The 67,052-nt window shown below is 37.6% G+C and overlaps 3 protein-coding genes across 4 annotated transcripts; all 3 read right to left on the reverse strand.

The window, feature by feature from the left end:
* Nucleotides 1-4,376: 4,376 nt before the first annotated feature.
* LOC145766501 (uncharacterized) lies at nucleotides 4,377-6,117 on the reverse strand. Its single transcript, XM_082578227.1, has 2 exons — nucleotides 5,927-6,117; nucleotides 4,377-5,718 (listed from the first exon to the last, which is right to left on the reverse strand). The coding sequence occupies exons 1-2, from the start codon at nucleotides 6,115-6,117 to the stop codon at nucleotides 4,377-4,379; spliced, it is 1,533 nt and encodes a 510-aa protein (XP_082434353.1).
* A 6,028-nt stretch (nucleotides 6,118-12,145) lies between these two features.
* On the reverse strand, nucleotides 12,146-29,629 carry LOC145767241 (protein bicaudal D homolog 1-like). The gene is made up of 18 exons (XM_082579029.1): nucleotides 29,545-29,629; nucleotides 28,858-28,995; nucleotides 28,300-28,434; nucleotides 24,161-24,373; nucleotides 23,884-24,012; nucleotides 23,142-23,230; nucleotides 21,950-22,091; nucleotides 19,801-19,880; nucleotides 19,292-19,427; nucleotides 18,727-18,852; nucleotides 18,431-18,616; nucleotides 17,917-18,075; nucleotides 17,647-17,704; nucleotides 16,957-17,159; nucleotides 16,426-16,536; nucleotides 15,824-15,919; nucleotides 15,268-15,438; nucleotides 12,146-14,842 (listed from the first exon to the last, which is right to left on the reverse strand). Exons 2-18 carry the CDS (start codon nucleotides 28,930-28,932, stop codon nucleotides 14,705-14,707), a joined length of 2,247 nt encoding a protein of 748 aa, XP_082435155.1. The 5' UTR covers nucleotides 28,933-28,995; nucleotides 29,545-29,629; the 3' UTR covers nucleotides 12,146-14,704.
* A 14,704-nt stretch (nucleotides 29,630-44,333) lies between these two features.
* On the reverse strand, nucleotides 44,334-52,981 carry LOC145767453 (uncharacterized). Of its 2 annotated transcripts, none has more exons than XM_082579276.1 (7): nucleotides 52,804-52,981; nucleotides 52,003-52,133; nucleotides 51,201-51,480; nucleotides 50,710-50,822; nucleotides 49,627-49,799; nucleotides 45,329-45,449; nucleotides 44,334-44,851 (listed from the first exon to the last, which is right to left on the reverse strand). In XM_082579276.1, exons 1-7 carry the CDS (start codon nucleotides 52,979-52,981, stop codon nucleotides 44,660-44,662), a joined length of 1,188 nt encoding a protein of 395 aa, XP_082435402.1. In that variant the 3' UTR covers nucleotides 44,334-44,659. The 2 variants fall into 2 exon arrangements, with proteins under 2 accessions (XP_082435402.1, XP_082435400.1); XM_082579274.1 differs by having other exon boundaries at nucleotides 45,329-45,461.
* Nucleotides 52,982-67,052: the final 14,071 nt, after the last annotated feature.

A 67,052-nucleotide genomic window follows, 5' to 3' on the forward strand; every position in this document is an offset into this window, starting at 1 on the left:
CCCTGGTCGTGTATAAACGACACACGAAATAGCGAAATTTGATCTCTCGACAAGTCTCCAATATTCTTTTCACATGCGTGGCACCCAAGCTGGAAATAATTCACATTCACACCGATTGGGCGTAAAATGGGCGATTTTCTAGCTGAAAAGCAACGGTGAATGTAAATAGCCTTCAATAAACGCGGATTCAATGCAGTTAATTACATTATAAAATATCATCATATGATTAAGTATTTCTCATTGCAATACGCGTATTGTGCAGTAGCCTAAATAGCGTTTCTGCTTCAATAATATTTTAGTGAAGATTCACATGTAAAAGTTATTATGTTTGTATTTACTGGACTACCGTGTTGTAAACAAGTATTTGATTATGCGTGATGACGGCTGAAATAGTAGGCTAGGCTATGCGTGTAGCCTACATCTTGTATGCAAGGCTAGAGTTATGGCGTACTGTGCTTTATTTAGGCTACTATTTTGTTGATTATTTGCAACGTTGAATGGGCACAGTTTCGAAAATCGAAGTAATTTCAAAGCAAACACTTCTATCTTTGGTGTTTTACAACTACAAATATCATTCGTAGAACTGAATGATGGGTTAATAAATTATGCCATTATCGTTAACTTACTGCCTGATTATAACGTAAACAACAGGATTTAAGAACAATAAGTAGAAGAGCAGTTGAAATACGTCAACAAACCTACAGAGAAAAATTGACCATTTGTGCGTCTACTCAACGTCTTTAGTTGTTGAATCGACGTGAAAATGGCCGATTGGTCAGCGGAGAACAAGCACATGGAAATGGTTTTATTTCTGTTTGTTTCAATCGCAGCAAAGTTTTTACAACGATTTTACGTCGTTTGACGTTAGATCTGCGTAACAACGGTGGAATTTGAAAACAGGAAAATACGATCAAATGCAAGTGAAATGAGAAGACTTTTCGCATTCTATACCCACGAGTTACGTCATTTTACATCGGTTCAACCATGATGATAATAAATCAAAGCTGAAACAGCAATGTGCTGTTCTAACACTTATCTTTTGAAACATAACAATAAGCGATGTCCACTTGTGCAGTCATTGGAGGCAGCCAATTTTACGATAAATCAAACTCGTCTAACGTTGATTCGATATAAGAATCCTATAGTATAGGCGATCGTGTGCAAGCATTTTCTCATCGCAAACTTGTCGATTATTAAATCGATTCAACAGCTGATGATATTGAATCAATGAAAACATGGCACTTGCTGCCATCAGGCTTGTACGAGGTTGGAGATATATCATTCATAGCATTATATATCATTCCCCAATTAGTAAAGTGATGCATTTGACTGGTATTAGACAACTTATCTAGTTCGAAATTCCTTCATATACATATGCGAATTCATTTTCAAAATACATTTCATCAACATATTGTTGTTTTTTCCGTCGATATCTGTTCATTTCGCCAATTTCACATTAGAGGGGCGTCTAAAGACTAAAATCTGATAGACAAGGCAACCAAACTTTAAAGTAGGTTATTCCAAGAAGAATATATCCGTTGCGTAAAATAAATGGTTTTGTTTCAGTCACAAGACAGAAGTAACTGTATGCAATTTACACCAGACGCAAATCATCATGCAGTGTTTTCTTCACAACTAATCAAATTACACGCGCGACAAACTCATTAGGCGACTCGGCTTGGCGGCTTGGCGCCTTTGAATAAACGATCGATGATCTGTCACTCTTTTTATAAAAGAAACCAACCAAGCGCAATCTGCTCTCACTCCAGGAGCAAATCAATGAAATATTTCAAGGTGCATGCTAAAAACAGTAGAATATCTCCCAAACCGAATCAGGTATAGCCACGAAACTTTAAATACCTTTAGCCAAGTAATATTTAGGAAAAGTCAAGAAATTTCAGCTTATTAGCACGTATGCCCATTAAAATACATTCGTTTGAAATTGGGGTGAGCACATTATGCCCAACCCCAGTCTTAATACGGTTAAAGTGCAACTGCACGATTGAATTAACATTGGCTAGAATCCATTGCCAAGACATTCGATACGAGTTGAAAAACTCACTTCCTCACAATTGAGGCCCACAGCCAAGAAACCGACCTTTTTCCCACGTTCTCTAGCGCTTCTCTCTCACGCTACCTGGAAGTGGCAAACTCGTCTACGCCACCTAGTGATATGACGTCACTTGTAGTCGAACTTAGTGGAGACTAAACTACACGAGATAGGCTTGGTTGCTAGTGAATGCGCAAATGTATAAGGCATCTATAGTGAAAACGCATCTTTCAGCCAGCATATTATACAAATTTAGTTGTTGATGCCTGTGTGCCAGGGGTGGTCTACGATGCCCATCGCCGAGGGCTAGTTTCTTAGATTGGAACAGGCAAACTTGGTTATATCGAAAAGATTTTGCATTGTACAATAATGAGCTGATAACGCTTCAACATTCATTGGGGCAGATGGGATTGTTTTGCTTCAGCTCTTGAAACTTTGCTAACATTAACATGTTCGTATGTTCTATCTAAGATTACAATATAAACTTTATATTTACCTTTCGTAGTTACTCGTCGTTCGTCGTCGTTCGTATGAAGCAGAAAGTTTGTGATCAGCCGAATGGAAGGACTTGGAGCCAACTTTTCGTCAGATCGTCAATTGTGCGGAGGCCTGTTATTCCATTGGGAGGGGAATAGATGGGACACCCAAAGATGATGTGGTTAGCTGTTTGCTCCGTCGCACCGCACTGACAAGCAGCAGAGTCCCTTATGCCCCAGCGTGTCAAGCAAGCATTGAAGCGGCCAACTCCCGTTCTTATTCGGTTCAGTGTCACCCACTCCCTTCTCTGAAGTTCAGAACCAAGTGGGAGTGAAGAGGCAGGAGAGACATCGAATAGAGTGAGGCGAGACTTTATTTTTGGCACAGTGCTCAATTCCTCGGACCAGGCATCTGACGTGCTGAAATCAGCGGGCTGGAGTTTTGCAGCATGCCTTACAAAAGGGCGCCGTGATGGTAGGCGTTGTATGATTGGGACACAGGGAATGGATACGCAATCGTGTAGTATGTGGTTCGGATCAGCACAGGCTTTATTTACCAACGAAGACACCATCGCTTCTCTGCGTACATTAGCGGGTAGGATACCTGACAGCATTGGAAGGTATTGCTGTGGTGTGGGTAATTGAATGTCTTCCATGCCAAACGACTGGAATTCATTCATAGCTTGTCACGCCAGTGTCGGAGCCAGATAAGAGCATTGTTTGTGATGTTTTTGAGGTCGTTGTCATCACATGAAGGGCTAAGGGGGCAGTTGGTGAGGATGTGCTTCATCGTCTGATTGTCTAGGCCGCAATCACACATTGGGTCAGGAGTCATCTTCCATCGGAAAAGATTGCTTTTATTTCTCCCGACTCCGCAGCGGGCTCTGTTTAGGCAGCACCACTCTCTTCTCTCAAGGGTGGGAGTTTGTTGTAGACTTTCGGAAGGACTTGGGATGGCAGGATGTTGTGTCCTATCGGGCTCAGAGGTCCACATTTCTAGTCGTGCAGCTGTCGCGCTTGTGTGTTCCAATGGGCCGACTTTGATGAAGCTTTTGCGTGACTTGAGTCTTGCTGGAATAAGTTTGTGTTCATAGAGAGGGTGGCGTTGGTCGGATATTTGTTTTACTCTTTCCTTTTTTGTAGTGACTTCTCTTCGGATATGAGGTGGAGCTATAGTTGCTAAGTTATAAAGGTCGGCGATTGGTGTTGGACGGAGTGTGCCAGTTATGATTCTACATGCTTGGTTTAATTCGGAGTCAATTACTTTGGTGTGGCTTGACCTAGCCCATACTGGAGCGCAGTATTCAGCGGTCGAATAACAGAGAGCCAGTGCTGTTTGCTTCAGTGTGTGCTCATCTGCTCCCCAGTTTGAGTTTCCCAGCTTTTGCAAAAGGTTATTGCAAGCAGATAATTTTTTCTTAAGCTTCATTAGGTGTGTCTTATAGGATAGGGTCCTGTCTAGTATTATGCCAAGGTATACAGGAAAGGGGGTATATTGTAAAGCAGTGTTTTCCCAATTGATGATGAGTTTTTGGCTAGCCTTATGATTGTTCAAGTGAAAGCATGTCACTTGGGTTTTGGAAGGGTTTGCATTTAGGCTCCAGTACTTGTAGTATGTGGAATACTCGGAGAGTGCTCCTGTTAAGGTCTTTTCTATCACCGAGAAGTTTTTTGATTGGGTAGCTAGGCAGAGGTCGTCGGCATAAATGAAACGACGTACATTGGGGGGTTTTGGTTGATCATTGGTGTATATGTTAAATAAGATAGGTGCAAGGACAGAGCCTTGCGGCAGGCCATTACGTTGGGTTCTCCATCGGCTTTTTCGACCATTCATCTCAACAAAAAATCGTCTATTTGTAAGAAAGTGATTGAATAGCTTGGTTGATTGTGGGGTTCTTGATGACTTGATCTAGTTTAAGAAGCAAGGCCCTATGGTTGATGGTATCATAAGCGGCAGATAGGTCTACGAAGACGGTTCCAGTGGCGAGTTTCTGTTCGAATCCATCCTCTATATATTGAGTTAGGTTTAATACTTGACCGCAACAAGAGCGCCCTGGTCGAAAACCTGCCTGGTCATGTGTAAGTTGGTCATCTACTTGCGTTGAAATCCTATTTAGTATGAGGCGTTCGTATACTTTCATGAGGATGCATAAAAGTGATATTGGTCTATAGTTCTTTGGGGAAGAGGGATCTTTTTGGGGTTTCAAAAGAGCTACTACCTTTGCTTTTCTCCAGATCTTTGGGATTGTTGCACCGGCCAGACAATTGTTGAAGAATTTTAAGAGCCAGGATTTTGCTTTCGTACCAAAATGGAGGATCTGTTCAGTAGTGATTCCATCTAGGCCTGTTGCTTTACCACTTTTCAAGTGTTTGAAGGCTACCTGAAGGTCTGCTGGTGTAAAAAATTGATCGTTGGTTTCCCTTTCTAGTAAAGTATCGTTTTTGTACCTGGTGGGTTTGTGGTATCGGTGCTTGGCTTTGGTCTTTCCATTAAGGAGCAGTTGGTGGGCGACTTGGTTTGGTGTGACTGCTGCGAGGTTATTTTGCAGTTGGTTATCAGAATTTAATTTTTTTATGGTAGCCCATGCTTTCTTGCTATTGTGGCGAAGGTCAGTTGACTCTATCATTTTTCTCCAGCGCGTTTTTCTTTCTTCATCGAGTTTGTTGAGGACTGTTTCGCCAAGGTTCTGAGCTTCTTGGCTGAAAGGATCCTGGTTGTATTGGTTCAGGTATTCTTCATACACTTCTTTGCTTTCGATTGTGAGACCAGGTATGTATTCTTTGCGGCTTCCTCTTGGTATGGTCTGTTTTGAGACCTTCCAAACCAGTTTTTGAAAAACAGCGTATGATTGGGGTGTGGGAGGTATATTGTCGATTTCTGCGTCTAGTACTTGTGTAAAGTTGTCCCAGTTAGCTTTGCGGAAATTAAACCGTGGCAGTGGTTTGGAGATTCTGGGCTGAATTACTGGGTTTATGTTAATGCATACTGGGAGGTGTTGGGACTTGGGTATGGGTTCGAGGATTGTTCTTTTAAAGGAGTTGATGTATTTTGAGCTAACAAAAGCAAGGTCGGGATTATAGCCTTTCTTCCATCGGGCACTGTGGAAGGTTGGTTTGTCTTTCGGCGAGTAGAGCAATGAGAGATTATTGTTGGAGGCCCACAGTTCGACCAGTTCTCCATCTTTATTGCTCCTGCTGTATCTTTATTGCTGCTGCTGTATGGCTGTTAAAGTCCCCTATTATGAGGCACGGTTTGCTGTTGTCGATCCAGGTGTTATTTGGCCAGGAAAAAGATTCTGTGGGGGGTTTATATATTGAGAAGATTTCCAATGAATTAGTTTTTATGTGCAAAATTTCTAAAGCACCCGTTGTTAGGTTGGCCGATCCGAGAATCGCTGACTTCTCCCTGCAGAATATGGCACTACCATGGGTTCGGCTGGGAGATTGAATGGCTAAGTACATTCCTGGGATGCTAGGAGGGATTTTGTCTCTGTGTGTTTCTTGCAAGCACAGGATGTCTGGTTGTAAGTTAGCTATAAGAACTGCTTTCGTGGCTGACAAACCTTCCGTATTGAAGCTAATTATTTTCATCGTAGGGCCGAGGGTCTATCCTTTTACCACCCTAAATATGCTCTCTCTGGCAGTAACTGGAATGTAGTGTTGAGATTAGTCTCCTGTAAAGGATTAACGGGGATCGCCACGTGAAGGCTCTCAACATGATCCCCGACTGGAATGAGTTAAATCGATGCTTTGGACAGTTTCCTCCCAGCGCTCTCTGCGGTTCTTATCAAGGTATTCCGTTAGGTTATTTGCTCTTTGAATTGATTCACCGCCAGGTTCAGCCTTTAGGAAATCATTGTACTTGTACTGACATTCTTTGTCCCAGGTAGGGATATATTGCTTTCTTCGCCCTCGTGGGATACCGTCCTTACCGGCATCTAACAGGAGTTGGCAGAATGAAGTGTAGGCTTCATTTATGCCCATGGTTGCTGGTTTTGGTAAACTGGTACATTTGCGTTCAAGATACTCCGTGAATAATGTCCAGTTGGCTTTGCGGAAGTTCCATCGGTTTACTGGTTTTGACTTTAGTGGCATAATGGGGTGTGCAGGGCTTATAAAAGAGGGTCGGTGTTGGGATTTAGGAAAAGGGTCTAAAACAACTCTGCGAGGGAAGGAGCCATTGAGCTTAACAAATGCAAGGTCAGGGTTTGAAGTAGTTCCCCATCTATTAGAATAAAAACTGTCGGGTTGTTTTGGGTCGTAAAGCAATTTAGCATTAATTATGGAAGCCCAGTTCTCTAGTGTAGAGCCGTCACTATTGGTAGTAGCATAACTCCATTCCGTACTGTGCGAGTTAAAGTCACCAGCATATATACTTGGTGAGTCATAACAGGGAATAGAATCGGCCAATAGTTTGGTCGAGGGTGGTTTATAAACGTTAACCACTGTGATGTTGTCAACTTTTGTAGCAGCCCACTCTATTTCATCAGATTCCTTGCTGGAAGCGAGGGGAAGCCATGTCGCAGAGCTATGCACAAAAGTAGCAATTCCGTGAATAGCGCTATGGGTATAAGCAGCCAGTTCATAACCAGTGATTTTAAGTCTGGAAGAATCCACTGCGTGTGTTTCTTGTAGTAGGATAACAGTGGCGTTGGCAGTTGTGTTGATCAGATGTTCAATGACCGAAATTTTGACTGATGTTAGACCTTCTACATTTAGCTGTAGCAGCGTGATGCCTTCCCTTACGGTGTTAGAATATACCTGCCCTAACAAGGGCACATGCTCAGGGGAGGCGTCACGCTTATCAGACTTCTTTGTCTGTGACCTGCAATTTTTGCAGTTTCTGCTTCTGATTGTCGTCATTAGCCTGAAAAAGTTTCCAGTTACCAGGATTCACCACGCGGAGGTAGACGACATGAATCCCAAATTAGTAACTAATTAGTAACAAAGTAGTTACTGAATGTACTAGATAGGCTATCCGGTAGCCTATGTAAAAATGATTTTGTCTGGTGATTAAAACTTTTTGCATGTTACCATGTTCCGTACAATCAAACAAAAAGCGTTTATTTTGATCATAATATCAAGTCATGTTGTTCCTATATCTTTAGTTTATAATTTACCTTTCATTAAAATCACCTTTTATTGCCTCTTACTGTTTCCTGTGAGGTAGGCCAGGGGTATGTAACCTTTATTACAGGAGGGCCAGATATCAATAACCGGGTGAAACCGCGGCCGCACGTTTATTTAACATATGATTTCTAGTAGTTGCAGGCACAAAAAAGTAGTTTTTTTGTTATTTATGTTATTCTTATAGCATTATTAAGGGACCTTATCTCTTTGCAGAAATAATAAGTTAAGACGCATAAATTTCTGAAGAAAACTGCTATTCAAATTTATTGTCACACCGTTTTTAAACGAGTTCAATGAGAAGTTTGCAGCTGGCTTCTTTTCCCGACGGCTTTTTCCAAATTTACTTTAATGGAAGTGCTCGCAATTCGAAGTCTATTTTCCAGGTAGGCTATTTGTCTGTCAGAACCGATCGATAGGGAGATTTCATGACGCCCATTTTAGAAAAAAAAAATTGTTCGCACAAATACGTTAGCCAAAAAGAGCCATTTTTGAAGCAATGGATTTTTTCCAATGTGGAAAGTCATCTTGGTTGAGATGTTTTCGGTAAAAATCGCCAAGATTCATTTCGAAATACTTTGCTTTCAAATCCGTTTTCTCTTAAAGATCAATCAGTTCAAGTTGGATATCAACTGGTGCTTTGTCAATGTCTGTGTCGAATGGCGAAGAGAATATACCAAACAAATATTCATGAGATTTGAAGTCCTTGAAACGAGCCAAAAATTCATACAACAATTTTTCAAATTTAGTTTTCTTCTCAGGATGCATTCCATAGTCTCTCAAAGTTGGAAAGTGGAAAAGATTTCCTATCTGTATGTGAGCTTTCCAAAGTCGTTTCTTGTTCATAAAGCCTTTTATGTGACTATACATTTTTACGTTCCAAATAATTAAACACAATGGATTAGCGGTGGCCGGTGGGAGATTTCTAAAATGGTTAAGAGAAGGTGCGAAATCTATAATAATCCACTCCACAATGAGTTGTTCACACGTACCAGACTAAACTAAATTATAAACACGTTTCGCGGGCCGCACACAATTTAAAATTGGCACATCCTTGCAGGCCGCACACCCCTGATGTAGGCCTATACCATCTTGATAAGCATTCAGACACATAACAGACGGATATAGCGATATTGTCAGGTATCATCTCAGAAAATGCTTAATATAACAAAAACGGTCAGACCAGTGCAAGTAAGAAGTTTATATTGAAATCTACATAAAACTTCAGTCTAGAAACACTTGTCAAACCTTACTGACTCAGACAGTCAAATAAATCGACCTGGCTCCTGGTCTACAGGGCAAATACAACGAAAGAACTTGCAAAACCGATAGTCGCTGCGAGGTCTGACTACAAGTGACGTCATAATCCGCGTGTTGCGCAATGCAATCCGCCATGGCAGAAACGTGGCCAAAAATGCAAGCGCGTGGAAAATCATAGTTTTGATAATTTTTATTGAGATAAATATAGCCTTAAAAATAAAATGTAAGGGCAAAGTTGGTATTTATAGATTGAAACATGCTCTTTCAGATAAAGTGCGGTCAAAGTTATCGTGCAGTTGCACTTTAAAGCATTTCTTAGCGCAGAATTACACTTAGCGAACTTTTTAATTTTAACCTTGTAGCTCGACTGGTTAGGGCGTAATTTAATCAAACCACTGCTCCGCAGCGCCACCACAGGCGAAACTCCGTATTTCACTGCTCTGGGACGACTTTGGTGGTATTACGTCATCCTAAGTTGGCATCCTTAGCAACGGATGAAACAAATGTTTCCTAGATGTAATTGGTGGATCACAGTTATTTGGTCGGAGTTGGGTCAAGCGGTTGCTTTTTTCGAAGATTTATTGTTTTTTGCAGTTTAATAAAACTGTACTGGATACGTTCCTACAAAACCTAAAATATACTTTAAGTGAAAAATGAAGAAATCGTACGAATCATCATTCATATTTAATTCATCATCACTATTCATAAATAAATAAAAGTTCTCTCTCTCATAATGTGCCTTCAGTTGGCCATTGAAATCCTGTGTAACGGCCATCTGGATCTGGAAAATTGTTTCGGATTCTCCAAACAATGCATGACGGCATCACAATCCGATTGTTGCTTCCGAGAGCATCACCTTGTGCTTGTAGTATACACTCCAACACATGCCTGTAGGCATTTTTACTTTAGTGGTATTAATAAAATCATCTTCAGTGAAGTGAACATATAGGCTACGACTAGTTTTGTATGGCCCATCCCACTTTCGAACACTTGAAGAAAACTTTGAGCATTTTCTTCTCAGTAGCCTACCTTGTTTTGTGGGAAAGTGGGAAAAGAAAGCACACGGTCTTTGTCACTGACAATGTCACATAAACAGCAATTTGTAGGCATTGCCTCAACCATAATTTAAAGGTGCTGTTTGTGAGATACTGTTGTTACACTGCAAATGGCTATAGCCAGATTAGGACAAATAAAAAAGTATGAAAATTGTAGCCCTATGAAACTGCAATTTCAATTGAATTGAGATGCTGTTTGATAAAAGTAAACTCAACCTATTTGATCGAAACCTGATAGTAATAATAAGTTCACTTTTTCATTTTGGTAATTCTTAATTTGCACATGCTTTAGACCAACAGAGCCACACACATTCACGTTTTGCAGTAGCCGTAGCCTACCATACTTTACCAAGTCATCACAGAGAAAGAATGCATCCTTCCCGCTTACTGTGACGTCACAGCGGTGTTGCCGTTTTTATTTTCGCAATTGAATGAGTGCCAAATTCGCCGAAGTCAACGAAAGTTTGCAAGCGTGTAACTTAGTAGCCTGTTGATATTTTTTACGATTTGCTGGTCAGGGAAGTTTGTTAGTGTGATCTTTTTGGTATCTTAGGTAAATTTAGCGAATTTATTTTCCTGTCAGAGGCACTTTAAGCTCTCAAAGAAGCTGTCTCAGTCCGAAAATAAAGATTCCATTAATCAAGCAATTTACTAGCCTAAGATGTTGTTAGTCAGTTTATTTTTATTTTTGAACGCCGCAGCAAAAAATGCACGTAGGTACAGCAGTAGGCTACTCTAAAAAGGTAGCCTAAATGATAAAAAAAAACGCGAACGTTCTCGAGTCGAGATCAACCTAAAACACTGGGTAAAGAGATTAGGAACAGTTGCAACACTTTCATTGAGTAGGCTAACATAACACCACCAGCATGAACATCTGCAGTGGTGGCCTTTGGGGTGGGCAAACTGGGCGACCGCCCAGGTCCCGCAAATTTATGGGGCCCGCGCTTATCCAAAATATGCACAAATAAAATTTGCATTAAGCACTAGCAGGAAGCAGTAGGGTAACTTAAACTTTTTCACCACATTTGTTTTCCGACCTCCATCGCAGAAGAAAATTTGTTAAAAAAATGCTCTGATGAAGCAACCCCAGAGTTTGCTGGAGAGTGGAGACCTTGACAGTGAAGAACTTTTCATTGAAGTGCATAGCTTCACAAAAATATATTCACCATTGAAAACAAAAGAAACCACAGTTCTCTCTGTTGTACAATAGCTGTATCAAAGCAAACTGAATGTTATGTACCCTAACTTGTGTTTGTTACTAAGACTATTTCTTACTGTACCTTCGCTCTACAATGAGCCAAAAACGCTTGGTTGGACTAGCTGTTGTTTCAATTGGACACAACGTGGGCAAAACGTTGGACGATGCTTCTCTTATTAAAGAGTTTTCCGCAGTAAAAGCTAGAAAGGTGTATTTTGTGTAAGTGCTGCAGACGGGTGGTGTAGTGTAGGACTCGGAGGGCACTGGGTGTGGTGGTACAACATAGCATCAGAGTGATATGAAGATGTCACAGCATGAAATACACCTTTCTCGCTTACCATTGCTGTTTGTTGTTGTATCATGTTAATTCCTTTTTGTGTTATTGTGATTTATGGTTAATTGAGTTTGCGTACTTTAATTTGTCGATACCGGGCTGTAGGGGGCCCTCATATTACTTCTTGCCCAGGGCCCACAAAACCTTAAGGCCACCACTGAACATCTGTCAGGACTGATGAGTAATCTTCAGAACATCTGTCAGGACTAATGAGTAATCTTCAGACTACATAGGCCATTAAATATGCAGACTGGCAAAATAACAAAAATGTTTGAAAAGGCAAACATGTCTCGCAGAGGAACAGTCTTAGAAATTGAAATTAACATTACGTCTTTTTCATTGGGCTCTTTCCAAATAAACCCCGTTTCTCACCTTCCATACAATGTTTCATCTTGCTCAAACCTGTCTGCCGTCACCCCGACACGACAAATTGCATTGTTGACTATGATAATACCAATAAGCCTTAATTTGGCTGCTCGACAGACGAGCCCAGTTACAAGAACAAAAGCTGATAACTGGAATTTTTCGTCTTGCAAAAAAATAATCAGGTCTAATCATAGCTCTCGCGTCAAAAACTTACCACTGGATTTGGTAAAACTATTTGCACATCTGCGAATAAGAGGAAGTCGTTTCACTCAATTGTCAGGAGCAACAAAACAAACTGTATTTTAGCTTCAAAATCAATACAAGTTTGATACAACTGCGATAAAAACGTATCAGCAAACAATCCTTTCATAAATATAAAAGCTCATTAGTTTCATATCTTCATTGCGTATGTGAACGATGAATGGTTAAAGCAGAATACGCACAATGAAAAAATAACTGCAGAGAAAAACATAACTTAACATAGTAGGCCACAGTATAGAAAATATGGTTTTACGAATTTAACGTATTAAAATAACTATATTTAAAGTTTTAGGGTTAAATTAGTGAAAAAAAAAAAACAGTTTCAAGAAATAAGGGGCAAGAATAGGGTAGGTGCGGGACCCATGGGACAGATTTTTTTATTTGTTAATAGCGACTCCAACATAAATGCTACGTCGTCCATTTTTTCATAGTTTGTAGATCCACAGACTTACAAGCTATGATGTAAAAATTATTGAAATGTTATAATTAGTTATTGAGTTATTCAACATTTTATCAATGTTGTTGGTTGTCCCATGGGTCCCATACCTATGGGACCGATGGGACAGTGTTATGGGACCGATGGGACATATCTAAAATTGCACAAAAGAAGTACAAAAAATGATTTTATGAACTGAAATTGGTTATTTACATTAAAAGTGAAAAATCAACATGAAAAGTCAAGTTCCTTTGTCAATGTTCGTAAGCAATTGCAATATCCATGTATAGATTGTCTATACAGACGAAACAATCTCTGAGAAACCTAGAATGCCGGTTAGGCGTGTTGTTATATCAACTGGTTGTGACAAGGATTATTTTTTCTATATCTTTTTGAGAAATTGAGGCAACATCCTCATTGTTTGGAAAAACAAATTAAAATGCCTATTTAAAATGCCCTTGTCCCATCGGTCCCGCAATCAGCAATTTTGAGAAATATTTTTCTGCTGTCCATGCTGTTGACATCTGAAACTCCATTAGTATCACAAACCTTGCTTCTTATATCACTGATTTAAAACAACTTTATTGTCAATCATTGTTATTTCTGATATTTTCCACAGATTTTTTTTAATCGTATAGCCAACATTTACTTTAGGGTCTTAAAATTAATATTTTGCCGCCATTGCTTACACAGTTGAGCAAGATCCTTTTCCTTTCACGTGCGCAACACGAGATACATATCTCGTGTCCAACATTAATATTGCCAAAAATTATTCACTAGGGGGCAAGATATCGCGCTGTCCCTTCGGTCCCCGTGTCCCATCGGTCCCGCACTTCCCCTACGTGTGAAACACAATTAGAAAACTTAAGCTTAAATATTTTCGTCAACAGTTCAACAAAGCACGTGCTTAGTAAATTTCTCGTTCTAGCTTTGCTTCTGTATCGTTAAAATGTCTGTACAAAAAAGTTTTAAAAAATGTTTTGAATCGCATCTTCGATATCCAAAAATTTAATTTGCTACGTAAATGACTGCAAAGACAAAAGAATACGATAATTGAAATTTTTATCATCTGCTCTCAAATGAAGATATGCAATGCAAAGTTCTAGATCTCTAGGACATTCCAATGGTAGCCTATATCACCAACGTCCATTTGGTATTAATTTAATAGAAAGCGGCCAAGCGACATATAAAAACAATGATATAAAACAGATGATAAGTCAGATACGTTTTGTTTTTCTGGTAATATTGCAATACAACAACCATATAAGAAAATAAACCACAAAACTGCGTAATTCTAAGTCACAAGGCGTCAATACAAGGCTACAATAAAGAAGTCGAGATGGTTCACTCTCACCGAAGACATAAAAAAGTACAGGAAAGATTTTGAAGAAGCAAATAAACTTATACACAAATAAAGTCGATAAACAGTGAAGAAATGAAAATAAAAGAAATATTGAAAAGTTTTTGTCATTACCTGCAGAATAAACTATGGTAGGCTATGATAAACACTGCATTAAATCTAAAACGTACCACTGTAAATAAAAAATCTTTATTGATTCGACGTTGTTCGACATAAAATTAGCCTTCTATTTTTTTGAATAAGCACTTTTCTCAAGCGCTAAACTCGAAGAATCTGTATTAACCAGGTGACACAGTTTTACATCCAAAAAGACTTCAAAATAGGACATTACATCGGTAAATATCTCAGAATATAATTCTCACGTTTTCCAACAGTTGACAGCTGATTACTTGGTAGCACACATTAAAACACTGATAAAATTCTTGAAGGCAAGATTATTGAAAAAAAAAATAGAATATAAGTAACAATACAATGAGACCCTGCATAAAGCAATAAACTTTGGAATACAACTAAGAATCTTTGAAGTTTCTGATCTAAATCTGTGGCAGTTGCCACTCAACACAAATCACAATGCTTGAAGATCGAAAAAATGTTACGTTGTGCTTTTGGAAGATTCTAGAACAAGATCTGATGGTTTGACGGCGTAAGACTGGCTGAATGTGAACAATCTTATTGGTCAGAAAACAATGACAAATAAAACACGTTTCTTGAAGTTAAAATTCTCATGATAGCTGAAGAAAAATTAACATTTCAGTTGTGCATATCTCGTGGTGGTATCCTGTCATCTGAAAATACCGCTGGATTTAACCTTTTCAATTTTCTTTTTGCTCACTCCGTTGCTGGTGGTAACGACAGTGGCATACGAGTTCCGCACTGGCCTCCGTTGTTGCTCTCTGTCAAACTCCATGTCTTCCAGACGCTACAACAAGATTCAAATCAAAAACACATTTTCATTTCTTTTACAAGGCACTAGATACAACGAATCCAGAGCTAAGTGACGTTTAGACAAGTGTACATTGTGACGTCATCCTTTCCAATTTCATTCTTTCACAAAATTTAAATTTCGATTATTTTCAGGGCTAAGAAACGTCTATACTCAAGGAAGATGTGCGACGAGTCCAAATTACATCAAGTTATCGTTGGACTCGTCGTTTCCTTCAATATAGAATTCCAGGCGGTGCATCCTATGAATCCACAATTGAGCTTCTCTGTAGCAGCAGACTGCTAGGCGTGCAGTTGTTCTATAATTCGTTATGTACCTTATTATTTTTGCACTAAAAATATTGTCAGCTTTGGTGCCAAAATATAACGTTAACAACTATTATCGTGAGCAGTTGATCACACCTGCGTGATGGCGAGTTTCTGGGTGATGGTTTTGCGGAGGAGAGTGTTGAGGGTGCGTTTCTCCTCCTCTGCGTTGACTAAATGTCGCTGCATGGCATCCAGCTGCGAAACATATTCATCGCAGCGCGCAGCAAACATCATGCGCAGCTGCGCAAATGTGACCGCGTCTTCCTGCCGAGAAAATGAAGATTTTACGTCATTTCAAAGCAAAAAGAAAACAAATACACAAAATCATGGAAATTTTGGAAACGGTTTTTGTAAAGTCATAATTTAAGTGTTTTTTATTGACTTAAATTTAAAAGCTTATTTTATAACGATAACACGTTAAAAACGAAATATATAAGGTACAAAGACTGTTTTAAGCAGAACTATTTCAAAGATCAGTCTGGTCTGTCGTTATCAGTCAGATCAGTCTGGAAGCAGAAGCTGTCTTTTTATATCGTTTCAACGTCGTTAAATCTAAAAACGGCAACTTTTGCAGGCTGGTGCCAGAAGAAAATCTTCGATTGTCAATTCACGTTTACAGATATCTACACAAACATCCGGGAGTCTGTACCTTGAGAGCTTTTAGTTCAGCGCGCAGTTTCAGCATAGTCTCCGATACTAGCAGCTTCTCATGTTGGTATTTGCTCTTTAGGTTTTGAACGGCGATCTGAAATGAAACCGGCTTCAAAAGCGCCCCGACTTCACAAGACACGGTTAGAAAGTCAATGTATAACATACACCGGTAATGTAAAATGTTGAAATAACACGAAACATCACGCCTATGTAACCATAGGTTGTAAGATGCAAATTTTTATTTAAACTTTTGAGTAGACATTGAAATTTTATGTCCAATTGCATATACTTTCATTAGGTTTCCAAAATTTGCAACTTACAGCTTATGACAATTCCAATTAATTTTCAAAATCAATGTATAACGCACAGAACTTTAATCGACTGCTTTCATGGGGAACGATAATAATCAGAAATAAACTGCAAATTCTAAATAAAATTTCCTTAATATAAGATTGATAGAAATGATCTGCCATGAAAAACGGGTCGATTTCCAGACAGTAAAATCCGTCATTTTTACATTAATTCAACCTCCGCAGACGTTGAATCAATGTAAAAATGACATGTTTTGCTGTGAGTTTGAAGCGATCAAATGAGACATACCTCTGCTGTGTGTTTGTTAGCTCTAAGCACAGTGCGCAGAGTGGCGATTTGTTCTCTCTTGGAGCTGAGGAGGGAGCGCAAACGCAAGACCTCTTCCTCTAAGAGCTGTACCTGGGGTAAGCCAAACAAAAATATCGGTAAAAAACAGGCCTGTAAGCAATTCTTCGTATGATTCGAAATGACGAGCACGTCGAGCAGTGTATGTGCTCAAACTCATGTTTCGGAAAATCGTCTTTGAGATGTGGGGAATAACATTTTATCGCATGCAAATATATGATAAGTTTTCTATGTAACTACTGTAAAAGAAACATTTAATTTTGAGGTTGCTTTTGTGGGGAAAACACTTTTTCTTTTCTGGTTTCTGAGGGTAATTATTTCGGTCTTAACAAATTTAATTGGAAATGGAAGATGCTCTTTATTTTGCGTCATAAGTAACGTAAAAAAGATAAGAGCGTCACTTTATGAAAAAGTGACAAACTTCTTCTATGTAACTGATACACGATTCAAACTAACACGAGACAACCAGCTCACTTGTTCATGGGTTTCAGACAATGACGTTTGGCCGCCTTCTTGCGGTGTAACTTCAATCGTTTGTGTAGTTTTTCTCAGACCCTTGATGGCGCCCTTCAAGTACTTCAGCTGGTCGTGCATGGTTGACAGCACAGTTGGCACGGAAACAGGGTCAGAGGAGAAAGCTTTAGCATCCTGGCTGATTGGCAACGACATTTCATTTCCTGCAATGCATAAACACATAACGTTGAAATACTGTAAATACGGGGTCGTAGAAAGGCTTTCTGCACATCATTTCAACTATTGCGCGACTGAAAAGTTTTACAAAGCACCTTTGCTTATTGAACAAGTCTTGCGATCAAATAAACTTATACTGTATCTAAGACTCGACCAAGACGAGAGTTTAAATCTAAAATAGTGTATTTAGCGAAAAGCTTGTCTTAGCTACACTTCAGTTCCAATTTGTGGTTGAAGCACAAATCCTATTTTGTTAAACTACGTATCAACGCTTTGAGTAGACACATCTTTCCTCATTCAGAAACTTTGAAATCTCATTGCAAGATGGAAAATGTAAATAAATCCATGCTGTTCGCTCGCAAAAGAAGTTCAATTTGGAGTCGAGAATAACTGAATAGCTTCAAATTACTGCAGCCTCGCAGCACTCCGAGTCTATTACGAGACACAGTGGCAAAACTGGCCATTGAAACTCACCAAGAGCATTACTTGCTTTATGCGTTTTGCCATCATCTTCTTTACTGGTATTGCTTTCCTGAGAAGAAATTTAGTTGTTGGAAAATATATATTGACAAACAACGTTGACAGATGTCTGAGTCTGTGGCAACCAAACATGAAACTCAAAAAGTAACGCGGAAACATTAAGCACTTTGCCGAAAATTTATACTTATTACTGAATGTCACTAGTCTAGAAATACAATTGGCTGAAGAAAATCCTACGTATGTTAATCGTATAATAATTGATACCTTGGTTTCAGTGGTTCCCAGAGCAAGTCGTTGTGGAGAGTCTCCAAACGCAAAGCAAGCATGATGATAAAGCAGAGATATAACTTCGCTGAGATCGGAAATCTGTTCCGAAGTTTTCCGAAATTCTTTATCTTTGAAAGCAAGAGCTTCATTCGAAATCTGTTACAATAATACAAATAATAATTGACGATTGCGGTCCGCTTTTATAGCAAAGCTGGCATATACCTAGCCCAACTTTAACAACGAAAGCATGGTTAGAATAAGTGACATCCTAGACTCAGCGTACACAGAAATGCCATAAGGTTCAAGAACAGCTGGTTAAATACCTTGCGGGGAACAGCACTTTAAATAATAATGGCAGTGAACTGGCTTACACAACTCGTTCAAACTTAGCAGATACGTGAAACTGGCAGAAAATGAAGATCAAAAAATAATTTAGTATTCTGTTGGGCTAGTTATAAAACAGCACAGCAAAACGTTTACTGTAAAAATTCTACATTAACCAATAACTCACTTTGATTTCGGCTTCTAACACTTGGTTACGTTGGGTTATGGTGGATTGTTTTGTTTTAGTTTCTTCTAAGGCAATTTCTAACTTTTTCTTAGATTCTTTATTACTCTCTTGCTCTTCTCGAAGAACTTTGACCTCTTCTCGTAATCGTTCCGCTTCATTTAACGCGTCCTTGTAACCAATTTGAGCCTGGAAGGTCAAGGCAAAATAAAGAAAATTTAATCAAAAATTGTCGGCGCCTTAACAAGCTTTCGTCTGTGTTATTAAGAACAACGCGAGTTGATTTTGGCAACACATACCGATGCAGTTTTTGAGTTTAGTTCATTTTTAGCCTCTTCCAGAAGTTTTCTTTGTTCGTGAAAATTGTTCAACAAAGCCTTGTTTTCCTGCTCAGCTTGACCAAGCAATTGTCTCAACTTGGTAATCTGCGAAAATAACGGACAATTTATCGCCGCGTGAATCCGAATAACATTCAAAGGTAAATAGGAAACGAAAAATAGCAATTACTCTTCGCCATTTAAAAGATAATTTCATTGAAAATCAATTTGTGCGTTGCTTCTGATATTTACCTCGGCAGCATAAGTATCTGTGATCAGCTAGACGCTGATGTCTCATGACATCTGTTCCGGTTTCTCAATGTTATTGAGAATGAAAAGTTACACAAGAATCTTTGACTTGTTATAGGTATTATACATGTTATTAGTTTTAAAGTCTAAACTACTATTTTTTACATTTATTTGGTCAAACTGTCTGAACGATAGCACTGATGCACATTTTGCTTAAATATTTTATTATTCTCAAAAAGTGTGCGATTGCAGGGTGAAAATCCCGGGTAGTCACAATGCCGGGTATCATGCTGCTTACCTCAGACAAGTTAAGTTCACTGAAGAGATCGTCTACGTCACATGACAAGCGAGTGGGTGGGGTCGTGTGTAAGAGGTCAGAGGTTATATGACGTACGAAAGGGTGATCTAAGCCTTTTTCGTTCATACTTTCATCTCTGTAATCAAATTTTTAGTTGTTAATATCGCTTTCATGACAAAAAGCGTGTTTGTGTTAAGCAGTAGTTTGAAGAAGTTCGCCATGGTACTTTAAAGTAACTAAAACTGTTCTGAAATTTTGACGCTAACTTGGCAAGTACTAAACAAGGCTAAACGTAATTTTAGATCTTCTAATTGCAACCACTTTGAACATGAACCCTAAAAATTTAAGACGACAACAAACTGAGTAGCAAGCAGGGCTGCGGAGCCGGAGGGATTTTGGGGTGTCCGGAGTCGGAGAGTCATAAACCGAGGAGTCGGGAGTCGGACATTTTTCGCCCGACTTCACAGCTCCGGTAGCAAGTTGTTTTCGTTGCAGTGAAAATACTTTACATTATTGGGCCGCCATCTTGATTCTTGACGTCATCATAAAGCTTCAAACTTTCACGAAACGACGTTGCACTCATGTTGAGCTGAAAAAACATGAGGTGGAAATATAACATATGGTAATTTTATATGATAAAACAATATCACAAAAATATATCTAACTCGCAAAAGTTCTCATTCCCACGGTTGTAACGTCGCTAGACGTTAAAACGATGTACACAGAGTAAATTATTGCTGTCTGGTTAGTAGCCTGGTAAAGAATTGCCACTAAATTACAAATGATTGCAGCACACGAATATAGAGCGTGGGCTTACCATGCGAAGTAAAAATATTAATTTTATAACAGCATATTGTTTAATAACTATCATAATTTTCCCTCATCGTTTTTACAGGTCGTAAAATTTCATACAATAACGTGTACTCTAAAGTGAAGTTGTTGATTTTAATATCAATTCTGAATCGTATTTCAAGCTTTTCTTCTAAAAAAGCGGACAAGGCAAGAGGGGAACAAAAAACCTTATGCTTTTTTTCTTCCCTTAGTAAAACAATTAAACAAACAAATAAAATATGCGTGAACAGTTCAACTGAGTTAGGTGCGTAGGATTAATAAGTTGAAACTGTACAACTTACTAACTACCTAAAAACACTTTGCATCAGAATCAGAGTAAATTTTGCAACATCACACATGCAGTTAAAAATCTACACTTTTTCGAATAAATAGTATGGACACAAACTTTTTCGAAAAAAATGACAGCAATTGAAAATTCTTTGGTCGATTATATACCACGCATTACCAAATTAGCCATTCTTTTAAAAATAAAACTGACAACTGATTTTATTTTTGTGCATCATGACCTCAAACAAATATATTAAGTGATGTCTTTGAAGCAGAGAGACTTGTTTCTATAAGCAATACAACCGAAAATAACTACAGTCGTGACAGAGCTTTAACCGAGAAAGGGTTTTTCTAAGCGTATCATTGCTGGTACAATTATCGAACATATTTTGCAACTAACTGATTACTTTATTTCAAAATTATACTTCATCACTTCCAAACTTTTTTTTTTTTAAACTTCCAAACTGATTCTTTACTAGAAGTTAGAATAACCTTCGCAATGAACGGTAACAAAGACTAAAGAAGCTGAAAAGCAGCTATAATATAGCTGTGATAACATACACTGATCTTTTGACCTGAATGTATATACACTCACAACTTTATGTAAAGTTTCAGTCGTGTCACCACTGCATTAAACAATTGCAAACTTTTTTGTGTGCATGTAAATTGACCTTAATCTTATTTTGTGTAGTGATCACACATCAACGAATTTTTGCGCCATACTCGTGACTTAAAAATGGTACAGCACTAGCCACTTTGAATGTTTTGTAAACATTAAAATAGTTTTTTCAAGCTGTTCTTGAAGAATTTAAAAGCGCTTTAGTTAAAATAAAATACAACTCGGTGAATGTTCTAGTCCACAATTTCCAATTTCTGCACACTTGTGCAATCAACGCACAAGTGTAAAACTCATTAAAAAAAATTAAACCTCAAATTGCGATTTTTTCCAAGACCATTATTGTGGACTTACCACATTAGCAACGCATCTTTCTAGCATTAAATGACGTTTCTTACTACTTTACAACAGCCCTACTGGCTACACCTGAACATTAGGACAACGTCCATCATCATTTTAGTAAGACTTCCTTCTTACTTCTACAGAAATAAACGGAAAACTTACTACCGCAGCTAGCAAAACTAGTTCTTTCTACAATGATTCAACATCCACAGACGTTGAATAATGCAAAACGACAAACTTTGCTTGCTTGCGTCAAAGATACTATGTTACGTAGTTCTTTTGCGTCTTTCAGGTTTAACACTGAAGAAAGATAGAAAAACAACGAACTCAAATTCAAGTACTAAAAAGTAAAAATATTAAATATGTGAAATGTGTTAAAAAATTATACCCTCTGACTGGAATAACTTCTAAAGACAAGAAAGACTGCTTAACTTCGGGAAATAAAAGTGCATAGACTTATGAATTTACAAATCAGAGACCGTATCAGTAAAATAAAAAGAGCAAGTCATTTTGCTCGACAAAACCCCATGTATTTGAACAGAGCTCTATCTAAACCGCAAAGTGCACACATCTTCACTTACCCCATATCCCGGGGTATTGATGTGTTGTGAAAGTTCTCGTTTTAGAGACAGCTTCATGTCCCGTTCTTTTGTGATGGTCTCATGAGCTTCGTTAAGTTGCAGTCGCAGCAGCTCTTTCAACTTCAATGCTTCTTGAAGTTGGCTTAAAATGAGCAAAAGGTATAACATAGTCAACCGCCAACATATTACATTAGTTTTTTGCGTTGAGAAAAAACATTGGCGTAATTTTGTTGTTTTTCTATGTCAGCTTCTAGTTCTTTTGGTATTAACTGGTGTTAACACAACTTATACTGCGGCATAATTAGGGATGGTTAAAAACGGTTCTTTAAATCGTTTTTTTTTTTTTTGCTTTTTATCCGTTTTATTTATTTTTTATTTTTTATACTATTCAAGAAACCACTGTTTTTATTTATCATAACAAAGAACTGCAAAAGAAAGAGTTGAATTATAGCTTATTATAAATTAGTTTGCTGCAGTTTTGACTAAGTTCTGTAAATCAGAAGTTTAGTCGCATGCTCAACAAATGGTACCAATGAGCCACTCAACTTCGAGTGCCACCAATGATGAGAACTGTTCGCCTATTCGGTCCCAGTGGTGACCATGTTAACAGTCAACTTCCTTGGTTGTTTGTCTTGATTTTTTTTATTAGTTTGTTCATTTCTGTCATTTCTTGCATTGCATATAGTCTATTATAATGAGTATTATGATGTTCTTTAAAGTCTAATTGGTGAATATACAGTCTACTCGACTGATACACGTTAACTCATCGATAAAAAAGTAGACAGCACCACACTAAACTGATAAATTCAAGATTTCAATTTTAATTTAATAAAATTGAATTTGCCAATTTTAATGTGATACTCTATACTTTTTTTGATTATTTTATCACACTACGCATCCTTTTGGATCATTGGTGAAGTCAAAAAATTTAATGAACAGTTTAGTGACGAAGTTTCATTTTAGTAACTTATCGATGTCTTGATTATTTCAGAAAAAATATTTCAGAGAAGCAAAAGTGCAAATTTTGTTCCAACATTTAAAGCATAATTTTTTTTTTAAATGAGCTCAAAAAAACGACTCATATCTCTAGGTATGATATTTATTTAGTTATGTCAAAACACTATATATTAATGTTTCCTGAAGCAAAATGAGGGCAAACATAAAAACATGAGAAGACAAATTTTCTAGCCACCTGTTCAGAAACTCTGTTTCTTCTTCAAATCTTCTGATCTCGTGCTTAAAACCTTCATATTCTGCTTGTGATTGTCGTAACGCAGAAACCTACAAACAACACAATGCAATTTGGGTAAATTAATAAAGCATAAACACTGTTCATTGAACAGACATAACTGAGCAACAACAGAGAACAATTACCATTATGAAAACAAAATAGCGAACATTTTCGGCTAGATGCATATAACGCGTATTAATTCTTTAAAACAACACATTGTACAAAAAAATCGAAAAAACATATACCGTAGTATAACAACAAAAATATGGTCTAATCACTCTAATCTTAAGATTTTTGACTGATTTTGAGTTGAATTTACTTTTCAGTTTGTTTGTCGTATCCAGGTTTACACCCGGTGGTTGAAGATTTAGATTAAGTGAACGGGATGGCAAGGAAGCCAATCTTCGTGTCCACCTTCAGGCATGCCTTTAAGTGTCTTGTCAAAGACACAGCCGCATGTTCTTGAGCGGTGTCGAACCGGCGCCCTTTCAATTGCCGTTCCAAGGCTCTCACCACTGAGCTATGCAGCCGACAAACTAAGGTAGTACTAGTTTGTCGGTCGTACTAACTAGTGTAGTTCAGTTTGTACTAGTGTGTAATAAATTGAACAAAATCCATCATACTTTCAAATGAATTTTTTCTCATGACTATCAAATAAACATTAGACTCATTAGAGTAATAGACAGTAAAGAAATGAACTTACTTGCTTCTGTAAGGAACAGTTTTCTTCTTCTAACTCACAATATTCCGACAATAACCGACCTTCCTGGCTTTTCAACTCCTTTATTTCTTGTTTCAGAATTAAACGTTGTCTTTCATAAGATTGTGTTGTCTGAACAAATGGCAATTGAAGAAAAAAAAGTAGATTAATAAAGAATGGTTTGTACCAGCATTCACAACACTTGCAGAAATATCTGTTAAAGAACAAGTAGTTATCACAAACGTAGTCGTAGGTAGATCTATTTATCAGACCTACTTACTGATGATAACTCATTAGATAAAGTTGTTAAACGTTCAACTTCTGAAGCAAAATTTGTAGCTGCAAGTTGGCTACGTGCAAATTCAGCATCCCGCTCTTTCTCAACAGCCGCAAGCCGATCTTCTGCATCTTTTTTCTGCCGATGAAGATCACCTTCTCTTTCTTCTCCTTCGCTGAAAACTTTTTTTGTTTTTGTCTGAGAGCTCTGCAATGCCTGATGTATAAAAAATTAAACAACCATAATAACTTTAAAATACAGTAGAATTCGCCTATAACGGCACCTCTAGGGGATTGCAAAAAGTGACGTTATAGCCGAATTGACGTTATAGACGAATTACCGCAAACTATTCCAAAACTGTCTTTTGATAAAAGAAAGAGGTGTATAATCCAGTCAGGTTTGCTGTGTACCACCAAACTGACAAAAGTCACGCAGAAAATACAGTATTATAAACAAAGAAATTGTTTAAAAAAAATAACCTACAGCGAGAAAGGTACAGGAAACTTGAGCAATACAGCTCGTTACATACATTAGTACTGTGTAACACTGCGGCTTCTAGTTTATACAGTACTGCACGTGCAACTGTTGCTTTGAGTTGTTTAAAGGTCAGCTGTAGAGCTGCTTTTTGCACGTGATAGTTTTCACGCGGTAAAAAAGTTAATTCAGTTAATTAAAGTCCCTGCTGCGAACGACGTAGCAAAATAAAGGGAAGACATTTTGCAAGCAGCAGCACTAACTGGATTAAAAGACTGACCGTTCGTGGTGAAGGTGATGGCTTGAAGTGACGTTATAAACGAACAAAAGACATCTGGGGACCAATAAAGGGTGCTGTTACATGCGAATTGACGTTACAGGCGATGCTGTTGTAGCCGAACTACAATGTACGTAAAAGATAGGAATTCTGCCGGGACCGAGCGAAATGTGACGTAATAGGCGAATTGACGTTATAAACGAAGTCGTTATAGGCGAATTCTACTGTAAAAGTGAATGAGTGCATTGTTGAAAAACAATGGAACACTTTTACTTACTAGAGTATAGTAAAACAAAAGTTTTGTATATGACATAACACCTGAATGTTTTAAATGGCATCATGTATGAAATTAAAATTGAATTATTGAAAAATATAAATAAAAATACAAACTACTGAGTAGCATGTAAGATTTTTGTGCTTCAAAAATCCAATATGCTATCCAGTAGTTACCACACTTATTAGTACTGGGGTTACACTTACGTAAACTTTCCATTTTATGCTTGCAGCATAAAGCTAAAATTTTATGTAATTAGAACATAAATACCAGGTCAGCCACAGAGCCACAAGCAAGCAATATTGCAGTGGGGTAGTCACGCTAGCAGACTTGCTTCTTTAGCATCATGTTCATTAGGGTGGGTCGATTTCTCTATTTATCATATAAATTTGAACATAGGTGCCACTTTACCTTCTAAACATTTCCTCAAAGTTTAAAATCGTTTTATGCACAGCAACCCATTACCCCAATGACCCTCTGTTCCTATAACAGGGTTGCCAGATTGGGCGAAAAGTTGAGAAATTTTTTGTCATTTACCTCATGTTTTCACCCAATCTGGCAATCCTGTGCAGTGGGCGAACTTCTAATAGTTGTGCGGTTTAACACACCACAAAAACTTTGGGAAACTGACTCTTTAGCTTATTTATCCGATAATGATCCGAGTTTCATGCAGAGTGTCTCAACAAGTAGTGCCTACAATACCATCCCAATCCCTTGTGTTGCAAGGGAAGCCGATCGAAAGATGGTTTCTGACAAAACAGTTGCTGCTACTGCTACTTTGCAGGATGTGTTAGGAGAAGACTTCTCCACAGACATCATTATTGACCCACAGAAAGTGAGACGTAGCCGAGTCAAGAGGGGTACTGGATTGAAACCAAACCAACATGTCATCAATAATTTGATATCGCTCTATTTCGATGGGAGAAAGGATGAATCATATGTCTTTGATGACTACCACCACAGGAGAAAAATAAAAGAAGACCATTACGTTTTACTGACACAACCTGGTGACATCTACATCTCTCATGTCACAACACCATGTGGTCGTTCAGTTGACATTTTAAAATGTATGATCGACGAGAATATGAACATGGATGGAATTCGAATAACAGGTTGTGACGGGACAGCAGTGAACACTGGGAATCGTAATGGAGTAATTGCTAGAATAGAAGATCATATCCATGATCCAGTATGAAGTTCAGTGGAATATATGTTGGCCTATGTTGCCCATCAATGAGTTACCATTGCGGCATCTATTTGGATTATTTCGAAATACATCTGGTCCAGAAACATTCATTGCTGAAATTGGCGATATTCTGTGGTCAAACCTTATAGCCTTGGAGATCGCATTGTTTGATAAAATTGAAACTTCCCATTTACCAAAATTGGACTATTCAAAGAATCCAAGCACAGACCAGATGTACCTTTTGGAAATCTGCCATGCAATCAGTTCTGGGGAATGCTCTGAAACAATCTTACACAGAGATCCTGGGAAATAAAATCATTCACAGGAGCAAATCGAATGTGCCGCTATTATGCTAGTCAAACCCATCCATCAAAAGCTGTTAAGACATTGACACGATTCATTGCGACTGTATGTATGGGCCTGTACCCTGTATGGTTTGCCACTAAGATGGTCACAGATATCAGCGATGCTCCAGCAGTAGGCTACTCTTCCTTATGATACAACTCAGTCGTGGACTTGAGCCAGTAGAAGTGCAGTCTGTCATCGACAAATCGATCAAGCAAAATTGTTATGCAGCTCACCCCGAAAACTTGCTATATGCCATGTTTCATGACAATAGACCTGCCATTCCTGAGGTAGCTGTTAGGCGAATTCTGAAATCACGAAAGCTTTCATTTACAATAATACGAAGATTCCATCACCTTGCTTGATCAACTTAATCTTAATTGACGTTAATGAACCACCATGATTAGCATCTAAGAGTGAGGATGAACTTTGGGATGCAATAAAGTCAGTCCCAGTAAAATCGTCATACACGCCACAGACACAAGCCGTTGAAAAATTGATTCGTGTAGTCGCTGAGGTCAGCCTCAAAACTGTCGGAAAGGAGAAATGGAACTCTATGATTCATTTTATCTTAGATGCAAGGAAGCAGGGGCCTATATTTGAATCAAAGAAAGACTGTGTTGTTTAGTTTAAAGTCCAGGTGTGGTTTAACTCATTAAATTTCAATTGTGTTTCGATTTCACTGTAGTCTACCCATTGAATATAATTTACCGTAAAGTAGAAAATTGTATTTTTCCATACCCCCCTTGGGGTAAGTGGTTAGAAGCACACCATCACATTGAAATTTTCACACTTTATGATATTTAGTATGGCAAGCCTCACCAAAATACCGATTTATGCGACAATCCGACTATTTTGTGTCAAAATCGACCCACCCTAATGTTCATAGCAGTTGAATATGAACCATTAGAAACAAGTCCAAATTTGCATGAAAACTGCAAGATGGGTGGCACTGTTTTGTATTTCACTAAGTCACTCATATGCAGTGCATTCTCTTTTGCATGTACAGTGTACACCAACATTCACCTAACCTTTCATTGTGTTAATGGTGTAGTAAATTAGTGCGTATTATACAAGTGCAAATTAAGTGGAGTTAAATTTACAGTTTCAGACTAACTATGGTCTGAAACTATAGTTATAGTTAGTCTGAAACTCGTGGTCTGGAAAACGTTGAGTTATTGAAACAGAATGAAATGCATTACCTACAGAAATTTTCAAGATTGTGCTGAGGTGGCCATGATAATGAAGTGGTCTTATTACAAGAGTTGTGGCCAACTGGGATTCCACTGTTATGATATATAATAAATGGTATGCAATATGCATACTATAGGTATGAAACCTCCAAATAGCTACGGCTTTTGTGTGGTTACAAAATATACTCGGAAATAGTTTTTAGCCTTTACAACAAAATATACCTCACAATAACCAAACACAAAGATAAGCAACAAAGCAAGGTGCACTGATTGCATTAGTGATATAGCAAGTTATTTCAAGCCTCTATTTTCGCATGCATAAACATAAAAATACCACAACCCTGTCATTAAATTGCTTGCACTTAGTCAAAATGCATACATCCATTGTGATACCTTAGTACTTAAATCAAACTCATGTCTTGCGCGATCTAACTCTTGTTGCATAAACTCAAGTTGGGCTTCCAGGTCACCATTTTGCTGCTGTAGTTGCCGCTTTTCTTCCAAGACTTGTAGACCATACTCTGCAGCCTGAAAAAGCCGTATTATAAATATTGTAACATATGCCATAACCATAACATCAAAAGACTAACTAATTTACCTCACTTTAATTATTTGATATTTCAGCAATGTTCCAACTTTCATACTTCAGCATAGGTATGTTTGACGCATGTGGTGTAAGCGTAATACATAGCCTACCGTAACGTAAAATAATAATCATACAAAATGAAAATACAGTAAGGCTTCGCTTGTTTCTTATTAAAAATAACTGCAAACTGTAACATTCATAACTTCTTAAACTATGTAATAAATTAAGCGTAGGGACAACTTATGAAATAGGCTATATACACTTAATTTTTCAACTTCTTAAATCAGTGACTTACTTTGTTGCAAATAAAATAGGTTAAACCAAATATAAATTAGATAAGCTCTACTAAAAGAGAAGTACCAAACCTGAATTTTTTGTGTTTGAGCATCTTCTAATTCAAGTCTTAATCGAGTGATTATTTCTTCAGATCTTTCTTCCATCACATGCCATGCAGTGCAGAAGTTTTGACACAATTTTGTTAAGCCGAGTTTGTGTGTAAAAACCTTAACAATAATAAAACAATCATTTTTTTGCATCTATTGCGACAACATAACAGTGAACCGAAGTATCTGCCCCGATACTTCAGTTGGTTTCTCACTACCAAATCACAAGATTCACAAGGCCCACGAATCAAAACAATAACTTTCAACCTTTGCCAATCAATCCTCTTATTTTGTATCTATTGCATTTAAATGAAACTGCCAAATAAACTCAGGTTAGATAAATTTCAGTGCTCAACTGATCAGCTCTGCATTGTTCTCATAATAGGCTACCACTCTTGTTCATGCAAGGATCAGCTGAACAAATGAAAGTGACAGATGAGTCAATGATGACAATATTGTGACAATGTTGTGTTAGTCTGATATTTTGTGTGATGACTGTTAAAAAATTTGAATTCTATGGACTTTGAGTCTGATTGCAAATAAATAAAAATAAAATACAAATCGAGCACAGTAGTGAAAATCCAAGTTGGCAACACTGTATTCAGTGACGCCACAGAAATAAACAGAAAAAAAATTTAAAAAATTAAAATAGCATTCAATTTCAATCACCTTTCGTGTGGATAAATTCGAAGCCTAAGTTATAACCTCAAACTTCACTTCTGCTCCAAATATTTTGGAGATGTTGCATCCAAACTCCACTCTGAACGCAAACCATCGGAAATCCTTTTTTGTGCTATGGCCGAGTGGTTAGCGCGTTGGGCTCGCAGTCGAGAGCCTGCATGTTCGACTCCAGCCACCCGCACTTGCTGTTGTTTCTCTGGGCAAGAAACTTTACGATAATTGCCTCTACCCAGTGATTGATTTCGAGTAATGGGTAGTACCAAATTTAAGTCATAAGTAGAGTAGACAACCGGAAACAGACATTGCCGTAGGCTGCAGCGTGGGTCAGGTGTAAGTCGGAAGGCATACACCGATGCATAGAACTCAAGTCCGCTTTCCCGCAATGCAGGATAAAGATATGAAAAACAAAACAAACAAAACAAAACTATAAGGGATCAAAGCTGAGTTCATAGTCAGGGATGGGCATTATCGGCGATAATTTACCGGCGATAAATTTTTATCGCCTATCGTTATCGCTCAATCATTTTTTCAGTTATCGTTTATCGTTATCGCCAAAGGCCACATTTGATTATCGCCGATAAATTTTATTTCGGATCAACACACAAGTGGAAAGAACATGAAAAATAATATATTTTTACTAGCCACCTAGCACGAACTAAAAGTGAAACTAAAAGTGAAACCAGTTCTTCTTCAGTGCCTGAAGTGTGTGTGCACAGGTCGTTGTCAGGGGAGGGGTACGCCCCCCTGCAGCGACGGCCCTGACAACACAATGATTTTTAGAGTTGCAAATTGCAATGCAATGAAATGCATGCAACAATTCTCTTGTTGTTTTGCTGCAATCGGCAATCGCGAGTGAATTTTACAATTGAAACGTAAGCGCACAGGTGGCACAGCTTCCTTTGAAGCAAAGCGAAAGAAATTGGCAAGTGGTTTGTGAAAGTGTCGCAATACGAGGCCGCTTTCAAGTAGGCTAAGCATTGCAGCAGAAAGAGAACTCTGAATGCAGCATCGTGCCTTTTACCGCACTTTTCAAGATCAAGACTCTGGAGAGTGGACTGGAGAGAGATCAAGACTCGTCATGTTGATGAAAACAGTTGTGCTGCATGAGATGGGGCAGCGCTAACCAAGAAAAAAAAATTGTCTTCATCGCACATTATCGGTGATAATTTTATCGTTTAACTGTATCGCTTAACTTTTTGATTTATCGTTTATCGTTATCGCTTTAGGCATTTTTCGTTTACCGATTATCGTTATCGCTTAACTGAAAAATGAGTTATCGCGCCCAACACTGTTCATAATGGTGAAGCACAGTTTTTGAACGTTTTGGTTGCTGTTTTGATCGAATAAACGCTCATTTTAGTCGCACAATTTGTACTAAAAGTAGGCTACTACTTTATTGACTGAGTAGGCTATTGCAATTAAGATATCTATTTTCAGAAAAAAATTGAATTTACTACAGGGCCTTGCCTTGACCCATGGGCCTAGCTAACAAGGCTACCACCGAAACAGCGCTATAGCCTACTTCACAGGGCCACTGAACAAAGGACCTCGCATTGATAAATTTTATTTTAAAATGTTTCTGTTACAAACTAAAGTAGGTACCGGTAGCCTAAACTTGTTATTATTTCATTTAGAATCTACACTTAAGCCTATAAACTTTTCGTGAAGCATTTTCGTTTATTACTTGATGTTTTTATCCTGGCGTGGCCTATGCTTAGGGTCACTGCAGGTTTCTAGCTACTTGATGTTTGTCTTTGGTTCGGCTTCTTTTGTTGTTATGGAACTAATATATTGATACAGAATTAAACAGAATTTGTATTTTTTGCAATTATTACTCTCTGTCGAAATAGAAACAATCACAACACGTGTTTGCAACAGGCTGCACACGCTTTAATTTTGAGTTTGACTACACCGCATCCAATACCATACTTTTTGGTTGGGCTACTACAGTTTTATTAAACTATTACCCTTTAACATTGTCTACCGACGTTGAATCAATGTAAAAATGACGCGTCTTGCTGTCTGGGGTAGTACGCAATTTGTATAATAAGCTACAACACCCAGTAGCCTACAGTATATCAGCTTGTTTTCTGAATAAAAACTACTGTAGCCTATTCCCTATTGGACGATTTGGCACGAAAAGATTGAAGATTTTAGATTTAATAATAAAGTAGCCTACATAAACGGAAAGAAAACTTTGGTGTTCAACTTCATTTTGTATTCATGAATTTAGTTAACTCCGTATTTTTGTATCAAGCAAGTTCTAGTTTGCATCCATTCCATCATATTTTGTAAAAACATAAGCTACCGTACTAATTTTTGTTTGTATCGTCCAGTGTTTATGATACCATTTTTATTCCATGTACAGTAGGCTTTTCTACCACGGTTGCTCAAGCATATATGCAGTGTAAAAAACTTTATTATGACTAGGCCTATACAGTGACTATGCAGGCGCATCCCGGCCAGAAAATCAGTCCTTTTTACCTTGATTTAGCGTAGGTTTGCGTAGACGGGACTGTGTCTGCAAACGTTAAATCAATGCAAAAGGCATGATTTGCTGACTGGACAGTGGACAACTGGACATAGTCTGCATGACTAGGATGGTAGGCTAGTTCAAAATAGCATATGTAACATCATTGTAAACGCGATGCAGCAACTCTTTCGGACATGTTCGAAAGATGCGAGAAGCAGTGCTTCCACTTTTACAAAGCTAGATTACCACTTGTATTACCACATTTGTCCTCAGATTACCACATTTTTAATGTGATTTTCTTCCCGATTTTAACCGTACTTCGACTTACTTTTACATTAACAAAGTGGTTATTTTGACCCACTTGTTGCCATGGTTACAATCAGGTGTTGCCAGAGTTAAGATTAAAGTTAGGAAAGGTTAGACTTAGGAATAAGGTTAGGGTTTTGATCTTTATACCCATAACTAAAAAAAATTCCAAAATGCAAGTTTTTGTTTTCAACAGCTTTAAACTTTTCTCAAATTACGACAGAATTCCTTACCGTATCTGGCAATGCTAATATTTGGCTATATTTACACTATATAGTGTAAAATAAGGTTTAAAACAACTACTCAGTATATTAACAGTACCGGTTATTATTAGTTATTAAAATGTCCGAAATAAGTAAGCAAAGTACTGTACTTGACACCGCAGCTACAATCTGAAAGACATCTTGACTATGAATATGATCACATGGTCACCCAATGTTCAAAGTCAAAAGCCAGGACGCATTCCAAACTCAAACCGAAAACAGTGGAACATGCTTGTCACATGCTATTATAAGTAGTTTTTTGCATATCTGTTCGATTTCGAAAGACAACAATTCAAATGCTCTTATTTATTGATAGTATTTTATGACAAATGTTCAAATTTATAATTTCCACATTTTGGCAACATTTCCACACAAAAATTCTATATTACCACTAAATTACCACAAACTTTTCATTACCACATTTTTACCACAAACATGATAAAAATTCCACAATTGTGGTAATTACCACAAAAGTGGAAGCACTGTGCGAGAGTGATAAAAAGTTCAAAAATAAGCAAACATGTAACGAAAAAAGGTTAGAAATCCCTGGGTTAGACTAAAATTGGCGGAAATGAAACGGCTACGTCCAGTAAAACTATGTATGTCATGTTTTAGGACACGTTTTATGTTAGTTAGCCAAATTCTTCGGTCAATTTATAAGCTACTGACTTCAGCGTTGGCTTCTCACAATTCAAGAAGTTAACAAACTTGTAATCGTGAAGAAAGGGGCCTTTAACTTTTTCTGGCATAGTCTTGACGTCTACTGTTAAGCTATGTCGCCTACGTCATAAACGATTTAGGTAACCTATTCCCTTCACGAGAGAGCTTAAGAAACACCTCACTGACTTTCCTCTTTTAATATAAATTCGCATATTTCGATGACAGTCGTTTTTCTTATTCTTTAGTATTTTGTTCCCGGGAGATAGGCATACAGGCAACAATGTTAGTTTATATTCGATTCGTCATGGATGTCACGTTTTAACTCATCAATTTCTCATAGTTATGAAGAAATGAAAAGAGCGTTTTTGTTGAATCTTTATTTTTTTACTGACAAAGCCTTGATAGGTTATTCCTGGTAGTTTCGCATACTTGCAGAGGCTCTTGACGCAGGGCCGGTTACCGAAATTGGAAGAGTAAAGTTTTTCGACTACCTGTATAGAAACTGTATAGGCAAACAGGGGCACTGACAGGGGGATCTAGCTGGTACTTTTGGACCCAGGCCCGGAATATTTAAAGGGCCCGGATTTAAAAACTCCCCGCGACTTCAAACATTATCAAGTTCTTAATATGATCAGATCTAAAGGAATTGCCATCAGAGGTTAAAACAGCTATTTTCAGCGGTCAGATGATAAAGTACTGGCCCCCTTCTGGGTACCGGGCCCACTTCAGCTTTCTGGTGGTAAAATAGCCACTTCAGCCACCAAACAGTAAAATAGGAATTTAGTCTAGTAAACTATAGTGATTTCCCTAACCACGAATATTACCCAAAACACGAATTTCAAAATAAACAGGCTAATATTTGTTCAAACTCAAAAACTGAAATGGCACAGGTAAGAAGATTGCTATCACTATTTTTTCACTAAAAATTAGACTAAAACCTCTTTTCAGATTGCAACAATCAGCAAATGTTTGACCTAGGCCTAAACAACTTTCCCAAATCAAATTGAAAACTTTCTGACTGTCTGCAGTGCTGTAAATTCTCTTCTGTTAGGCCTAGGCCCTAGAATGACCAGTGAAACATCAATGGAATCGGGAAGTAATACTCTAGCGCCATGTGACAAGTAAAAGTTCAAAAAAGCAGCCGCTAGATGAAGATAGTAAGTTTTGAGGTTCAAGAAATTTTAAGATTGCAAGAGATTTGTTAAATGACCATGCTTAAACGACATCAATAAAAGTTTAAATACGACCTTTATATCCATTACATTGTCGATAAAGGGGGCCCGAAAATAAATTGGTACCAAGCCCGAGAAATCCTGTTAACGGCCCTGTAGGGTGTAGGTAAACCACAAACGGCAACAATTTTAATTTATAAACAAAATTTATTGGTTTACAAGGACAAATGATAAAATGTACAAAAAGGATATAGCACTAGTAAACAAGGCGATAAAAATAATAATTTATTGCCGGCCTACTTTTGACAATCAATGTCAAATTGTAAGTCGTTATACTGTACTTAACAGTGGCGGCTCGTGCCATGGGGCTGCAGGGCTGCAGCCCCCCCTGAAAGAAAGAGAAAAAAGGGAAGATATGTTTTCCTCTGTGTTTGTCCGACCCGATTACTTTTTTCACTTATGGATTGCGGATTGAAAATTAAAATATTTAAAAATTTGTTTGGAAACATGGCTTTGGGACAACATTCTTTGCAGCCCCAGATTTTGGATTTCAAGTGCTCTGATTGGCTAAAAAATATCCTTGAAGCTCCACCTCTTTTGGTATTTTACAGAATACATAACAGCAATTTTTGAATCTGTTGGGGCTGCATGGAAAACAGCCCCCCCCCCCCTAACCGAATAATTCTACAGACTTTTTAAAGTTAAGTTTTGTTTCGCAGAGTAGCGATGAGACATGACTGTAAATGTGATAGCTGTAGGATTAGGGTATTCAACAGGTTATAGGATGTACCGGTACTAGGGCAAGAAAACAACAGTGCTAGGACAAGAAACAATAGTGCTAGGACAAGAAACAATAACTTACACTGGATCTCGAACCTCAATCGTCTTAGGCTACTGTGTGACTGTGATGTGCAGTCTGACCATAAAAAGAGCTCAACACCTGCTCTCCTGGGCCACATCGAAACCTGCTTTTGCCTGAGGATGGGTTTCTTTTATGTCCGGTTTTCTTTATCCATCCTATTATTGTTATTACAAAGTGGCTATTTTTACACACTTGTTGCCATAGTTACAATCAGGTGTTGCCAGAGTTAGGATTAAAGTTAGGTAGGGTTAATTAAGGTAAGGGTTAGAGTTAGGAATAAGGTTAGGGTTTTGATCTTTGCCCAGTTTTGATCTTTGCATGTGACTCCATGCTGCTGAGGGTTGGTATAGTATTTTCTAGGGCAAGGAACGATAATTGTTTCCACTCAGTGATCCGTCAGGAGTGATAGATAGTTAAGTTAGGTGCTTCACTAGTGTCTGCCCTCTAGGTCTAGTACCGGTATGCTGCAGAAGTGCATCTACATGAATGATTTATCTTCTGAATTAAACGGTCTTTCTGTTGGCTGCTGCATTGGCAACTCCTGTCTTCAATCATTTAATGTATGCTGAAGGCTTGTGTTGTTTTGCATCAAGTGTCAAGGGACTCCAGAAACTCATCAATGTTTGTCAAATGTATGTAGTTTCTCATGACATTATATTTAATTGCAACAAAACTGTTGGTGTTTTATATAAAGCCTAGATGTTGAAATTTGGCTATAATCCGATCATATATAATACGGTATTTAAATAAAAATCGTATCTGCTTTGAGACCCTTGAAATATATTGGAGTAATAATTAACGCTTCTACCTGATGATAAAGACATGAAACGACAATTACGGTCATTGTATTGTTCTGAAAACATGTTAAAAGCAAGGTTTTCCAAACGTTTGATTGCTGTTAAAAATGTGTTGTTTCGTTCCTATTGTATGCCTTTATATGCCTGTCAACTATGGTGTAACTATCTTCTATCCAGTAGTAATCGCTTACGTGTTGGATACAATAATTGTTACAGAATGTTGTTTAATCTGCAGAGACGATGCAGCATCACCTCTGCATTCGTTGATAACAATATCACCATTTTTCAAGCTTTCATTTGTAAAAAATTATATCAGTTTGTAACCCGCTGTAACTTGTCTTCCAACCAATGGATATATGAACTAATGCGAACAGACTGTTACACTCAATCTTTGTATTTGGTTCATTACGACTCAGCTCTTCGGAGTTGAGTATCTGCTTTGTTTCTACTTTCATCTTGAGTCTGATGCAAATAAATAAAAAAAAAATATCATATATATATGGATACTCTTATTTTGACTCTGAATCTACCTTCATTTAAAAAAATTGACAATGATTTCATTTGTCTTAACAGGTTTATGCTATAATAATTTACACTTTAATTGGAACATTTTGCAATGTATATACAATGGATAATTCTGTAATGTCATTGAAAAAAATTAGGTTTTCCCAGTTGTCTCTGCAAGAAAAACTTAGCATCAAAGCACAAGGAAGACCCACTCCAAACCTTGACATTTCCCAATCATCCACCAGTAGAGGTAACCCTTATGCAAGGAAGTTTAACAGAAATGTGTATGATGATCATGACTGGCTGTGTGGCTGCAACAGTGAAAATGCTTTCTTTTGCTTTCCCTGTTTACTGTTTGGTGGAGATCAAGAACATTCCTGGACCAAAGTAGGTGTGAAAGACCTGAAACATCTCAGTAGAAAGACAGAGAAGCATAGTAGATCAACTTTCCACATGAACAATACTTTGAGTCTTTCAGTGCTTGGCAGAGTTAATATTGCTACACTTATAGATTCTGGATATCAACTCTCCATTACTAAACATAATGAAGAAGTAACGAAGAACAGAACAGTATTGTCAAAGATTATAGATTGTATAAAATTTTGTGGCAGATTTGAATTGCCATTAAGGGGACATGATGAAAGTCAAGGCTCAAAAAATCCTGGTGTGTTCATGGGGTTAATTGATTTTGCTTCCAATCTTGACTCACGCTTCCAAAATCATTTTAATTCTGCAAAGGTATTCAAAGGTACATCCAAAACTATTCAAAATGAGCTTTTGGAAACGATTCTTGAGCTTTGCAAAAGCAAAATTAAAGAAGAAATATCACAGTCTGAATTTGTAGCAATCATGTGTGATGAAACTACTGACATCTCAGAGAAGACACAGATGGTGATTGTACTACGGTATGAAAGTCATGGGAAGCCTGTTGAAAGATTTTGGGGTTTTTTTAATCCTGCTAACCAGACAGCAGAAGCTCTGTCTTCAATCCTATTTCAGGAACTTAAAGTTTTGCTTGGGAGCAATACATCCAAACTTGTAGCACAAACTTATGATGGTGCTGCTGCTATGAGTGGTGCAAGAAATGGTGTGCAATCAAGAATCAAGCAAGTATATAGCAATGCACACTTTGTCCATTGTTATGCACACCAGCTAAACTTGGTTATACAAAAAGCCACTTCGCAGAATACCAGTGTCAGAGTCTTTTTTAACAGTCTTTCGGGAATCCCAAGTTTTTTCTCCAAATCTCCTCAAAGAATGGCTGCTTTGGACCAAGTTGCTCAAAGGCGTATTCCTCGCCCATCAGCAACACGATGGAATTTTAAAAGCAGGACAGTGAATGCTGTATCGGAGGTAAAAGACGCACTTATAGAATGCTGCTCAACTTTGGAACAAAGCAACTCTTCGGTGACTGGCTTTGCTGCTGCTGGTATAAAACGAATGCTCATAGATCCAAAATTTGTGTTTTGGTTAGATTTCTTTTCGAAAATCATGCCTCATGTTGACATACTGTTTGCTCAGCTGCAGTCTGTGGAGCTTGAGTCATTCAAAGTGCAGTGCTCTCTGGATAATTTTCTGTCAGCAATACAAAGAATAAGGGAAGGCATTGCTGCATACAATGAGTCACCTTCACCCACACGGAGAATGCCTGAATCCCAAATCATTGATGCTAAAGAAGTATGTGATGTTGTCTTAATGCAGTGTCAAGAAAGGTTCAAGTTCACCAATCATCTTGAAGCAAGCACTTTATTTAATTTGAAAAATGCTTCACAATATGCAAGACAGTTTCCAGAAAAAGCTTTAGAAAAATGTTGTGAAGCATACCCTATGTTAATCAAAGACAAGCTCAAACCGGAGCTGTCTGTTCTCTATTCTAGAAATGACATGCATTCAGTGAGTGGACTTGTGCAGCTGCTTTCGTTGCTAAACCTGGAAGGAATGCAATCAACTTTTTCTGAAGTAATAAAGCTAGCTAAAATTCTACTTACCACTCCAATGTCAACAGCAGAACCAGAACGTTGCTTTTCATCACTGAAAAGGATTAAAACCTTTTCCCGCAGCACCATGTGTACTGAAAGACTTTCTGCATTAGCCATGGTGTCAATAGAAAATCGCTTAATAACTGAAACCAAAGATTTCAACGAGAGGGTAATTGACCATTTTGCCATGGCAAAAAGTCGCCGAATGGAATTCATCTATAAATAAAGGTCCGCTGTCCTTTATATGTGGTGCTCAGTAATGTGTAGCAAAGAGTAAATGTGGCACCTATGGCTTGAGCGAGATCAATGGTTATAATTACAATATGTGTGTGTGTATTTGTTTGTTTTTGTAATGTTAGGTTCAGTCGTGTTCTCATTGCTTTAAGAATTGGCGCTCCAATTGTTTCTGGAATGAGGAGGCGACTGATTCTTAACTAATTCATCTACTTGTTTTAAAGTGTCAGGTTTGGTGGCCGTGCTTAACTATATTTATCGATGCATATACCGCAATATTAGATCCTTTCATGCACGTCTTAAACCATTAAGGTTTTGCCACCTTTTCCTTTTGTTGGTTTTGTTACTGTATTTCTTTTTTACAATATCATTTCTTTTGCATTCTGTCAAAGAAAAATAATTTGAATTGAACTGAATTATACTTGCCATCCAGTGGGCATTTATACTTGTGATAGAATTGAGATTTTGTCTTTGTCCTTCTGTATTGTGATACATGCAGGGTTGGTAGCTGGCTTCAGCTGGCAAAAGATAATTTTTGTAGGAAAGAATAAAAAATGTTAACTTCCAAGCATTTTTAGTTCTGGAGCAGTGGGTGCATACATGCAGGGTGCTCCAAAAAAGATGTAGCTACGGTTATACTACATGTATACTGCAATATACTGTGTGTGTGCGAAGATTATGTACTTTGTAATGAGATCGTTTTTAACTGCAAAAAGTCGTTTGCTATGTATTTTCTAACTAATCACTTAAAGTTAAATTTAAATCCAATTTCACGGCTCAACGGAAGTCAAATCAAATCTGTAGATAGCGTCAGATACTTGGGTGTATTTCTTGACACGGCAATGTGTGATGACAAGGATATAAACCGACAAGTACGATCATTATACTGTTTTACCAATAAATTAAAATTTTACAAGAGCTCCAGTGAAGTTAAAAATGTTCTCTTCCGTTCATATTGTACCCCAATGTATGCATGTCACCATGGGAAAATTATCACCAACGTGAATTAATCGCTTGCGTGTTGCATTCAATAATGCATTTAGAATTATTCACCATTTGCCCAAACATTATAGCGTAGGCTACGTGAACATCAAGTCTTGTGTAACATTGTATGTCATATAACATTTGATGCATTACAACGGAAAAGGGCCTTTTTTTTGTTGGGTAATGTGAATCATCGTCAAACTCTATTGTTGATTCCCTGATAAGGTATGACTGCTATCGTAACTCAAACTACCTCCTTCATTATAATACCACTATGTAGGCTATGCCGTTACCTAGCCTTGATGGCTGCTATGGCACAGCAGTGATATCAACATTCATCGATTGATAAAGTTTAAATTTCTTTTTATAGTTGGGTGTTTGAACAGATTAAGTATGATATTTCATTTTGAATATTGATTTTTGTTTCGCATGTTTAATTTGTGTGATATGGATCGCATGATCTGAAATGGACGATTGATTAATAAATTTATTGCTTACTTCAGCGTCATTCCTGTGAATGTACTTCTGTTTGTCTTTTGTTTCTGTGTATTTTTTTGTGTGGATCGTATGTGGACAATCGTGTCCGATGCCGGCGATCGACAATAAATATTTGCAGACAACAAACTGAGCGAACTATTGAGAAAACGACGAAGTGCATAGAACATAGTTTGATTTGTATTTAGCACTGATTTTGAATATAAAAATTTGAAATATTAGTATTTTTCAAGCTCTACAGCAGCATTTTTGACTGTTATTCCACTCCCAAATTTCTTTTGAAAATGCTCTCAAAATGCACCAAATTAAATGTAATTGTAAAAAATTTTCTGGGGGAGGCCCCCCAGACCCCCCGCCGTGGGTGTCGCCTGATATCGCCCTCCAACAATTCTTGGATATGCTGCCTTGCAGCCCCTCCAATTCAGGAGGCCACCAGCCGCCACTGGTACTTAAGTTATGAAGTTATTTGTTACATCAGCATGCTACAGCAGGCTAGTATTAAAACGATGTTTTCAACTTGGTTGTTGGATTGCATAGCTTAATATTGTAAAAGGATCGCACGGAAAACAATTCTTTCATTGATCAGTTTTATGATAAATTTGATCAAATTACTTTCTATAAGGTATGCTAATTCTTTCACCTCGGGTAAAGTAGCACTTCTTTGTCTTGGCATGTAAATTAAAAAGCGATTAAATGCGAATCAATCAAGTCAGTCTTAGGCCTACACGTGGACGTTGGCCTACATAAAATTGAGACTTTCATTGTAACTTATGAAAGTATTGAAATTGAAAAGGTTTATTTTTATAGGTGACGGTATTATACGCTAATTTAGTTTTACCAATGATAGATTTTGGTATGGTGCTAAAGTTTATTTGACCAAATATCATCAGACTATTGTTTAACCCTGTTGGGCCCATTGTATCATATATGCAACATGACGTTAGGGCTCTTCCAGAGCCCCCTTGGATATCGCGAAACTTACTTTTTTTTTTATAAAAGGCTGGTGTCGCTATTGAGCTACAGTTTTTTGTTGAAAACCGATTGGTAGATGTAAGTCACGTGACTTTAGCCGGATTTGTTTTTGGCGCGATTTTGTCTGCTGAAAGGGGTTGAGAAGTACACAAAAGTTGAAGAAGATATCTTGTTTTGTAGGGTAAGTTATTTTGTTGTTTTTGTGCGAAACATGTTCCATTAGAGCTAATAATTCATTGTAAGTTCATTTTAAATAAACATTTTTGATTTTTCTTTATTTTATAAATGTTTGAAATTTGATGTTGCACGGGTGCAACATTGGGCTTTGCATGCCACTGATTCCTGATAATGATGAAGGACAAGTCATTGTTGACATACTGTGTTTATCCGAATTGTTTGATCTGCTGAGCTTGTGCATTGCTTATTCCACACTAAACTTTGTAAAAATAAGCACACAGTTCAAATTTAATCACACCTTACTAGTTGTATGTCTTTGATCAGTTTATAATACGGCTATATTAGGGTTGCCATACCGTCCGGACATGTCCGGAATTTAGTGTTAAATTTTGCGTCCGGGAGAAATTTAAAAAAATGCTCAAATGTCCGGAATTTTATGATGGGCGATTTGGGGGAATTAGAATTTTTTTTTCTAGAAAATTCGCTCAGCCAGCTCATTTTACTGCATCTGCAATCGTACTGTGCAACACTGCCATTTTTTTTACCACGAGGTTGTACGGAATTATGATGTAACAGAGCGTTTTCCTTATCAATGATGTTTACTACTTAGAACTTTCTTGAACTTATTGACCGTTGCGCTGAATCAGAATTGGTTAGATATGGATCACATGCTGCGAAAATTACTAGAACATTCCAACAGTCTATAAAAGCAGGCGATTTCGCACATATAATCAGAGATTTACTTGAAATGTCATAGAGGAGGAAGCCTAGTGAATTTTTGATATAGAATCCTTGACTAATTCTACTGTAATGGCTAATAGTTCGGTAGCGCATATATGGTCTCATGAAAATAGTCATGCACTGTCCGGAATTTTGCTTTTTCAAATATGGTAACCCTAGGCTGTATAGGCTATTGTATTTACACTAATGTTGGAAACCATATCAAATTATTGTAGCCTACTGCAAACTGAATGAACTGATGCCTTGAAAAAAGTGACAAACGCTGGAGCGTGAAAACTAGCTACAGAATACCAAGTTAGTCCAACCCTACTGCTAACCACTTTTGTATTATTTTTTTGATTTGTCTTGATCAATAATTACACCATGGTCCTTAGTCACCAATTTCAATTATTTCGACGTTTATCAGGGTGGTGATGGCACCAGAAGTGAACTCGGACAAGGAGCAGATGTGGTGCTGAAGCTAACGTCAACTTTGTCATGCAACGTAAATCATAAAATCTACGCTGACAATCTGTTTAGTAGCATTCCGCTGATCGAAAAGATGACTGAACGTGGTATGTTCTATTCTGGGACTATTCGAAAAAACAGGCTTCGTGGCTTGACTCTTATGAATGAAGGGGAACTGAAAAAGAAAGGTCGTGGCAGCTACGATCACAGAGTAGAGATATCTAACAACATTTCTGTTGTCAGATGGTTTGACAATAAGCCTGTCACACTTATCTCCTCATTATATGGTGTTGAGCCGATCCTTGAAGCTAGCCACTGGGATAAAAAAGTCAAATCGCACAATCTGTTACCTCTACCAAATGTTGTTGCTGCCTATAACAAATATATGGGTGGGGTTGACTTGCTGGACTCTTTCCTTGCACGTTTCCGCTTCAGGATGGTATCACGTCGGTGGTACATGTATCTTTTTTGGCACTTTTTGATGGTGGGACTAATCAATAGCTGGAATGTCTACCGAAGAGACCATAGATTGCTTGGCTTGCCAAAAAAAGACATGCTCAGTCGACGAAAGTTTCAGGTAAAATACAACAAAGCTATAAATATGTTTTGGATTTGTCAAAGAACTTGCTAGTATTCCACTTTGCTGGGTGTTCATAGGTTACCATGTACAAGTATATGAAGTATGATAACAATAAGTACCTTTCACATTTGCAAGAAATAAGAGCAAAGTTTTGTTGTTTTTAGAGTCATGTTGCTTCAGCCCTTACACTCGCAAATACCACTCCCAGAAACGTTGGTCGGCCTACGAGGTCTGATAATGCAAGCTATGCATCATACACCACCGCAAGAGCACGAAACAGAAGATCAGCACCAGTTGACGACGTCAGAAAAGACGGTTATGCTCACTGGCCGATCAAAGTTGAAAAGCGGGGAAGATGCAAGCATTGTCAAAACATTACGAACACTTTTTGTTCAAAATGCGAGATCCGCTTATGCTTTGTGGAAACCCGAAATTGCTTTTATGATTTTCACAATTGAAAAGTAAAATTTTTGCAATTGCGTTTTGTGGTTTGCATCATTCAGTTCCGATAGGACACTATTTTTGCTTTTCGGATGAAGCTTCATAATCTATCACTAAAGATCATTGGGGAATTTTGACCCAAATACCGATCATCGGAAAAGTTAACAGTCTTTGACAGGGTTTTTCCAAACAAAGAATTTCTATCTACATTCATCTTTGCCACTCCACCATATCAACAATGCTGTCTGCTAATTACCACTCAAGGCCCAATGTATCATATATGCAACATGGCCCAAAACTTGGCCGAAAGGGGTAGCATACCAAAAAAATATGTTTTTGGTTTAAATGAGTCACAAACAAAGTGCTGAACAGCAAAAAAAATTTTTTTGAACATGTTTTCTTAGAGTGGGCCCAACAGGGTTAATGCAGGGGTTCTTAACCAGGGGTGCACGCACCACTAAAGGGTGCGAGACCTATTCCTAGGTGGTGCGGGGATGCTGAATAATTATCAAGGTTTGTCATAGTATGACGTAAGAAGCAAAGTTGTTTTGCCAGGTTTCAACACAAATTTCGAACTGTAGGCAAATATTACTTTTCAGCCTATCCTAGAAGGGGGTGCGAGAATTGATTGGTAATTTCAAGATGTTGCCGACACTGCAAAAGGTTAAGAACCGCTGGTTTAATGAGTCTCCTGCGAGTCAGCAGTTGTGAACTGAGCTAGCAACATTTCAGCAAGGGACTGAAATTGGAAAATGATGAAACTAAACAAGTACAACAACTGAGCAAGCCAAAACATGGCATGTCACAAGTCAACATATTTAGTTTAGCAAGCGATAACCAACCAAGTCTGAACTGAGAAAGTGAATCTCATTTGCTGATTTGACAGTAGCTGAAATGCAGCCTACTTGCGGAGTTCAAGCACTTGATGAGTTGTCGCATGCCGAGTGGTATGACCACCTTGTTTAAGATGGCATGTGACACTTTTTTTGTTGCATGTATCGTAGAAAGGTTTTTCATTCATCTTTGGTAATTGTGGCATATGGCGGATCTGCTATGATTCCACATGCTTCGTCATAAGTGGCTGTAAAGAAGATCTTACGAGATGCAATGTGATCTCCTTGATCTTGCAATAATTCAAAAATAGAAACCTCATCTGGACCCTGAGAAGCTTCAGGATACGACTTGAGGAGCCGAGCGTTCCAAAACTGCAAAAACAATTTCAAGTGTAAATTTTGAAAATTAAAAAGTTTTTAAATTTAACCCAAGGTTTCGTTTGTTTTTTAGCAGAAATATCAGTGCCATATAATGGGTGTTTTGACGAGTAGGCTATGCTATAGATCTTCTTTTCCATATGAACAATGAACCTTTACATTTTGCGCCACTCCAAGGGTCGAGGGGCTCTCCCTTTTATACATCTTTGAGCAGTGGTGGCGGGTCAGTCTAGTTAGCCTACTACATGTAAAAAAACTTCTATCATTTAATTTTCTAGAGAAATTTTCTCTTTTTGATCTGAAAAGATCGCTTTAATTGATCAATCTAATTTTGTAAAAAAAAAAATTTTTAAACGTTATCTATTACAATGCATAAATATACAGTAAGTCTACCATTTTTGGGTTTTTAAATATAAGCTCTATCACAGTAGGTCTAATAGGTGATAGGCTACTCTGTATTCATTTTCTTACATTGGCATGCACTGGACAGTCAAAGTAGATAGTGACATATCGTCTGCTTATTCCGTTTCCAACCGTATCAAGTGCAATTTCTCCAGTCATCTGGTACACTCGAACAATTGCCTGGGTACCACTTACAGGAGGTCTGTAACGGAATCATGTGATAAATACGAAGTTCTTTATTTAGGTTTGTAAAGTGTTAAACCTCTTTCTGTGCCTAATTTAGTGCGGTGTAGCCCTCAGCCTCATTTGAATTTTGCTTTAAAACTATTGCAGGAAGGCATCAGGAAAACCTTCAAAAAATTACAACCAAGACTACTTTGCGATTTTCAATACTAGTGATGGTATTGTTCCTGGTCTAAAGTGACGTCATAGTGCACGAGTTTATGAAGTTGCGTGCCAGACGCGTGATCCACGCTTGTAAAAATTTAACTCTTTATTTGGATGTGTAAAGACTGGCTTTACAAACTATGCACTAAAACGGGTGATGAAGCAAACTAAAACTATAGCTGCAAACTAAAACAAAGCGTTCGGCTTGTGTGGTTAGTGGTCAGCTGTGGTGTGGGATCTTGTGATGCAAATACACACCAAGATATTGGAACTCATTAAGAATTAGAGCAAATTTCATAAAAATTTAATACAACATTTCAGGATGGTTACTCTTCTTTTTCGTCGTGTGAGCCTCTGGGGCCAAGAGTCTATCCATTTACCACCTCAGATTCACACATGATTGTGCTCTTGTCCAATTAAAGAGGATTTATGCGCGTGCCTGGTTGTAAAAGTTCAGAAACAACTGTTTGATTTGTTGAGAGTTGGGTCAAAAATCTAAGGTTGTACGTATTGTTACTATTGTTTGTATTAAATTTCTGTTTGATTTTTTGGGCAAACAATAATCGATCGAATGCTAACAATAAAAAGGGTTGTAGCCTATGTTGCAAAATATTTGAGAAAGTACATTTACACCTCCTGATAGTGATAGCTGCAAACTTTTAGTTAGACTATAATTTGTCGCAAAAACTATTCGAGCGCAATTGGTCACGTTTCGGCAAAAATGTATTTGCAACCCCTAAAACATAACTATCCCCTGCACCTATGAGATGTAACCATGGCGTACTTAACAGAGGCCAAACCAACGTGCGTGCTGGAGTCTAAACTGGAGGCGAACATTTTCATTGACATATTGCATTGCAAACACAGTATATTTAAACCTAAAACGATTATAATGAAAATTTTGTTTTCAAATTTCAAAATGTAAAATACATTTTCATCCATGGCATTTCATATGCTTGACATAGTCTATTCCAATGAATAGTTGTTCGAGTGTGTGTAACAATAATAAAAATAATTACAGTAGATGTGTAAGGTTTTAACTTTGAAGTTATTATTTTGTATAGAGCTGATTCACAAAAATACAATGTACCTACATGGTCAAAACTACTACATGAAAGGACTGTGGCTAGTAGCGCAACCAGGATTTTAGTAAAGTGGGGGGGGCTAAACCAAGCCCCCCTGGTTGCGCAACTAATGTGGTGCTACTTTAGTTCAGATAATGAACGAAAAAATTATCTGTTACGACAACTTTAAATGATATCAGTGCAAGGACTTCTCAGGAATGAAAATGGACATTTAAAGAAGTTCTATAACAGTCCTTACAGAAGTCTCAACAACAAAGAAAAACAAACAAAAAACAAGTTTTTAATGCATAAGTTTTAAAATCTTTTGTTTTACTTCCTTTTCTGATACAGGTGAAAATAGACAACAATAATTTTTAAACATAATATTGGCCAATGTAGCTGCATACTTTTTGTTCCCAGATACCTGGTATTGATCTGATATAAAGTGAAAAACACGACATAACGAGGTTCTGCAACAGTGGTTAACAACTTCATGAAACATGATATAACCATAAAGTACCCATTGGCAAACTGTGTCACCTGGTATATGCATAATGGTATATTTCTCTTCAGGATTTCGAGGTAAACGAAAAGTTGTTTCTTTGTTTGCCTCATCATAATTTCCATGGCAATTAGTCACAACATTTTCTACCCATCTTAATTAAATATCAAATAACCTCTTAACATACTTTGAAATATACATGAAAATGAAGATGTAATGAAAACTATGCCTGCACTAACTATAGGCTACACTTTGCAATGGCACAAGTTTGACAAAATTAAGGTCACAAATGATGCTTTGAGACCGCATGAACCGACCAAATTCAACTTATCAAACTTTAAGCAGCACAATTTAAATGCACAGTTTGTATAAGAACAATCTAAACATGTTAACGTTTTGCTTTTTTAAAAAAAACTTTGCTGGTCTCAAAATTGGAGACTAAATTTTTATTAATGCACACAAACTTAAAAGCGTTTGTTGGACTATTCCTTCTTATACCACATTAGACTATTCCTATTTATACTACATGCACAGTATAGAACAATCGGGTATTTTAGACTGCAACAAAATTTTAAAACCAGGTTCGAAAATGAGAGTGTCTCTTAATTCCTGGGTGCCTTCATGCTACATTTTTGCTGTACTGTTCTACAGTGTAGCAAAGTATTAGCCTGCACAAGTCTAGCCAGACTAAGCAATTATTTTTCTAAAGTAGAATTTCAAAATGCTGCATAGGATTTCTAGATTTGTCTGAGCCATGGCAACCTTGAAATACTGACTATGCAAGCAATTTTAGGCTCAAGAGCTGAAGGCTGACCCTGCAATCATGAGTTTAATATACTACACCTCTACTAAAAATAAAAACAGCTACACCAATTTGGAAAAACAAAACAAAGCTAGTCTCAACAATTCCCATCATTCTCAAAGGTACCGTACAGTAAGTTACTTTTCACACAGTTTCATAACACTTCTGGGTGTGCCCTCAAGTAGCCTAACATTATTTTACCAAAACCGATGCGGCTACCGGCATTCGCTAGCTAGCCTTCAGCCTCGGTACTCAATATTTGTTTGCATGGCCAGTATTTCAATAAATCAACATTTCATTTATCCAAATATCCTACCCTAAATTACATTTCAACAGCAAGCACCTTAAAAACCACCGCAAAACCTAATTCAATTATTGAACACAATATCAGTGTTGCCAGAAGTTTAAAACAATTAACTTTTTAAAGGAAATGCCATGAAAAGGAGTGCAATTTTCAAAACAAAGCTGAGTAAAATTAAAAAAATTGTTCAATATATAAATTATAAAAATCACAGATAAAGCTGCGAAATGAAACGTTTAGTAAAGTTTCATCATATAGGAATTATATTAAAATTCAAAGAAAAAAAAAGTATTTTAAAAACTAAGACTTTTCTGCGTTTTTGAAAAGTAAAGATAGTTCTTGTAGATTTTTCCTGTTCAAAGAAGGGTATGTTAAAACAATTGTGCAAATTCAATAACAGAACAACGGGACAGTACCGATTAAAGCACACAGATATCTGTTAGGGTTTACTTTTTACACCTGGCAACTCTGCATCGTTTTAGTATGCTTGCGCAAATGGCGAATGAATATACAATTAAAAATTGATTTTCTAGCAAGCTTTTTCATATAAGATAAATATTTAAGGTAAAAAACATTCACTTCAACTTTTTATACATATCTTTTCAATATGGTATGTCAAAGTCATGAAAACATGTTCGCCTCCAGTTTAGACTCCAGCACGCACGATGACATGGCCTCTGTTGAGTACGTCATGGATGTAACCTATGGCTGTTTCAAAAGCGTATAGGCTACGGTTTTTATCAAAAATCACAATGCAGAAAGGCTATTTACGTTTTTCACGTATTCATACCAGAGGAAGTTACAGTACATACCGCCGGCGCTGTGTAAATTTAAGATATGATATACACTGTCAAATCATTCAATAGCGCGTAACAAACAAGTAGGCTATGACTCATAGATGTAATCCTTTTCTTTATTTAGTAATAAAATTGGCAAGCTGCGCTAGTGCAGGTGTCTAAAACTAAAGTTTCTAGATTGACCAAGAAAAGCAGCAATTGGCCGCTAAAAGATTCGCTGTGAGTGCATCCAGCCCTTACTGTCGTAAATCCAAATTCATTATTTTGAGAAAAAAGAGAGAAACGCATTTGAAAAAACGTTATTTGGCTGTAGCCTAGCCCTAGGCTACTATAAAGTTTCCATCTAAAGAAGTAAAGGAACCAAACTTTTGTTACAGTAGCCTACCTTGAAAAATTGAAGCAAGTATAAAAGCATATCATTTGACAAAGCTGACTTGCAAACATTTAGGGCTATTAGAGTAGCTTATTCATAACGCATCTGTAGTATAGCCTATGCTTACTGTAGTCTACTCACAATGTTGGTCTTGGTGGAATGGTTGTTCGACGGGTTGTGCTTGAAGTTGTTGAAGCTTGTGTGGTGGTTCTAGGCGGTTGCGTAACTGGAGAACCGTCGCATCCTACAGTACTTCCAGCAGAGTTGTCCGAGGTTCGTCCACCGCAGGCCACATCCAATTTCAATCCACTTGCCTATGAATACAGATAGTATTGGGTATAAGCAGTGGCATATCCAGGGGGCAATTGAGATTGTTTCCCCGTAAAACACAAAAGAAACTCTGTTCCAGGTGTGTTTGCAAGGTCGGATTAATGTAGGCCACACATCATTATGTTTTGTTGAAATCGCCCCTCTCCTCTACAGCTACTTGCTGAATCCGCCCCTGGCTATAAGTGGCCTACATGCAAATATTTAACATAACTTATATAACACTAAAGTAAGGTACTGTAAATTGATTTATCAAATAGACATTGCCGCCGTATTCCAATTGGATTTACTGTTCAACGTTTGCTCAGCAATCGTTTTTATACATTCAGACCTAGCCTGCTTGTCTTAAATTCCTGAAATATGGACAATTGAGCGTCACTCCGACACTCAGTTTGTAACAAGTTTATAGATCTTGGATTCACTTTCTGACAAATTTAACTGTAAATTTTTTTTAAATTTAAAAGTTTTGTGAATCTGTCTAAACATTTATTCGGAGTGTCCAGCAAAAGCTGACTGAACTGACGCAGCGCTCAAAATGGTCTTCTTTACTACGGAAAAAAAACTTGAACTGAGTCAAAAAGAACCAAAACAAATAAATGTTGGATAACCACACTAAATGAATACTATTGAAAATCACATAGAACTGAAGTAGCATAACCTGATACTCATACTAATTATGTTGTAGGCTACTGTGTGTTGTGAATATGGACCTCTCGGTCTTACGCAAATAAATACCAAATAAAATACGGTACACAGCGTAAGTGCACAAATGCTTCCACCATATCAAACTATAGGCCGACTGTTGGTTACAATTGCAGCAGCCTATCAAATTGGCATTTACACTAGCCTATTGCAGTCTATCAAAGAGAGAATCATTGAAATTAAAGTTAAGCTTACTTGCAGCATTTGATCACGAGCAGCTTTGTTTCCAGTCACAATAACATCAAAACACGTAGTGTAGACGTTATCTGGTCCGTTAAATGCCCATTTCCACATAAAGGTATACTCGCCTGCAAAATAAATGTTAAAGACGACTTTTGGACTGCTGTTTTTGAAAGAAATCTACAAATTGCGTCCTTTAAAAAGTAATCGAAGCTTACAGAAAAAAAGAATGGCAACTGTATTTCCAAATAAAAACTACCATGAATAACCTATCAAAGGTTTTGTGAGTCAGAGGATAAAGATTCAAAAACCGACCAAGCAGAATATGGCCTGCCACATAATTCGCTTGTTCACTATTTGAACTAGTACCGTGGTTCATAATACAATGAGAGCTCAGTAGCCTATGCACTGTATAACCGAAGAAAGTTGATGCTAGAAATATCATCGAAACAATGTCAGATTGCCACGTAATTTCATCACATTACAGAAGAATTCACAATGCTTACCTGCAGCAAGATTTGCTGGAACGTTGAAGGAATATGTTCCCATTGCTCTGTCAGTGTTTTTACAAAAGTTAGGGGCGTTTTGGTAGCCGGGTTTTGGGTATGTCGATGTTTCTTTGTCTCCCACGTTAAAACCAACTCGAGAAACTCCCAAATCTGCTACCAGTCTTTGTTCATATTCGGAGCGTGAGCGATGTTGATCGGTGTTTACTCTCCCTCGGTAGATACGATTGCCATTGTCTGGGATGTATTTGTTCGTGCATTCGACATCGGCACCATGGTTCTGTAAAACAAAACAAGAAGTAAGTGGTTAAGCGCTCGATTCATGATCACGCGGCGCTGGTTCGGCTTTCGGGGTGTGCGCTTGAGCAACGTATTTCAGGACTGCTCACCACTCAGCGGCACCTGGTGGATGGAATAAATCACTGGCAACAACAATCGGAAACTTCACTTTGCCAATCTCAGTAACCGGCCCTGCGTCAAAAGTCTCTACAAGTATGCGAAACTACCAGGAATAACTTATCAAAGGCTTTGTTAGTCCGAGGATAATGATTCAAAAACAAACAAACAAGTAAGTTGCAACAGTCACACCACACAAGTAGGCTAGGCTCCCTCTAAAGCAAGAATTATTCTGGCTTTTATGTTTTTATACCGGTAACCGCCACTTATCTTTGTCTTTTTTATGTCTAAAGTGACTGTAGGCTTGTAAAGAAACAGCATTCAAACACGAAACACTACCACTCTTTTAGAAAAATAGGCTACAATAAACAATAACACCGTAGCATATTCATACAAATGTGCTCACCTTCATAGGATGAGCAAGGATAACTTGTTGACCTGGATAGTAGATAGCTTTTGGGTAGTTACTTGAGTATGCGGCGTCACGGTATTCTGTCTTGCACCCTTTTCCGTTGGCACCAGGTTGATAATCAAAACCTAAGACAACATTATTGACTCAAAAAAAGCCTTTATGAATATTTTTAACAAATTATAAGATGCAGTATAGGCTACAAAGCTTTAGAGAAGGCGTAATTAGTAGCTAAATTATTGTAGTTAATGTCGGTGCTTAATTTCTAAATCCGTTTCTTCTTAAGAGCAAGCACTGAGATTGTATCCTAAGCAAAATGAATTGGATGCGACGCGCTATACAACAAAAAAGTACAAATCCAGATTCAAAAGAAGCCTACCCCCCCCCCCTCTCGACTCCCTTATCTATTGCTTTCACCACTCTGTTACGTGATTTCCTCTTAACGTTTTTGTTGAATAGCTTCACCAGTTTATGTAACCTAAGCCTATGAAATAAACTCCTAAAACTACAAAAACAAATAGCCTATGTTATGTATAGGCCATTATTACACCAATCAAACCAGAAAATTCTACCAGTGTAAGGACCCACATATAAAAGGTAACTTAAACTTTAGATCTTTCATAAATCGGCGTAGCCTTGCGCCCTATAACCTATATTTGATTGCTATGGTTTTGTTAGAAATTGCTCATAGATATGGAAATATGTGGAAATATTTACCGTTTTTCTGCGGAAGTTTTGCTGAATACTGTTTGAAGTATAACAATTACTGTTTTGACGAAAACAAACAAAATGGTTTACCTCTGTCTTGTCCAAAGCTGTTTTTATCAGCGTACTTGGCAGAATCTCTCGGAAAGCCTCGGCATTTGCTTGCGTCCCAATCTGCTCCATTTTTTTCCATATAATCACTGCAAGCAATCCAACTGTGACAACGAACGTAGCCAAAATAGGCGATTAATAATACGATGGTATGTTTCATGTTTCAAATGTCAAACAATTATGCAGAATTGAGATCTTAGTGACTTCTGAAAATATAATAATTTAATTCAACACTTTAAATATTTTGACTATTCCCCAGCATTCACACTGCAGTGAGCTTTCAAGCTGGCACCTATATATGACGAATTTGACGTTTTTATCATTTTATGTCTGACTACACTGATTGACCTTTGTATGGTTTCAACAACTTCGTTTACTGTGACCAGTTAGTAGCCTATTATGTTTAAAGTAGTTTTGCACCTACGTAGTCATCAGAAAAATAAAAAATCAAGCAAAAACTGTCATTCACAACACCGAACAGTGGTCGAGTTAATTGGTTTGTCTTCAGCAATCACCATGCCTTATCTCATCTGCAGCCAACAAATTTATGAAAGTCTCTTTTCAGAAGAAATGGAAGCTTGTTCTCAATGAGAAGTGAACCAAGTGAACCAGTGCCTGCCTGACGTCTTAACCTTGGCTTTACAATGCCTAGTCCTCGCTAACCTCCCCAAATCAAATTAACTAGCACACTACAGGTCAGTTCACGTGGTCAATGGTCCGCAGAGAACAACTCTTCAATTCTAAAGAGAAAACTTTGCTCTGTCAATCTGGGTGACCGGGCTTGCATCAATGGTTCAAAAGCCTCTCCAAGTATGCGAAGTTAACTGAGATTAAGCTCTCACAAATGCTTTTTCACTCATATAGGATAAAGAGATTCCCACAGTCAATCAATCTAGACGTTTTTATTTTTAGAAAAAACTGCTCTAGCTTTCAACACGATTTGTTTCACTGATGTTTTTAAAAAATATTTAAATTTTCTCTGGTCTACAATATTATTTGACTAACTTGTTCGAATCTTACTGTTATTCTGTCAGTTTCAACAACACTCATTTTGTGACGTCATCATCATGTGACGTTAATCCTTTATTTCTTTGCTCCAGTCATTCACTTCCGAATAACCATCCACATGTGAAGAATCTTGCGTGTCAAATAGTTATGATTCACAAAAAGAAAAAAACCAAGGATATGATCCCATATTACAATTTAAAGACGAATCACGCATTTTCAACGTTTTCCTGTACGCAAAGTGTGGCTGTTTGTTTCAAAGTGTCGTCATTTCAAATGCAATAAAATGAAATTTAAAAAAAATAGATGTGACGCCATACTAGCCTACAACTTTTGCAATGCATTTCAATGTAGGCCTAATTTGGTTTGAAAAAAATTTTCTTGCAAATTTTTCAAAAACATTGAAACGGCATCCTTGGAGTAATAGGCTAGGCTATACTAGCTTCCTTATAGCATTCAATGTTTACGACTTCTTTAAAACCGTATAAATTCTTTCACTTTATCAAAACCTTTGTGGTGACAAACAATGCTACGTCGCTACGTTGCAAGATTTACTTAATTTCTGCTCAGCGAATCACTTCCTAGAAAAGTGATAACCAAAGAAAACAATGACAAACTGTATAGTTGCTTACAACTTATTGTCAAATTGTTGCCAAATTACAAATCAATATCCTCGAACCAGTGCCGGTCTTTGGGATGTGCAAACCGTGCGATCGCACAGGGCCCGCAAATTAGGGGGCCCGCAATTTACTCAGAAAATGCAGTAATTTTGTCATTTTCAAAGGAAAAATTCAACAAGTGAATTCAGCAAAGGAATTCGCAACAGAAAACACAGAGACTCAACGAATTCAACCTATTTCGTCGCCTGAATATTTCGTACCCTGAAAAGATCAAGAAAAAAAAACGACATAGCCGAAATCGCTGATCGGAGTTGCCGCAAACATTTCAAAATTTCTCGATCTTTTCAGGGAGCGAAATAAGTCGAAATTTAATTTTGCTACACGATTTCAGGGGACGAAATAGGTTGCATCCAAACTCAACATACTGTAGAGACATAGCTTTATTTCCGAAAAATGCCAAAGAAAACATGATCTTATCCTTTTGCTATGCCACCGGACAGCACCATTTCACAGTAATATTCATACCTAAATTTTTGTTGAACATGCTCTCAGAATGTCCCAAATTCAAAGTAATTTTTCAAAATTTTCTGGGGGAGGCCCCCCAGACCCCCCGCCGCTGGTTGTCGTCTTTGCCGATCACGCCGCCACCGCCGCCCCTCCCCTTTCAAAGTACCTAGCTACGCCACTGAATTGGATTATTGTCATTGGGGCCCGCAAAAGCATATTCCGCACAAGGCCCGAAAAACCCTAAGACCGGCACTGCTCGAACTTTCTCGATACGGGCTGCTGGAACCTGGAATCAACGTTGTTTAACGTTGATTCAACGTTTTTTAACGTTGAAGTTGCGGTGAAGCGCCAAATGCATAAAAATGCAGCTATCATAAATTTGCAAAATTTATAAAACAACATGCAATGTAGTAGTTAGGATGCTAGAGCAGGAAAAAGTGAAGAAATGCTGCACAAACCTTCTTAGTCTAATCTTTCTAAGTTTCAAACTAACTAAGACCTTTAGATTTATTCGGTAATTTTTGTCGGTCTTCCCAAAGTTAAATACTTATTTTAAAATTCATTCAAGTATTTATTGTTTAACTACTCAACTTTTGTATTGATCCAAATGCTCACAAGTCATGCGCCTCGATAGCTGTTTGTGCTTGTTTGTGTAATTCGTTAAGTCGTTTAAATTGTCACTTTTTTCCAAGCCCCCTAAATTGACAAACTTATTGAATTTTGCTTTGTTTAGCGCCTGTCCTTGTCGCCCACTTCATTCTTCATATAAACATTGTTGATTTTGTATAAAAATGTTGTATTCTTCTAATGTTGTATACTTTTACGGGTTAGTCTTGCCACAAATTAGGCTACAGATAGCTGTCATCTTTTTTAGAAGCTTTATCGTTTATTTGCAGCCTTTAAATCTAGCTTTGAAAGCAATTAAACTAACAAACTTGACAACGTATGACGTTTTTTCGACTTCGACACAAAAGTTCTAACATTATTGCAATTTTTAGACTTAACTCAACGTAATTGCGTAGGCTATAACTGATTCGCCCAAAACGGCGCAAATATTCAGCCTATACGCTAATCTGATGTATAGACAGCGCTGTGTTACCATTGCAAAATTTCATTGTTATTTTCTATAACGGTAGTCTTGTAGACCGATGTTTTTTTAAACAACTGATCTTTCAAAACTGCGGGCTAGCTTATGTCACTCAATTTTAAATAAATATTTTATTCCAAAGTTTTTGCATTTCCTGGTTGTTCCACAGAAACTTGTTGTCACGTGCATTGACCATTGTGATGACATCTAAACTTTTTCTCTAACTTCTGCGAAATCTAAGTCTAGTCACGTGAAATGTTCGACAATGCGAAAGTCGTGACAAGACTCATATGCTGTGTTTTAAAATATTACGGTAGTTTTTAGTTTAGCATGTAGGCCTATCTCATAAGTGGGTAAAAGTATTAAAGGAAAATATGAATTGAATTTCAGTTTTTAAATTAAACAAAGTGTTTAAAACTTGTAATTTTTTTTATAAATGTTTAGAAATTGATCAAATATTAACTATTATGTGATAAAAATAATCCTAGCCCAAGAGTGGCGAATCCTCCTTTAATACCAACCATAGCTGGAGCACCGTCAGTGCAAATGTGCTTAAAATCTTGCCAGCTGAGTCTGTTAGCTTTGAAAAAACATTTGACAACAGCTTTAATGTCAATAGCAGTTGTTACAAACAGATGCCTGATAGTAACTTAATGGGATTGAATAGTATTATTCAAAAGAAATACAATACCGTACACTAATAAAATAACAACATAATAAACTCAAACGTTTTGGGCAAGAACTCTTTGCGCTCTTCAGGAAATACACAAGTTAATACATCTTTACAAAACATAAACAAAACAAATAACTGTAAATAACAACTGATCTTTCAAACCTTTGCAGTTGTTTGTTTGTTTGTTGTTTGTTTAAATGAATCAGATACTTCCTCAAGAGGGCAAAGAGTTCTTGCCCAAAACGTTTGAGTTTATTATGTTGTTATTTTATTAGTGTATTGTATTTCTTTTAAATAATGCTATTCAATCCCATTAAGTTACTATTATAGTCATCTGTTTATAGTACCGTACAGTAAAATTACTTCTTTTTCAAAGCTATAGGCCTACTACAGCAGTTGTTGCAGTTGACAAGGTATTGCACTTGCAGAACAAACACTCTTCTTTCATTTTGCGTTTTTTTTTCGTATTGGACATTTGGACAAGTGACTTATACAAGAGCAGGATCGGTAGACTCATCAAACTGAATGCTAGCCTATAGCGTGCTTTCCTTGATTTCAGAGTAAACTTGTTGGCGCGCATCAACAGCCATGCTGTCAATTTTTTGTCAAATAGTATTATTTAAAAGCGAAACTTGTTAGATTTTTTTTCGCCCCTGGTCCAATTGTTAATTAATACGTGTTATGATTCATTAGTGAGGCCTACGCTTGTGGCCCCCCAGAGAACACTCCGTAGCCTCTTTTGTGCTGTGAGAGCCACGGTTGAAAACCACTGCCCTAGCCTATATAGCAATAACATCTCTATAAATTGGAAAATCCCCAAGCGGGGTGTATAGATCGATGGTCATACCCAGTGTAAGCTATATACTGCACTGATGAGGCTCGTCGTCGTCGTCGGCTCCAGCTCGTGTCCGAGCATTGATTTCGTTTTCAAATTGAACTTGGTTTTGGATAGTGTTGTCGTATGTGGTTTTGGATGTATAGCTCGATGGTCATACCCAGTGTAAGCTACTTACTGCACTGATGAGGCTATAACAACCGAAACGATGTGTCATTGTCTGCAGTTAGACTATAGCTATTTAAATAGCTTTATAGCTATTTAAATAGCTATATAGTCGGGCCGGGGAGCACTTAAACCCAAACTTAACAACCAAAAGTGCAATTAAAGAGCACATCGCCTCTTGTGAAACGTGCACTGACAATGTCTCGATCGATCAATTTAAAATCATCTCTCGAGGCAGATCTGAATTTCAAACTGAGATCATGGAAGATTTAAGAATCTTACGTAATAATCCGTCTCTCAACCGGCAGTTATTCACCTGTGGCTTATCGTTCCTCTTGTGTGTGTTCTAATTTGTTTGTCAAATGCCTGTAGTTTACACCTCATGTGATATGTTTTCCAACGTATAATTTACTTGTAATCATTCCTGTGTCACTCGTTCAGTTTGTGCTTTTCAGTCTGGAGTGTCGTTAGCAGGGATGTCCAACCTGCGGCCCACCTGAGATTTTTGTGCGGCCCGCTAGTCATTTTCACTCCAAGTAGAATTTTGAACTTCATGAAGAAAAAGAAACAAAATGTGAACTTTATAGAAAATGAAGAGTGGTTGAATGCTTTTTCTTTCTTAGTTGACCTCACAAAAGTGCTAGCTGAGCTCAATTTGCATTTACAAGAGAAAGGTCAATTGTGTAGTTCAATGTTCGAGTGAATAAGTAGCTTTACCAGGAATTAAAACTTTTCATACCACAATTGAAAGCTGGTGTAATTGTACATTTTCGTAGTCTATCTAAAAGAGCTCAAGACAGGTTTGTAAACTATGAAAAGTATGCTAAGTTATGTGACGATTTGCTTGAAGAATTTACAGTCAGATTTTCTGCCTTCAAAAAGATTGAAATTGAATTAAAATTATTCAGTGACCCATTTTCATTTCAGTCTGATAAAGCGCCACCGGAATTCCAACTGAACTGATTGAACTGCAAAGTCGAGAAAGTTTGAAAACTTTCCACAGAGAACACACTCTTTCTTTATTTTATAAATAATTACATTCATATAAGGAATTTATTAAATTAGTTAATTTGTCCAGAAAAATATTGTTTATGTGGGGCAGGACATATTGTTGTGAGCAGTTATTTTTATCCATGAAAAACATAAAAAACTGCAGAAAGAAACAGACTGACCGACAAACACTTAGCAAACATCCTAAGAATCAAGACAACGTCCATTAATGCAAATGTTGATAACATCTCAGCTGGAAAACAATGTCAAAAATCTCATTGACTTTGTATTGTAGAAATAAATTTTTGTTTCTTTCTATGTGTATGTTATTTGTTCTTATTTTCAAAGGTAAAATTAATGGTTTTTAGTTGTTTCTTTATGTACCTATTTTTCGTGAAATTTAATAGGTCCTGCGGCCCATTGATTTATTTCAAGTGACAATGCGGCCCACTATAATAAACAGTTGGACATCCCTGATCGTTAGTATACAGTTATAGTTATAGTGCAAAGTCAAATTTACCTTACAATTTTTGTTTTATGTACCGTATATTGCAGATAGGTATTTCCTGATGAGGACACACGTACGTGTCGAAAACGTTTAAGTTTATTTTTAATTTTAATTATGTTATATTTGTGTATGTGATACATCATGTTAAACCCGCTGAAGTTACTTTGTTTTATTTCTCTATGGTTCAACAAAGTAAACTCTCTACCAAAGCTTTAACTATATACAATATTTTTCATTTGAGCAATCACGGCCTACTAGAACACGGCCAAATATGTTGCTATTTGGGAAAATTTCTAAGAGTCTTATGTGTTACAATCATAGCCATGACAAACCTATCGTTTTCCCACTTACAGAAGTATGTAAAATAAGCAATATTTGCATCTAGACATATTTTTAGCTTGTTTTGGCGGAGATTAGATATGTACGTTAAGCACAATTTATGCAATAATAATGTAAAATATGTAAGACTTTCCAACTGCATCGTGGAGGTAGTCTCATAATACAGTTAATAGGTTTTTTGTATAGCAGGGTCTTTCGCCAAAAGACATATTTTACTTGCAAAATTAAACTTGGCGAAAAACAATACAAACTACAATTTACATAGGCACATCAAATGAACAGCTTACAACATAGAATTCACAAAAAATCCTTGATATTTTAAATGGAACATGCAATTGCATCGAACGATACTACCTCCAGGGTGCAGTTGGAAAGTCTTACATATTACATTATTATTGTGTAAACTGTGCTCAACATACATACCTAATCTCCGGTTAAACAAGCCAAACATAGTATGTCTATTGTCTAGGTGCAAATATTGCTTATTTTACTTACCATACTTCTGGAAATGGGAAGATGACAGGTTTGTCATATTTATGATTGTAACAATTCAGACTCTTAGAAATTTCCTCAAATAGCAACACATTTGGCGTGTTCTAGTCGGTCATGGAGCAATGCATTGCTTAAGCGTACACCCCGAGAGTCGAATCAGCGTTGCTCAATCTTGAAGCTTCTTCGCTCACGAAGTCACGGGTTAACTACCTGAACTAGCGGGGCGAACTTGTCTGGAACCAGTGCTGTATTCGAGGGTATACGGCGGTATACGCAGTATAGGCTACTCTCTGCTTTTTCGAGCAACTATAGTAGCCTATACCCTCTGATTTAAAAAAGACAATACGAATTATTGAAAGTTTCAAGGAAAATCCGCAAGAAAAAATACATTTGGCTTTAGCAGCAAAGAATAATTTAATGTTCGGAAATATTTCTCTGATACACAACTCTAAAATGGTGCCGATTAACGCGAATCAATTCATTCAGAGCATTGTTTGCAGCATACAAATGAGACTGCGCTAATGCCGACATTGACAATGGTCAGCTACTGGTTGATATTGCTAACTTGCAACCTGAAAATATGATAGAAGGAAATTTGCCTCGTGAAGAAGCAGAGGTGAGAAGAATTTGTAGACGCTTTGACATTGATGAATTACAGTCAATCCAAGGATTAAGAGACTTTAATGAAAAAGTTGAAATTGTGCCCAATAATTTGAAGCCTCTCTTCACGGCTATTTCAACTTTACCTTGTTCGACAGCAGAATGTGAACGTGGTTTCGGTTTAATGAACAATATTATCACACTATCACAGGTTTAAGAGCATCTTTGCTCATTGATAACGTGAGTTGTTTGATGTTTATTAATTGCAATGGACCACCTGTGGCTTAATAATTTACTGCTAAAAAAGATGTAAGATCATGGCTGCTAAACCACCGATCAGCTAAGGATACTAAATCCCAAATTTGTAAAGAGGACAAAGATTCCTCTGGGCAGGCTGTTTGAAATGTATTCTTAGAAAAATAAACAATTTTGTACCTCTCGTCCAATTTTGATTTTGATAATAATTCATGTTATGGTAGAATAAAGATTAGTATTTTGCAAGTTGTGTAGCCTATTATTTATCATTTTGGCAAATCTGACAGTAGGCTATACCCTGTGCTTTTTTACGAATACAGCACTGTCAGGAACCCATGGGAGGTGTGCCTGAATTACTGTCTCATACGCAAAGAGAATCAGGTAAACTACTCAGTGGCGTAGCTAAGAGGGGGCGGGGGGGGGGGGGCGGACCGCCCAGAGCGGCACGTATGGGGGGCGGCACTTTCAGACAGGACGTTTTGTTTTTTTGTTGATAATGCAAAAGTACACGGAAAATAAAAGCAAACAGAATGGCAACGTTCAAAACAGTGGCGTAGCCAAGGGGGAGGAGGGGTTTGGGGGTTACAACCCCCCCTTTGGCACGCATGTGGCGTCACGATATTGAGAATGATGCTTTCAGTCTCTATGTCTCTAAAACAAAATTTGCCTAATTTTAAACGAAACTCCATTAAAAGAGCGAGTTTTGCCAATACCAAACATTCAAATATCTCAGCCAGGAATTAGCAACTAGAAAACATAGAGACTTAGCTTTATTAAGTTACCGAAAAATTCCCAAGAAAACATGATCTTATCCTTTTGCTATGCCACCGGACAGCACCATTTTACAGGAATATTTATACTAGGGGATTTATACCCACATTTTTGTTGAAAATGCTCTCAGAATGCACCAAATTTAAAGTAATTTTTCAAAATCTGCTGGGGGAGGCCCCCCAGACTCCCCGCCGCTGGGTGTCGTCTTTGGCGAGGACGCCGTCGGGCTTCGCCCGCCGGCCCTTAAACCCCCCCCCCCTTTCAAAATTACTGGCTACGCTATTGGTTCAAAACATACAATAATTCCACTTTTAGTCAATTAAAAAAATTTCATTTTCACATGCTTTTTTTTGAAGGGGCGGCAAAATCTGAATCCGCCCCGGGCGCCACATTCCCTAGCTACGCCACTGAAGCTACTATAGCCTACTACGCTCCGATGACACAGTCGGTTAAGGTTAAGCGCCTTTGAAATTCTACGTTTGCAAAACCAGCAAAATAAAAAAGCGATTTTTTTGCACTCTCGGGTTATGGCATATAACGGCATTTAGTAGATGTAGCCTATTAATGCATAGACAACAACACTTTAACAAGCGAAACTTTGCTCTTTCAATCTTAATAACTGGAACTATGTCAGCGGTTTAAAACTTCTACTTGTAGCCTAAGTCTATACGAAACGGCCTGAATTATTAGAGTCCAAAAAGGTTTTCCCAGTTCAAGGATAAAAACTAGGGAATAAAAACCTCTTCAATTAATCAATATCTTCAGTTATCTTCCAACCTTCCAACCAATGGATTTATGAACTAATGCAAACTGACTGTTAGGCCTAGGCTATTCCTATAATCTTAAGAATCGTTGTAGCCTATATAGTAGGCTAGGCTACATTATGAGTCTGACACAGCTTTTTGGAGTTGAGTAGGTTCTAGTACCGATGTTCTATCAGTGCTCCGCAACCGGTGTGCCGCGGCACACCACTGTGCCGCGAGGCGATGCTAGGTGTGCCGCGGATAACTGTCATCAGAACATACTTTTTGAAAAGAAAGGAGTTTTTATGTTTTAAAAATTTGCGCTTTACCACTGCAAGACAACTCAAACTCTAGCTAAACTTCCCACAGTGCATTTATGATGTTTTTGACTCACAGTCACAATTGAAGTTTTCGCAATGGGATTAACGAGGTTAGTGTGTTTTTAGAAGTCAGGGTAGGTCATTTCGAATTGTCAATCAGCAGTGTCTAATAAAAAATTCGTAATATTAAAAGCACAGCTGTTAAGTGTAGTAGCCTACGTTTTGTCAATGGCGACTCCAGAACAAACGAGTATTTATTTTGCAAAGAACTTCCAGATCGAACGACTGGCCAAGAAACTTTTAGAGTGACCAACGAGTTTTTCATAACAACCCATAGAATCCATTGGAATAACTGTATCAACGTTTGCACAGATAGTGCTTCAGCAATGGTGGGCGAAGGAAAAGGTTGTGCCGCATGGGTAAAACGTCAAAATCCAGCCATTCAACTTACGCATTGCTGCTTACACACTTACGCAGGGAAGCCTGATGGTCAAAAATTTGCCAACGGAGCTGACAGAAACAATGAACGACTGTATCCAAATTGTCAACTTTATTAAAGCAAGAGCTTTGAATTTAAGAATTTTTTCATTGCTATGCGAAGAACTGGGATCAGGACATCAATCACTGTTATTTTACACTTCTGTGCGTTGGCTTTCTCGGGGAAAAGATCTCGTAAGACTTCGAGCTACGGCATGAAATAAGTCAATTCTTATTAAATCAGAACAACCATGATTTGTATAACCATCTTGAAGATAATCATTGAATAGCCAAACTTGCATGCATAGCCGACATATTTGAACACTTGAATGAACTTAATATCCAAATGCAAGGCAAAGGTGAAAACATACTGACATGTTCTGACAAGAAAAGAGGATTTCAAGAGAAAATAGTACTCTGGAAAAACGATTTAAGAAAGGGATCACTGAAAATGTTTCCCAGGAGCAATATAAATAGTATATAGATAAAGAATTGGTGTTTGGTTTGGCCAAAGAGCACTTAACTTTGTTAGGCCTATACGAGAAATATGACCATTACTTTTTCCCAATTAACACGGAGCAATACGATTGGATCCGAAATCGTCTTGCGGCTAATGCTGAAATATCAACACAAGACTTGACTTTGCCTGTTAGAGAAAACTTTCTTGAACTACTAAATGACAGAACTTTGAGATTGAAATCCAGCGATAAAATCCAGATTAAAATCCACTCAAGTGATGAGTTTTGGATTTCTATTGAAGAAGAATACAAGAAAATTTCGCAGGCTGCTACTAAAATTCTGCTCCAGTTTTGCACCACTTATTTGTGTGAGCAAAGTTTTTCTACTTTGGTATTGATCAAAAACGATAAAAGATCCTGCAAGAAATTGATGGTGAACTTCGAGTTGTTCTTTCAAATATTGAGCCAAACATACAGCGACTGTGCTCATTGAAACAAGCGCAAAATTAAAATAAAATATATTTTTTTTAACATTTTGAAAATGTGTCGGCCGAATTGTGCCGGAGAATTTTAAAGAGTTTTTAACTGTGCCGTGAGTAAATAAAGGTTGCGGAGCACTGTTCTAGCACCCTGAGCTATTTTCTTTGTTTCTAATTTTTATGTGTGATTGTAGGCCTAATATGGACCAGGGATATGGACGATCTTGAGTCTGATGCAAAAACAAATAAATAAATATATTTTACAATTTTGAATTCACGATTGTACTCCTCTAACCTCAGCAACCTGGCCAGCATCAGTTGTTCAAAGGATAAATTCTAGAACATAACCATAAAATTAATAAGAAAGAAAATATAATTTCCCGTTTTCAAAGCCCACACCTTTTTATAGCTCACCTTCTCTCTCTTCCTTGTTAATTGTGTAGCCTAATGGTTTACCTATTCGAAATATGTTTTTCGAAATATTCGAAGCCCATACGCCCTTTCTTTTTAAGATAATTACTACATGTAGGGTTGTAATTAAATGTCTAATAAATGTCATTTTTGAAATAAACGTCTCTTTTCCGTCATTTATGCATACGAAGGATTGGCCCAGGGGTGGTAGAAGTAAAGGGTCCACGTCTTTTAGGCGCAGACAGTTAGGCGCCGGTCAAATAGGCGCGCACACTGTGGCGTTTGGATATTTAGGTGCGTAGCACTGTGGCGCCCGTTCATTTAGGCGCTATTCCTAGTAAAGTCTGCAGATTGTATCAGCTTGGCAGATAGGGCAATGCTTTTCACACAAAATGTTTTATTGAACAGAAAAATATATTGTTTTGTTAATGCGCGTGTGAAGATGACGTGCGAGACAACGCTCTACTACTCTTGATATTAGCACATCTCCACAGGACATTTGCTATTCATCCTGAACACCGGTTGCAGCCAGATGGAACTCTACTTAATCTGTTATCTTTCGCAATTAGGCTACTTCTACTCGGGATGGATTGGTCGTGTGGCGAGTAGCCTACTTATGAGACAATGCTCTACTACATGAATACATTTCTATAGGGCATGTGAACCCTGGCTGCAAGCATAATGGTGCGACTTCGCTGGTTATTAAACATAGTCAGGGTTTTGACGGAAAACTAAGTTACTCTTCACTCAAGCCTACCAACCGTCCGCTTGAATATAGGCTATTTTATTATATTTTTTACTGATGTTTAGTGTAGTTATTATTTGACTTACCTAACTAAAAGTGAACTCAGTCATGTTTGGAAACTTGAATAATTTATTGATAAAACTTTCGCTGACTCAAACCTGGACTAACAACAACTAAATACCGAACATGCGCATTAAAATACAATATATTTTTCTGTTCAATATAACATTTTGTGGGAAAAGCATTGCCGGTTTTAAGCAGCATTTGCCGGTTTAAGCATTGCCGGTCACTCACGGAAGCCATGACATATTTTTTTGTTCAATATAACATTTTGTGTGAAAAGCATTGCCTTACCTGCCAAGCTGATACAATCTGCATACTTTACTAGGCATAGCACCTAAATGAACGGGCGCTACAGTGCTCCGCACCTAAATATCCAGATGCCACAGTGTGCACGCCTATTTGACCGGCGCCTAACTGTCTGCGCCTAAAAGACTTGCTCCCGAAGTAAAGGATTAATCACTCAAAACGAAGGTGGACAACTGGAGGGTAACAGTGTTGTGACAAAATTTGGTGCAACTACAGCTCGAAGTCTACTGCCTTATGTTTCATACCCAGGTACAGCGAATGTAACCTGTCCACGTACCGTATATAAAAAGTGTGTAGGCTATTGTCCAAGTAAATGTATGGAAATGGGTAGGCCTAATATCATATTTATTTGATACTATTCAAGTCATGATAATGCAGCGGTAGACTCAATGCTGTAATGGAAACGGTAGGTACTAGGTAGCCTCATACTGCTGAAGTAGACTAAGGTTCTGCCGATGTTCTAGAATTTCAAGCAAAATGTAGCATTTTATTTCATCAGAATAAATTTACGCAAAAGTAAAGAAAACTTTTTGCGGTTTTGCCTAGTTTTGTATTTCGCAGTGACCCTCCTGCTGTCCATATCGCATGAAACATCAGTAAAGTAAGTGGTCCCGGTATTCCACTGTCCTTAAATTGGCAAGTGACTAATTGTGAAGAACATCAAATGTCTGCCGGTGGAGGCTGTGTAGTGTTTAGACAGGCCCAATTGTTTATCACTGCAAAACTTGGCTATAAAACCTAATGTACAAACTGAAAAATTTGTATTTAAAATTTTGAATTGTCAAAATGCGTGCTTGATCTGTTGCTAATTATTAGGCTTTTTTCAGTGTTGGTCCACCTGTTTCGAGCTTGTTTTTTCAGCTTTGCATGCTTGTTTGCAAAAATATTCTGGCAACACTGGTATAAAAGCAGCAGTGTCCAGTGGAATGATATGAAAGAAACTGGTTTACTGGATTGGAAGGCTTGAGTCGTGATTGCGAACTACTCTGAGCAAGCGACAACTGGGCTAGCAACATATGAGCAAGCCGAAACTTGGAATGTCACAAGCCAGCAAAATGAGTTTGACAAACGATGACCAAGCAAGTAAGTTTCATTTGCTGACTTGGCAGTAGCTGAAATAAACTTGCTGAGTTGTCCCATGCCGAGTAGTCCGACGATGAAAAGGTTTCAGTAAGTTTTGAGTAACCAGGCTATTTAACATTGCTGTATTTTGTTCAAAGACAAAGCTTTATTTTGTGTAGGCATTCAAGTTGACAAAAGTTTTTAGGGTATGATAGGTTTTTATTGGCAAGATGCAAAGGATCACTGAAAATTGGCAGGATCAAGAGAGGACTATTTAAATTTCCAAAACTATCAGATCAGGACAGAATCAGGATCTTGGA

The sequence above is a fragment of the Aplidium turbinatum genome, chromosome 3, assembly GCF_918807975.1.
Source record: "Aplidium turbinatum chromosome 3, kaAplTurb1.1, whole genome shotgun sequence".
Classification (NCBI taxonomy): Eukaryota; Metazoa; Chordata; class Ascidiacea; order Aplousobranchia; family Polyclinidae; genus Aplidium; species Aplidium turbinatum.

What these genes read in the sequence shown, in the direction of transcription:
- LOC145767453 (XM_082579274.1), bottom strand. Translation starts at nt 52,981, where the DNA reads ATGAAACATACCATCGTATTATTAATCGCCTATTTTGGCTACGTTCGT. An exon ending in CAGCTTTGGACAAGACAGAG is followed by an intron (nt 52,134 to 52,803) that starts GTAAACCATTTT and finishes ATGTTGTCTTAG; the next exon opens with GTTTTGATTATCAACCTGGT. An exon ending in TCCAGCAAATCTTGCTGCAG is followed by an intron (nt 50,823 to 51,200) that starts GTAAGCATTGTG and finishes TTTATTTTGCAG; the next exon opens with GCGAGTATACCTTTATGTGG.
- LOC145767241 (XM_082579029.1), bottom strand. Translation starts at nt 28,932, where the DNA reads ATGGAAGAAAGATCTGAAGAAATAATCACTCGATTAAGACTTGAATTA. An exon ending in CTCAAACACAAAAAATTCAG is followed by an intron (nt 28,435 to 28,857) that starts GTTTGGTACTTC and finishes CGGCTTTTTCAG; the next exon opens with GCTGCAGAGTATGGTCTACA. An exon ending in CTAACAAACACACAGCAGAG is followed by an intron (nt 15,920 to 16,425) that starts GTATGTCTCATT and finishes GTTTCATTTCAG; the next exon opens with ATCGCCGTTCAAAACCTAAA.
- LOC145766501 (XM_082578227.1), bottom strand. Translation starts at nt 6,117, where the DNA reads ATGAAAATAATTAGCTTCAATACGGAAGGTTTGTCAGCCACGAAAGCA. An exon ending in GCCATATTCTGCAGGGAGAA is followed by an intron (nt 5,719 to 5,926) that starts GTCAGCGATTCT and finishes AAGATACAGCAG; the next exon opens with GAGCAATAAAGATGGAGAAC.